Source organism: Rhopalosiphum padi, chromosome 3 (genome assembly GCF_020882245.1).
Source record: "Rhopalosiphum padi isolate XX-2018 chromosome 3, ASM2088224v1, whole genome shotgun sequence".
NCBI lineage: Eukaryota > Metazoa > Arthropoda > Insecta > Hemiptera > Aphididae > Rhopalosiphum > Rhopalosiphum padi.
In genome coordinates, this window is record NC_083599.1 from 14,919,203 (window position 1) to 14,991,291 (window position 72,089).

At 25.3% G+C, this 72,089-nt stretch overlaps 4 protein-coding genes across 11 annotated transcripts in view; 1 reads left to right on the plus strand and 3 right to left on the minus strand.

Moving 5' to 3' along the window:
- The window catches only part of LOC132924690 (uncharacterized), a 5,927-nt gene extending 4,259 nt beyond the window's left edge, over positions 1–1,668 (minus strand). The window contains exons 1-2 of one of the 2 annotated variants that reach the window (XM_060989125.1): positions 1,498–1,668; positions 356–448 (exon numbers count right to left, since the gene is read on the minus strand). The gene's annotated coding sequence lies outside the window, so the exon portion shown is untranslated. The remainder of the gene's footprint in view (positions 1–355; positions 449–1,497) is intronic. The other variant, XM_060989126.1, reaches the window with a different exon arrangement.
- A 2,540-nt stretch (positions 1,669–4,208) lies between these two features.
- LOC132927368 (putative uncharacterized protein DDB_G0282133) lies at positions 4,209–19,280 on the minus strand. Of its 6 annotated transcripts, XM_060991886.1 has the most exons (24): positions 18,954–19,280; positions 17,294–17,361; positions 17,007–17,213; positions 16,725–16,826; positions 16,227–16,322; positions 15,975–16,070; positions 15,747–15,842; positions 15,494–15,595; positions 14,181–14,276; positions 13,760–13,795; positions 13,611–13,649; positions 12,345–12,494; positions 11,960–12,223; positions 11,549–11,629; positions 10,708–10,788; positions 10,349–10,429; positions 10,003–10,086; positions 8,893–8,973; positions 8,663–8,743; positions 8,339–8,452; positions 7,969–8,278; positions 7,734–7,909; positions 5,777–6,336; positions 4,209–4,586 (listed from the first exon to the last, which is right to left on the minus strand). In XM_060991886.1, coding segments are annotated over exons 2-24 (2,952 nt in total). In that variant the 5' UTR covers positions 17,296–17,361; positions 18,954–19,280; the 3' UTR covers positions 4,209–4,569. The 6 variants fall into 6 exon arrangements, with proteins under 6 accessions (XP_060847869.1, XP_060847867.1, XP_060847865.1 ...); XM_060991880.1 differs by lacking the exon at positions 17,294–17,361 and having other exon boundaries at positions 4,212–4,586; positions 18,954–19,279; XM_060991884.1 differs by lacking the exons at positions 14,181–14,276; positions 17,294–17,361.
- Positions 19,281–25,815: 6,535 nt separating this feature from the next.
- On the plus strand, positions 25,816–48,830 carry LOC132927189 (MAM and LDL-receptor class A domain-containing protein 1-like). 2 transcript variants are annotated; one of them, XM_060991668.1, is made up of 18 exons: positions 25,816–26,201; positions 38,133–38,231; positions 40,541–40,571; positions 40,640–40,795; positions 40,857–41,001; positions 41,061–41,229; positions 41,312–41,488; positions 41,867–42,023; positions 42,115–42,378; positions 42,459–42,629; positions 43,350–43,458; positions 43,597–43,777; positions 43,847–43,859; positions 44,006–44,080; positions 44,154–44,312; positions 45,677–45,873; positions 45,946–46,111; positions 47,627–48,830. In XM_060991668.1, the coding sequence occupies exons 2-18, from the start codon at positions 38,139–38,141 to the stop codon at positions 47,674–47,676; spliced, it is 2,313 nt and encodes a 770-aa protein (XP_060847651.1). In that variant the 5' UTR covers positions 25,816–26,201; positions 38,133–38,138; the 3' UTR covers positions 47,677–48,830. The 2 variants fall into 2 exon arrangements, with proteins under 2 accessions (XP_060847651.1, XP_060847650.1); XM_060991667.1 differs by having other exon boundaries at positions 25,819–26,201; positions 42,109–42,378.
- Positions 48,831–52,124: 3,294 nt separating this feature from the next.
- On the minus strand, positions 52,125–57,978 carry LOC132925127 (uncharacterized). Its single transcript, XM_060989549.1, has 6 exons — positions 57,738–57,978; positions 55,847–55,937; positions 55,638–55,773; positions 55,405–55,557; positions 53,738–53,806; positions 52,125–53,649 (listed from the first exon to the last, which is right to left on the minus strand). The coding sequence occupies exons 2-6, from the start codon at positions 55,918–55,920 to the stop codon at positions 52,267–52,269; spliced, it is 1,815 nt and encodes a 604-aa protein (XP_060845532.1). The 5' UTR covers positions 55,921–55,937; positions 57,738–57,978; the 3' UTR covers positions 52,125–52,266.
- Positions 57,979–72,089: the final 14,111 nt, after the last annotated feature.

Consider the following 72,089-nt stretch of genomic DNA (forward strand, 5'->3'; position numbering starts at 1 on the left):
AAGATAAAGTGTTAACTAAAGGAAAGAGATTAAACCATATTTATTAAAGATAATCTTAAGTCTGTGTAGAACCCGGCCCACAGAAGGTAGACCACACTCCATAACGGCCAATAGAACGAGTTTGACGGTAAACCGCATATTACAGGATAGCTGTTTTATGTATCAAAAATATTTACAAACTACCTAAGTATTTTTTTTGTTATCATTTTACTAGTTTTTTTTTTTTTTTTAATAACATTTTAAAAATATTTTCCATCCCTAGTTTTTAGGACCAACAATGATAATTAAGACTATTGGTCTATATAAGAATTATTATAAATTAAATTAAATTTATTTTAAAAATGTATATTCTTACTTCTGAACAATAATTGAAAATTAGAATTGCTCCTAAGAGGAATTATCCTTTGATATAGTTATAGAACAATTGATTTTCATAAGTTATTTTGACCTATAAAAAAATAAAGTACAATGTATTACAAACAAAACTTATTTTTGACATTTACCTATCCAATTTCATAATTAACAACAATTTTGTTGATCATCTACAATAAGAAACATCAATAAATAGTAGGTATGTAGTACAATGGAAATGAGAAACATTGTCACAAAAGAGACTATTCAAAACAGAACCTCAAAATAGTAGTTAACCAGTTACTAGAATTCTAAGATGCTGTATTCTTTTAAGACAACAATGGATGTTTTAAGTTAAGTAAAGGGTAAATATGTTATTATGAGAGAGTAGATTGAAGACTTTGAATGGAATATTTTATAGCAGGTTTTTGAAATTCCATTTAGATTGTTTGTATTTTTAAATCACTGTGAAGAGTAGTATTTGTTGTGTATCGTAGGACATATCTTAAAGTGATGGATCACAAGACTTATATAGAAAAAAATATTGGTTGGTTTGGCAGTATTAATTTTTATTATACTGGTCTGATAATCGATTTGCAAATCAAAATTAAAATAATTATTATATATGTATTTTTGATTGGTGTAGTATGACCAGGTTTATCTCTTATTCAGTATAATACCTAAGTATTATAACGATAGTTCTAATGGAGTTATGGGGTTTTAGGTTTGCGTGGAGGAAATTCGTTTCTCTTTGAGATAAGTTTATCCAACAACAGATTTTTTTTGTTGATTTTCCAGTTTTTTTCCAAACGATAAGAATTGAAAATCAAATTAATCAGTAAATCCTTGAGTAGCATAACCTCATATTTACGCAAGTCGGACCGCTGACATATTGTGCGACAGGAGGATAGGTTAAAGAAAGACATGTATAGCATTTAATAGCATCATAACTTAGGTTCGAATGATTTTTTTTTTATTATACTACCTATATATTATATTATTCCTAAAACAGCAGTGTATGCATAATCGTTATTCTGTGGAAAAACGTAAAAAAAAATAATACATTTTCGAGCGACCTTATCCTATTTTACGTAAATTTGAAAACACGGTTGTTGATAAACAAACAATCGACACACGGTGACTTACCTTTTTCGTTTACGGTAACGATCGTGTTGGGCCTGTCCGTGGATACAAATGTTAGGAAACTCGTTTAAAACATTTAAAACAAACGTTTGTGAAGAGGACGGCAAAAGACGCTGAACCGCTGAATAACAATGGTCCGTAACGATGTCGGTGATTTTCTAGCCGGCCAGCCGGGTGAGAAGGCCCGCTAAATTGATAATATTCGACGGCGCGTACCGACGTATTCGTAACCGGAGTACTGATACGAAACGTTTTACATGCACCGTTGCAAGTCGCGGGTTTACTAGCGTTTTGACCGCCACCAAAATAATGCGTGTAGTCGTGTACGCAATGTTGTATCTACATAGGCATTGGGCAAGCTACATAGAGAATAATAAATAATACTAATTGTGTAAAAATGTATTTCATTCTCATAGCAACACGAGATTATATTTAAAGTATTTCGTTGTATATTTGACCACGCTTATGTTTTCCACGAATAAATGAAAGCTAAAAAAATATTTTACACAAAAACTTAATTTAAAATAGATTTTCTGGGTCTGAACTCTGAGATATCAGTTTGATGGTTTTATTTTATCTACATTATATTAAATAAAAGTATAGTTAGGTACCTAAATAAATTTATAGTGTTTTTATTATAATTGATAAATATTATGATTATGTAGTTACTGAATATGATTAATCTAACCATGTCCTGAACCTACAAATTTTAAAAGCATATTTTTAAATTTTCACTGCTATAATATTGCAAAGGCAAATTTTGATCATTTTAAGTCCCCTAGCCTTCGCACAAAAAAATAATAATACTTAGGAGTTAGAATGCGCAGATTTGAGATTAGGTATCTATTTCACTAATTGGCAATTGTTGTATATTTAATAACAGTAAGGTCATTTGAATTATTTTTGGGATGCCAAAATTTAAGTATGACCATTTTTATAGTTGGACTATTGTTTTCACCTTAGAAAAACAGTAAAAATTAAAAAATATTAAATAAAATTATGTGTGAAATTTGAATGAGGTTGAAATATTATGAAAAATAGACTTAAATAAACTTAACATTTTAATAATTTAAAAAATTGGAAAAATAGAGTTGGAAACAGCTTTTGTGTAATAGATACCTTTTAATATAATATTCATCTATAAATAATAAATTATATTACCTCCATAAATATTGTTTTATAAGAAATTATTATGGTATCATATTAAAATATATTTTTAGTTTAACGCATAAGCCATTTACAAAGAAAAATTTAGGATTGTTAAAGTACCTACAAGCTTTTATCAGTTGCATCCCCATATATTAAATGCTTATATTAGCTCATTATTATTGAAATTAACAAAGTTGGTATATTCCATAATTTTTGTAGGAATTAGACTAATTATATTATAAGTAAATGTCAGGGGCATGCGGTGATATTTTATAATAATTAAGCGCTAAAATAAAATTTCTAATTAAAAGTTTCTATTAAGAGATATAAATATAAAAAACAGACGTTTGGCAAGTATTATTAAAGTTTCATAAATTAAGTATGCTAGAAGTTGAAAAATGTAAAAATCATTTAGTATATTGAATTGACAATATTATTGTAACTTTAAGGTAAAATAAAAATTTTACATCACAGAGATATAATATATATCTACATAATATTTAATAGATTAAATATTTATATTATAAACTAATAGCTTTCAGTTTTTTTGGGGGAGGATAGTACTCCATTTTTAGTCAAATAGGCAATATTTTATATTAAAATTATATATAATATAGATGTTTTTGAATTTTAAATTGTAATTAAACATTTATTGTAAAATAATTTGGTATCTAGTACAAAACCAAAATTAACTTTTCTTTCATCCAACTAACAAATAATCTTTCTCTTATAAACTTATCTATGTAATCATGTAAGTATATTAGGTATAACTAGGTATAAGTATATTAGGTATTTTTGACAAAAGAAATATTACTTCAAAGATTTTACTTTTAATTGTCTAACTTACTTGTTAGAACAAAGCTTAAGTATAAATGTATATGTAATCTCAAATAATCAACAACTAAAAATCAAAGGTACACAGTGGGATGCCCACTCTCATGTGTTGTCTCTGTCTAACCAATATATTACATAGCAAGTACTACCTTTATAATAATCTATTTTATTCTGTTATTTACATTTTCATAAAAAGTAAAGGTAAGATTATTATCAATGGTATCTTGGACAATTTTATTGATATTTTTATTTTGAAGCAAGTTATGATCATGATTAATGATCTTTAAAAACTTATAAAAATGAAAAATATTGTTTGTATGACGCAGAAAAGTAGTCAACACATATATGTAAAGCGTCCTCTAAACATTTGCCTATTAGCCATAAAGCAATACAAATGTTCCAATTTCATACTACCATAATTCCTATTCCAATGAAAATTATATTGTGTAAATATTATTCATCAACAATCAGCAGGACATATTGAACATGAACACTAACTACTATTAATGTACAGTATTGATTAAAATACATTCTATTTTTCTTGTTCAACTAAAATAAAATTTAACAAAATAATACAAATACAGTACATAATAAAATTATTTCATAATTTATTAAAATATTAATATGACCATGTATTTACATCATAATAATTTTTATTTTTAAAAACTACTAATATTTATAAGTTATGGGTTACAATTAGAAATATTGAACTAAAAATAAACAACATTTTACCAATATTTAAAAATAACTGGAAAAATTGTAAACAGAAATCAGTTAACCTAAAGAAATAAGTTTACAAATAACAACAATTTTATTTTCAATAAAAAAAAAAATAAAATAAAATATGTATATACCTATGTGTAAAATGAATTTAATGCATTAATAATTTATGTTTGACTTCAGAAAAATCACTAAAAACTATGTATTGTTACATTTTTTTTCTTTTAATTTATCTAGTTTTATCATGAAACAACAAACCAAACTTTCTGTTAATTCAATACTCATAAGAGTAATATCAGTAAAAATAAATTAATATAACAAAATATTAATTATTAATAAAACGAAGACTATAAAATAATAAATGTAAAATTATCAGTTGTCCCAATTTTCTGAAAAAAAAAAAAGAATAAAAATAAATAGTGATAAACCATTAAAATTATAGTATTTATATTTAAGTATTAATAAAAACATAGTAAATATAAATACAATTGTTTAAGAATATTTCTTTCTTAAATAATAGAAGGTGGATATATAATTATTATAATTTAATGAATGTGATTAATTGTAAATAGGTACTTGAAATAATATTCTATTGTCTGATCAAGTAGAAAACCAGTGCTTAAGAATAATATATCTGTGTTTATATCTCTACATTTGCTAATTGAGAATGTTATGCTTAACTAATATATGGTTGTATCCAAGAAGTTAGCTCCTTGGTGTTTTTGTCTAATCAATGTGCAATATTTTTTTGTTTTATAGAATTTGCAAATCGATAATTTTTTATTTTTTGTGAGCGATGGTTTTTAGCTTAAAATATTTTAATAATTCTATGTGGTGCAATGAGTGTTATATTGATTTTATACTGATATTTTTTTTATATATTTTTTTTTTTTGTACTTGACAAAAATGTTCCAGAACTGGTTTCGATAGTAGCAATATGGCTGAGTGTTTCACAGGGATACCATAAGAAACAATTTTTATTGTACCCAAACAAGTTTTCTTGTTTCATGTTTGACAAAGTATAGTTTGTACTTTGGTAAGTTAAATGTAGAAATAATTGGGTAAAATAAAAAAATATATATGGGTATTTGTTAAACTATAATATTATTATTATTAATAAAATAATTGATTGGTAACTATATAATTGATAACTGGTTAAAAAAAATTTGACAGTGTCCACTTAAAATTAGTCAATGTATCTGATTGATAAATCATTAAATTTGAATTTATCACATCCATTACAATAACCTAACCAATGATAAAGTTCACCTGACATAGACTGTACAAAGGAGCAGTTATCTACATGATCACTTTTTATGACTTATTATTTGAACATTCTAAAAACTAGATTGAAATTATTTACATGTATATAATTTTAAAAGTATAGTTAAAAATAGCACATAAACATCAATATTTCAGAATATGTTTTTTTTACAACATAAAAATATAATAATTAATATGCAACATGAAATAAAATAATGTATTACAAATTCTTCTAAAACATCAACAAACATGGAAAATTAGATCAAATTATATAATAAGCTGCGTAACATTATGGTAAATATTAAAATGTATTTACCTGTTATGTAATTATTACTAGATATTTCTTCTTGATTTAAATATTTAACAGCGTTTACATCCGGTGTGTTTTTACAGTAATGGTTTTCTTCTGAATCATGTTTACTGGTATTACTATTATTACTATTTATACTATGTCTCTTTCTATCTAATTTATTTCTAGACCTAGAACTTGTTTTTGAATGTCGTTTATGGCCCACATCAATGGCGTCAGTAACAATTTTTTTATATTGTTGATATTGAAGAGTATTATGTTGTTCAGTATCACCACAAATCCAAATTTCAGCATTCCGATTACTAAAAACTGATTTCAGCATAGCCAAATTGCGTGCAAAATGATGCATGTTAGTCTTATGATTTAATGGATCTTGTTGAATTGCCAAATATCTATAACCAGTTAATTGTGATTTCATCTCTTGAAAAGCGTCTTCAAGAGATTTACAATATGATGGATGTTGATCGATAGATTGAATGAATATACAAAATAATACTTCAGTATCAATTTTATATAATAGTACATCACCAGCAGTCACTGGTTTAACATTAATATCTTGTAATAATCTATAAATAATCAAAAATTAATAATTATTAATAATAACAATGATAAATTATTAAGGTTAATTTAAATTTTAAACTACTTTTTTTAGAAAACCGACTTCATTAAGCATAATTTAGTCAATGATTCTTCTGTAAAATAATATATTTGTTACGTGCTCTGATATACTATATAATATTATAATATAAGTCAAAATAGGTTCATATATTCCCAAATGGTAATACACAATTGGGAAAGGAATATATGTCATAGAATCTTATGACTAATCGACAAGTTATAATATTGTGTTTAATCAACTAAAACTAAAACTATTTCATTTAAAGATGATGCAATTTATCTTTATAAGTATGGTCAAATATGCAGTAGTCGAAACTAGATAAGCATAGCTAATTGTAGTCTAAAGGGTTTAGGCATACAGCAGTGGTTTTCAACCTTTTTGGACTCGCGACCTAGTTTTTTAGGTTTACATTTTTCGTGACCCACGTAAGCTTTGTAAAAAAGCTAAAATTGCTTAATGCTTTGCAATAGTACTATTAAAACTGAATACAATACAACATTTTTTTAACTGTATTTTAATTTATTAATTTTCTAAGTTTTATAATTAAAAAAATATTTTTTTACCTTATATAATTTTATAAATTAGATTTTTATTTTAAAAAGAAGACTTATCGCGATTCAATTTTAAAGCTTAAGCGATCCAAATATGGGTGTTGACCCACCAGTTGAAGACCACTGGAATATTTAATCTGGTATTTAATCTGACAAAAATGTGATCATCGCACGAATGTGTGTACCGTGAGAACACAATAACTTGAATCATCAGTTGACCACCAGGAATCTATCAAATAGTGATTTGTCTATACAGGGGAGCCTAAGATAGGCCATATTTAGACATGGCATATCACAGCTACCATAAGCACCTTTGTTGAATTGTTGTATTTTCCTTGGATATAGCATACATTTAATCAGTTTAATCGTAGATTAAATAACAGAAATGCAACACAAATGTAATGTATTGTTCATGATTTTCATTTGGATTTGACTCAATAGTAATGTATAGTAGCAAGAGACGAGTAGAAAAATGTATTTCCTCCTACCAAAAGACGCCACTAATAAGTTGAATCCAAATTAAAATTGGTAATGAATAATTGCAATATTACATATCCAGTGTTGTATAATCTATAAAAATCTACAGTTCAATAAATACTAAGAATATATTTGTTGATATTTCAATAAACACTTAAAATTAATTTTGAATTTAAATTGTTTAAGACTATGAGCTACTTCCCTATTCTTTAACTGCTGTTAGTTACAAGGGCCGCAATATTTAAAAATATATGGCATAAATCAATTTGTTTGAAGAATATAAACATTTAACATTCATTAACAAAATACAAATTACCTCTCTTTAAATGGATATTTGGCATTGATATATTCAACAACTTTATCATTCCAATCATCTAAATACACTGCATTAATATTTATAAATATTATTAAATCAGTTTGTTTCTCCATTTCCCACAATTGTTTAGAAGTAAAATTTATTTTTGGTGGATTAATATGTTCTGTTTCTAATTTCTATAGATTTAAAAACATAATTCAATCAAATGATAAAAACAAATATAATAATAACTCACTGATGATTTCAAGCATATAGTGATTTCAATATTAGATAATGCAAATATTTTTGAAATTAGTGCCTTCACATCCATCAGATTGAATTCTTCAAATCCATATTTTGAGATTGCAAGTTTTGTTAATTTACAATCATTCATTTGCTTACGTAAATTATATAATGCTATTTCTAAGCTACTTAAAAGAGGTTTTTGTGACATTTTTCTTTTTACGACCAAATAAAATATATGTTGCTCTTTATGTATAATATGACCAACATCGCTCACACGTAAATTTAGATCCATTAATTTACCAATATTACCAAATTTAAATCTGAAAAGTTAATTAAATTTCACAAACAAAATAAAAACATTACAAGTATTATTATCATACTTAAAATCAGCTGTCGTGCCAAAAGAATTATGAAAATCTTCACAAACACAATGTGCTAAAGAAAATTTAGAAGGCAAACCAAAGATATCATCCTTCACTTCAAATATATTTAACCTAAAAAAAGAATATATATATACATTTAAAAAATTGCTTCATAATTTTAAAAAATATAAAGTTAATAGTTATTATTGAATTTGCAATTAATTGAATACAAAAATAAATTTAAAGATTTCAAGTAAAATAAAAGGAATTATAACAAAGAATCTCAAAAGAAAATGTAGTTTTGTAATCTAGTGTTTTAAATATTATTATGATTGTACATACATCTTTTCAGTCTTTGTAATAGATTTTTTATGTTCATAACTATTGTTATTTTCCTTGGGTTCACTGTTATTTTTAGTGGTCCTATAAATTGATTTATTAAGACAAGTTTTATATATTATAAAATTATGTAAACAAATATTTTTTAAGACACAATAAATGATTAATTTATAGAAAAAATTTTCAATAGGAAAACAAATTTAGTTTTAAGTATTAACTATGACAGTATTTACATATTTTCAGTCTTTGTTATTGATTTTCTGTTTTCACGACCTTCATTATTACTTAGGGATTCGTCTTTACTTTTTATGATCCTGAAAATAGTTTTATTAATAATAATGTAAAAAAAAATATATATATATATTAAATATTATTTAAGTAATTATAAAAACTACCTTAAGCAGAAAGATTAAAAGAATTTCAAAAATATATGTTTTTTTCTAACACACATGCAACATACCAAATTTAAGTTCAATAGAACCAACCTTGTGTTGTAGCTTTAGTATTAGAGTGAATTGTTAAACTAATATTTAATATCAAACTTAATGTTTAGAGTATTATTTTTTTTACAATATTTCAATTTTTAAATGTTACAATTTAAAAATGATCATTTCTTGCTTTAAAATAAAAATATCATAAAAACAAGTCAATGTAAGAATACAGATAACTTTATTAACATTAAGTTTGATAATGAGAATTAACTCACGAGTGAATTGTCAATCTAATACTTAAGTTTGTTAACATATGATGTATTATTCTGAACACAAATTTGCTATGTTGCACATGGATTACAAAAAAAAAAAAAATGGCTGACATCCTCTTAAAGTATCGTATTTCAACATTTTAGCATGCATATTTCAAAAACACAATCTTTTTAACAAGATATATTTTAGTAATTTACTATAGTATATTATTGACAAATTTTAAACAACATATAATATAATTATTATATAGTTTTAATTTGAAAATTTTATTTATTTACAGATGTACTAAAAAAATATATATAAAAAAAGTTTTAAATAAAAATTGAACTCCTAGTCATTAATTGGCTAGTCTCCATACATACATACATACATACATACATATACTTTATCCTATGAGAATATGCAGATTCTACGCATCCCCACTCAACCACCAACCAACAAAACTAATGCCTAGTTCTACTAAAGCATGGTTTTACATGGAAATGCGCAGAAGAATCGATTTTTGTCGGGCCATGGCATATTTTCTCACTGAACATGGTATAGTATACACATTGAATATAGTAAAAACAATATATTATAATTTTAAATTAAACAAAGTTAGATCTTATTGTACAAAATATTTACTATGATAAAACTCACATATTTTCAGCAGTCTTTGTTATTGGTTCTTTGTTTTTAGATACATTATAATTATCCCAGCATTCATCATTATTTGTTGTGTTCCTGAAAAAAAAATTTTTTAATAAGAATATACTAAAAAGAACTTGTTAAATTAATAATAAATGACTTTCATAGAACATCCAGTTTATATAGGTTGATTATATGTTAACAATATAAAATAATGTAATCCTTTTTATAAATAAAATAATTTTAAAGATATAAGGATACAATAAACATATATATTATAATAAAGATTCTCAAAAATTTAAACTGAAGAGGTTTTTGATATTCTATTGTTTTAAATATTTACTATAATGATATTTACATATTTTTGGTCTCTGTATTTGGTTTACTATAATCATAATCATCAAAATTTTTCCAGTGAACATCATTAACTTTTGTAATCCTAAAAACAATTTTTATTAAAGGTACTAATAATTAAGTAATAATTGATATTTAAAAGAATATTATTAATCGATTATAGACAGAGACATCCTAATGGTTTATATAAGTTGTATACAATATATACCTAAAACAACTTTTATTTTTTTATTAATGAAATAATTTAATTTTAAATTAAAATATAAATGTATGCATAAGGAAAATCTCAATTATACAAAGCTTAAGAGATGAACATTTGTTTTAAGATGCTGTTGTTCTAAATATGACTATGAGAATACTTACATATTTTCAGTATTTGTAATCAGTATTTTATTTTCATCACTATTAATGTTTTTCATATGTTCATTATTATTTTCTACAGACCTAAATAATTACTTCATTATAAGTATGGTATAGGATATACATATTAATAAGAATATTATTAACTAATTATAAATAGACTTTCCAAGAAATTATGAATTTCATAAAAAGTTGAGCACTTTATGAAATACAATGAAGATACTACTCTACAGTTCTTGAAAAACATAAAAACTCTAGAATTTTATAAAAGAAAAAAAAATACTTAGATTGTAATCAAATAAATTATTGAACAATGTCAATTGTATATTTCAGAGTAGAATTATAAGATGGATTTATTATTTACTACAAAAATATAACTGTAGCAGAGCCAAAATAATTTGATTTAAAAAAACGAAGATAAAATGATCTCAAGTAATTTGATTATTATAATTAGAAAATAGTTGTTTCAACAATAGTACAGTATACAATATTGCTTTTATTAATAAAGTTACTATTGGGCGCCAAAGGCCTATGACACTAAATCAAGTAAATTTGTTTTATTAGTTCATTACATAACATTGAAAGTAAATGCACTTATGAATCCATCAATAATCTTTAAATTCAGTATAACTAATATATTAGTGATGATAAAAGGATTTTTTTAAATCAGACATCGCTAAAGTCAAAACAGCATTGAACTTAGTTACCAGAATACTGAGAACATGCTTAGACTGGACGAAGGATCTCAAAAAATAAATAAAGAATCATCATTATTTAAGTTTAAAGGAAAAAATAATATAATATTCTAGTTGTTCTAAATATTATTTATTATAATGGTACTTACGCATTTTCAGTTTTTGTAATCGGTTTTTTACTTTCATTACCAACATCATTTACCCCGTGGTCAACATTATTTTTCATGACCCTAAAAAATGGTTTAATTAATCATAAGAATTTACAACAACAAAAATATGTACTATAAAATATAGATGATATTCTATACACATTATTTTCATGAATAATAATAATCAATTTATATTGAAATACAACAAAATGTAACAAATATGCATATTATATAATATACTATAGTTATGAAAATTCATAACATTGTCTATCTTATGCTAACTGTACTGTTAAAAACTTCAAATAAAAACATTTACTTTTTGATTTAAATAGTTAAAAAATAACATAATTTCTGTGTTTAAAAAATAGCATATTGTATAATGTATTACTTTTAGTGAAATAAAATACCCACCATTTTTCATTTCCATTGATTTTCCTTTCATTTTCCATTGATTCTTTACTTTTGTGGATATCAAGGTTTTTGCTATCATTTTTGTATTTGGATGGGCTAACAATAGCGATGTCTTTAATACAGCTATCGTTAGCTACTTTCAATAAACAATCAGTATTCTCAGGTTCATTTTTTAATGATGATTCTCTTTCTCTTTTAAAACTATCAGATTTACTTGTAAGGATTTCATCTTTGTCGCGATAAGGTTTTCCATTATTTAACATTCTGTACAACATATTAATATATTAGTACTCAATAAATTAGAGCTCAATAATAGCTTAACTATTATAAATATTAGTTGAGTTCATTTACAAAATGTAATAACAATATTAATATGCTCTTTTACTTGTTTCTATTCAATTCATTTTCCATCCTAAATCGTTTGTCTTTTAAATTGTTTTCCTTAATTGTTTTAGTTATTAAAAGTATTGCAGTATTTTTAATACCAAATCTTTTTCTAACTCTTGCGGATTCAATCACATTGCCAGTAATATTTCTAAAAATAATTAATAATAATTAAATTTAAAAGAAGACTTTCTAATAAATTTTAATTTCAACAATTACGTAATAGAAACTTAAATTTAATTAATATACATATAGCATTTAATGTTTGATAAGAAACTTTAATTATTATATAATAAAATATTATATTAAAATACCATATTGTCTGAAATTATAATACTGCTAGTATAGTAAAAAATTGAGGTTAGCATTAACAATGTGGTAATCTATTATCCTTAAAATATATAATGACTTTTATTAATTAATTTTGTAATTAATAATTAACTTTATTGTACTAAATTTATACCTATAACACTCACAAAGAATGTGGCTTTCTATTGGTAAAATAATTTTCAAAATCGGTTCAGTAGATCCTGAGATTACCCCTAACAATGTCAAAAAAACGACTTATCTTTATATAATAGTATATATATATAGATAATTTTCTCCGTTTTTACAACATTTTTCACTGCTCCTAATGTTTGCAGCGTAATGTTATATAGCTTAAAGTGTTCCTCGACAAATGGACTATCCAACACAAAAATAATTTTTCAATTCGAACCAGTAGTTCCTAAGATTAGCGCGTTCAAACAAACAAACTCTTTAGATTTATAATATTAGTATATATGCATAATATTATAACAGTCATTATTTTTAATGGATAGCTATGGATAATGTGCTTTACTTTTTAGATAAGCTATGTTTCCTATAATACAGAAACGTCAGAAACTACACATGATGGTGAACGTTCTCTTCATATATTGTATTATTTTCATTTTATAAACATACCATAAATAATTTTACATTTTTGACAATCTATTTAACTATGTTGCTTTAGAGTATATTAATTTTAAGGTAAGACTAAGGCTTCAATTATTTTTTTTTATATATCTTAGTGTTAAAACAATTTAATTTATGAACAAATTAAAATTCTAAATACTAAATTTTATATAAAATTAATTATTCTGAACTAGATTTCGCTATTTTATGTATTAGTTGAAGACAAAATTTAAGTAGAAAATAAAGTCTTATTATTGCTGTTAAAAGTAACTATTTGAATTATTAGATTTAAAAAATAATAAAAATAATTTATAATTAAATCAATACTCACTTTTCTTCAACTTTCTCTTCTATTTCTTCAGAATTAGAACTGTAAAAATAATAATAATTTAAACATTTTAAATTTTAATTAAAAATACCTTCAGTAAAATCATTTATAAAAATATTTTAATAATATTTAAACATAAATTTAGTACTTACTGTTCTCTTGATTCTTCAGAAATTTGAGAATCAGATCTATAAAAAAAAAATCAATAAAATTACTGGACTTACAATACATTTTAAAAAGATCTAATAATATATTAATTCAATAATGAAAACCAAATATTAAATTATGTTATACGGTAATAATTTATATACATATAGATTATAATTTATTCCTAACATTACCGATAAACGACAACCTATTAAAAACTACAAGTATATAAATCCTGTTCCGTATGGAAAAGGTCTGAGATAATATTATAACAGTGGTACACTCTATACACTCAAAATTGTAGCTACAAACAACTTGTTTTACTATTCATAATTTTATGCATTGAGTTGTGTACATTTTAGAAATTAATTGATATGTTTGCAAACAAGTCTCCATTATTAAAATAAAAATATATTTAAAACTTACTCTTTGTTTAATGTACTATTTACAATATTAGCAACTCCATTTAAAAGTTGTTGTTCTGTAACTATATTATGTTCAAAAACAGATTGACCATTATTCCTATATAGAAAAAACTTTAAATTATTGAAAAATATGTGGAAAAAATATAATACAAAATTTTAAAAATATATAAATTTCACTGGAAAATCTTAAAATTTCAATCAAAAAAAATAATATCAGTTCTTATTTTATACATATTATAAATCATGACTAAATGACTAATACACACAAATGCAAGTTAGATAACACCGTGTATGAAATGTTCCCATAATAGGAAAAAATACTAAAAAGATGGGTAAGTGGGTACTATTGTAGTATAAGGAATGTAATAGATGGATCATTAATGTATTAAGTTTGAATTTAATGACATATCATTATGCACAAAAGATGATTCTTAGTGGAGATAGTCTGACAGCCTATATCACAAAGTACATTACATATTTTTTTTGATATTTCTATTAAAGTAATTTATTTTACTAATAGAATTGAGGTAGATTGATTCAATTTTTACCAAAAACATTGCATTTAATACATAATTATTATTTAATTATTATATGTAATACTGACAAATATAATCTATTCCATATTATATTAATGTTATTAACTGTTTGGTCAATACTACCCCTACCGTAAAATTGTGAAATGATATAAATAGATAAAAACTTAAAATGAATCTACATATTTTGAAAATGTCAATAATCAAAATAAAATTAATAATATAAGTATAAGTTTTAACGTTTAAAGCCTCCACAAATAATGATTTTGAATTATAAAAAATAATGAACATTGATATTCATGATTTAAATATGTAATTTAGTCCATATTTGAACTAAAAATATAATATCTATAAAAAAATAATTGTGTGCTTATTTTATTAGATTTTTTAGTTCTAGCACAATTTACTTATGAAGAATATTGTACTACATTTTCAAACCTTAGCTATACAAATTGAAGATATCATACGTTTATTTTTTATAACAAAATACTTGGTAATTTATTGGGTTTTAACAAATTTTGTAGAGATGAAAACTTCAAATGCATAAAAGAAAATTATGGCCAAGTATTTATATATTTTTATATAAGTATGAAAAATTTTTATGTTGGATTTTAACACTTTATAATACATTTTTAAGAATTTTAACCTCATAAAAATAATTTTTAATTAAATTTGACTATTATGTATAAAATAATGTATATTAATTTATTGCTATATCCATTTATTTAAATATAACTTTATCATAGCAACTTTTTAAGGAAGTTTAAGTATAGTTACTTACTCATCTATAGCCACATTGTCTATTAATTCATTCACAACATTACCAATATTATTTGCTTCTTTTTGTTCATTTTTATTGATGTGATTGGTATAAGAATTGGACCTTGAGAAAAATATAAACATTAAATTATTTTATATTGGTTGACTTGAATAATTAATTTTTTTAGAAAAATCAATAAAAAAAATGTTATATTGTTTTATAACAATACTTTACATCTTCTAAAAAGTTGAAATAATAATTAGTTGTTACTTACTGTTTGTCTATTAATTCATTAATAGTATTGTTAATAATTTTTTTTTCTTCTTTTAGTTCTTCATATTTATTGATATGGTTGGTATGAGAATTGGACCTTGAGGGAAAGATAAACATTGAATTATTTTATAAAATCAACTTAAGTAACTAAAATTTTTAGAAAATTCAATAAAAAAATGTTTTATAGTTTTAAAACAATAATTCACATTCATAATTAGTTGTTACTTACTGTTTGTCTATTAATTCATTAATAGTATTGTTAATATTTTTTTCTTCTTCTTTTAGTTCTTCATGTTTATTGATGTGGTTGGTATGAGAATTGGACCTTGAGAGAAAGATAAACATTAAATTATTTTATAAGGTCAACTTAAGACACAAGTAACTAAAATTTTTAGAACATTTTATGAAAAAAATGTTTTAAGTTTTAAAACAATAATTCACATTATTTAAAAAGTTGAAATTATTATAAGATGTTACTTACTGTTTGTCTATTAATTTATTAACAGTATTGTTAATATTTTTTTCTTCTTCTTTTAGTTCTTCATGTTTATTAATGTGGTTGGTATCATAATTGGACCTTAAGGGAAAGATAAACATTGAAATATTTTATATGGTCGACTTAGGTAACTAAAAATTTTAAAAAATTTTATGAAAAAATGTTTTAAGTTTTAAAATAATAATTCACATTATTTAAGAAGTTGATATAATTAGTTGTTACCAGTAGTATGGTGAACTGAACATTTTCCAGAAGCAAAGAAAAGTATACCAAGACCCATTCACCAATATAATAGACGTAAAAAATTGTAGAGGGAGTAATCAGAGTAAATAACATAAATTAAAATAACTAATGCATAATAATATACCTAATACAATTAATTATATTTTAGATCAGTATTAACTACCATCCCCTACTAAAAAAAATTTTCAGAAGCAATTGCATCTGAAATTGTTGTTAACCAGACCACTGGTTATTACTTACTGTTTGTCTATTACTTCATTAACAGTATTGTTAATAATTTGTTTTTCTTCTTTTAGTTCTTCTCTTTTATTGGTGTAATTGGATAAACAATAAGCATCACACCTTTAAAGAAATAAAAATATTGAAGTGTAGATAAAAATTTATTAAATTACTACCTATTTAATTAAATAAAGAGACAATTTGTTTAATTCCTAGTACATCAAACTGAGGAATTTTAGAATTTGATCATATCTATTAAAAATAGTTTATCATAATATATTTAAAAATTAAATTTACTAATACCTATTTTTAATAGTTTTCTCAGCTGAATCTTCTGCATTTTCAATTGCTTTAAGATCATCAGATAAACTTTCAAACAATGAACTACACTTGCGCATCACATATGCCGCAATATACAACAAAATTCTTAGTACATTACAAATAATGTACTTTACCATACTCAAATAAAAATTTTTGGTTTTCCAGCGTTCTATTCCATCAGATAATGTCCTAAATTTATAAAATAATCAATGATTAAATTAAAAATTAATGGTAACTATTTAAAATATTTAATGCCTATAAAATATTACATGATGTGTTAAATTGAGTCTTCTTGAAAAAAAGAATTAAATACACATAATCTTTTGATTAGGTATTTCTGTATAAAAAAACATATTATTTATTAGTATATATAATTTTATCATTTATAAAAGGAGCATTATAAATGTTGAGATTATTTTTACAAAATATTAACATTATGTTTAATTTTTTTCTGTAAAATCTTCACTGTGAAAAGCAAATTTACACGTAGGAAACTTAGGAAAAATGTGTGAGTAATTGAGAGAGCAAATCACCACCTCTAACTGAAACATTTGGGAACATTTTACAATAAATAAGTTTCTATTTGCATTAATATATTAGACTGTTTTTTTCAAAATAAAAGTTGTCCACGTTTAACAATAGTAAACCACTTATTCAGTAGTGTATTGATTATTTATTAAATAATAAGTAGCTCTAAAAATGTCATATCAATACATACCTATCATTGGCATAACATGACTAAAATGTATTTAACAACCTTATTTTGATTTATTGGTAACATATGAACAATATTTGCCAATAAAAAAAAATTATAAGACATCATTTAAAGTAAAATTATTGATTATCAGATTTCTTTAAATTTTTAGTTTGAAAAAAATAGGTTTAAAAATTAAATTATTTGGTAAGTATCTAAATAATTTAATTTCACAGATTTTTTTCTTAGATTGTTTAAAATATTTTATTTCTCGAATACCACCCTATATAAAACCACACATATTATTCATTATTTTTACAAGCCCCTCTAAAATAAAAAAATCTAGATACATGCACTTTGATTTTGACTAGGGTGATCAGATTAAATTTTATAAAATTCAATACAAAAATATAAACTAGCTATAAACTTAATCATTATTTTACTTTATCTGACCATTTTAATACCTATTGTATCAGTGGCGTAACAAAACAATTTGGGCTCCCCTGCAAAAATAAAAAATGGTCCCCTAAAATACTGTTTAGGTAGGTATATTAGTTTAAAAATATTAATCTGATATAGGTAAATCACTTATTTTAATTAAAATTTTGTTATGATATGATAAAAAATAACAATATTTATTTAATATTACACTTTATTATACAATTATTACTTAATGTATAAATAATTAAATTTTAATGAATTATTTTATTTAAATTTCTACGATCTTCTAGCATTTTTTTGGGAAAATTTGTCAACTAACATGTTTATATCTAAACTATGCATAAATTAACACTAATTCAATTTGAAAAAAGCATTTATTCAATTTTTTTTTCACGGGAATTAAATTTACTTTAACCAAAGGCCCCAAATTACCGTGCCCCTCTCCCCCCGCGACACGGGGACTGCGGGCCCTCAGTTACACCACTGTTTTGTATTAAATGCATGCGCGATTGCCTTACTATTGATTAACTAACGAATTATTGATAAAATCGATCAAAAACATAGAAAATCTAGTGTCGTCCTTCCCGTAGCCGTAACGGCGATCACAAAAAAAGTCGTAAGTTATACGCTGTAGATTGTCGAAGAATTCAGTCCGAGAACAAACGACTGGCGGATCACAAGCGCGTCGGTAAAATCGTGATTCCAAAGCCTGACCGTCTCCCAACAGTCCCAACAACCACTGATGGATCAGCCGGCCAACGGTCGTTACGCGTGCGCTTAAAATAACCACTCACTTGTGCGTCGCATCCGTCATCGCCATCGTGGATTCTCGTGTCACGGGTCTGTCGGAATACTGTGGATTGAGATCGCAGCGAACGTTTTCCGATTTCAGGAAAACGTGCCGAGCGCGGAACGAACAACGAATAACCAGGAACAGAAGACAAGAACTAAGAAGAAACGAACAAAAAAAAAACGCGGCACTACTAAAAAAAGGTCTGAGCCCGTTCAGAACGACACAGTGGTAAACGTTGAAACGCTTCAACGATATTGGCGATATTGCCGTGCGATCCAACGACATTCGGCGAGACGGTGACTATAAAAATATTACGTCGCGCGACCAGTGCAACCACGGTTTTGGACATACGTTAATAATACGTTACGTCATAATATTATGATTATTATTAAATAATATCAGTTATGTAATAATAATAATAGAATATTATACATTAGGTAATATTGCCGGAAACTAATTAGGTATATCACATTTAGACGTATAATATTTAGAGATGAGTGCGATCAATTTCCGTTTTCGGATTTCGGTGGTATCGATATTAATTATTATGTTTTAGAGATGTGTCTATAGTACATACTGTATGATAAATTTACTATGATGGTTTGTGCCGTTTGAGGTATTAATAGACCGCCGTACCGCATCGATTGTGTATTTGAACGATAATATACCAACAACATTAGCATCACGATTATCTAGATTCTAGAGCCATAACAATTTCCCTCCAATAAATGACTAATGAGATACCACCGATTATTTTCCTACGAAAAAAATAACAAATCAAGTCTAGTCAATTTTTGTCTTTTATCAAAACGAGTAATTGTCATTTTCTGAGTTCTGAGTTCTGACCAAAAATGTTCTATATATTTGAATGTATAAGTAAACAATAAATATCAAACAATTAATGTTAAAAATCATTAGGTGTGAATGGTATGATAAAATATAGATGACATATAGTAATATAGTATACTAAATATTATTTTTTTATAATAATTTAAAACTATAATTTATAGCTTCACGTTAAAATATATTTTATAAATTATCTTCATTTTTTTAAGAACCAAGGTATGTATTACTGTATTAGATATAAATAATAAGACTTAGGGGTCTTATACATAATATATCTACTTCTGGTTCTGTATCTTGAAAGCATAGAGCCTATGTTAAATTTTCCAACTTTTCAGAAAAGTCAGAATACTAAAATTTTTAAAGCAATTTTTCTTTGTAACTTTTTTTACATATATTTTTTTTAAATCACATCAGTTTTTTTTTTATACATTATATAAATAACGAAAAAACAAAAAGGTACCTTTTATATTATGAAACTTATTTGTACTTATTTTAACCAAGTTGGACATAGTCACATAGGCAGTTCTTTCTGACATAGCCTATAGGACAGAATACTTGAAAATAATTTCTAAAAAAATTTTAACTGTCATAAAAATAATTTTAAATATTGTAAAATTCAACAACTAAAATATTCTATACAATTAAGAACATACATCTTTTATTTCTTATAAATTTATGTATTTATCAACAGTGCCTTCAGGACATGTTGTAGAAGTTGAAAAATGTGGTATAATACTTTTATAAAACTGAAGAGCTAACAAATTCATCAGAGTTTAAAGATTTTGATATTTAAGTGTATTGATAAGCCTTAAAGTTCTTCTGACAAGTTTAATATTAACATCAATGTTAATAGGTTTTCTTTTGTACCTACTCCTTCTTTAAATTTGATTTTGAAAAAAGGTTCCAAATTGATTCAACAAAATTGTTTAACCCATACAACTAAATATCTGAAATAGTTCAATAGGTAATTGTACTTTTTTTTATTAACGAATGGCGAGGATAAACTTTTAAGAGGAAATCTTTAAAGTTTTTGATGTTCATAGAAATGTGCATTCTTATTATTGAATGTTCAGACTATGTGTTCTTATAAATTATTCCCAATCAAGTGATAATTGTATGATTCATTATATCAGTTGATATTTTTTCTGCTCATTAATTGAGTGTATAAAGTCTACTTCCATGTGCATATTATGTCCTCACAAATCTCAATAAATACTTATGATTTATTGTTTTGATGTTGGGAAATTTTTGAATAAGCCAAAAATAAAATAAAAATTGTGATTTTACTATTTTGACAAAATGATGAGTTCAAATATTTAACTTTTTAGTATTTATTGGTATTATATCTTTGTCTATCCATTTTAGTAAAGACGAAGTAACTTAATTGAGATTCCAAAAGGAAGCTTGCTCTATGTGTTTTATTCCACAATATAGCCTAAGTGTTTTCATTACTACCATAATTTTAGGGTAAAGCACTACATTTTCTGGGAATTAAAATTATAATTATAATTAATGAGATTAATATTTTTTGGAAAATTATCGTATAAAATATTAACATTAAACTAGTTTATTACACTTTTATAACTTTAAAATGTTGTATTATTTGTAATTTGGTATTTTCGCGTGAAACGTGATTTCAATAGTTTCTTTGTCAATTAACTGTTATTCTGGCAAAACTTGGTTTAATTAATAATATTTCCAAGTCTGACGAAGAGCTGTTTTTAGTTTTATTTAAAAGTAGAAGTTTTAATACATAAACACTATAAATATTGGATGATGCTCATTTTAAAATTCGTAGTGTTAATATTCCTTAATCTCCCTTCCCCTAATAAGCAATTTAATATATGATTACAACTATCATACATGCAAGGTAGATTTATTAATGCATTTTTATTTTAAATACAAGTTGCATTATGTATAATTTTATTTATTAGTTTATTACCCATATCATAATATACGTATGTTCATGACTGAAGAAATACGAAGTGTTGAAGAGTATGAAGACAAATTAGATTTGGTAGTTAATTAGATGTCTTTTCAACAAGTTCATGACTTTAAAGTTTATAACTACCTCGGGGTCTACATAAATAATATAAACTGTATGCACTATGCACAATGAAATTATACTTCTTATTTAAGAGGACGTAGTACCCGTATGTGTTGTCACCGTCTTACACACGTGTGACATAGCAAATTTTCGTTCACCATTTTCAATATTGTGCTGTTAGTTTTGATATTAAAGTGAACTGACCTTTTATAAAATTTAAAGGTAAGATAATTATCCAGGGCCCAACCTAGCCTTTTATTGATATTGTTATTTTTAAGTAAGTTATGATCATTTTAAAATGTTTCGAAAAGATCATAACTTACTTAAAAATGCTGGAAAATAGCTGGAAATGTTATTAATATTAAATGTTATTTTGCTATGTAACATATTTTCAAATCAAAATTTTTGTCTACGAAAACCAAAGAAACCTTATATACCACGTATCTCAGATCCGCTGTGTATAGTGTATGCATGTTGTACTTATAGGCTACAACAATAGGAGATGAAAATAGATTAAATGTTTTTGAAAGAGAGGTGTTAAGAAAAATTTATGATCCTGACTATCCCGTCTATAACCTTGATAGATACTCAAGTGTGGGAAAGAAGGTCAAACGAACAAGTGCAGCAATTATATGGAAAAGGAAATATAAAACAATTTACATTATTTGCAAATGGGCCAGGGCCAAGATTGAAGTGGGCAGGCCACGTCTGGAAAACCAACAACAGTATTATCGTCAAGACGGTAATTATTATGAACAATCTGAACAGGAAAAGACGACATATATTACCTACATATAGGCGACGTCAGGATATTTTTGTCAGGTGCATTATAATTTATAATATACACTGATTTTTAAATAATGTTAAAAAATTCATAGGTATATTTTTTCAAAATATATGAAAAAAAAACCCTAAGCGTTTTAATAATAAATTCGTCCCTTTGTACCCTCCTCGCGGCGTCCATGTAAATATACATATTATAATTATTTGTTATTAGTAATTTATTTTACTATTTATAGTAACACGATACAAACTATAAATATAAATAATAGCACCTACAATTAATTTAAATGATTTAAAAATAGTATTGTGTATACGTATTTAATACGTAAAAGTTTCGTAAAAATGTAACATTTTGTAACCGCAAAAAAAATTTTGTAACCACATCGGTGCCTCGGAAAACGGCGTTACATGTTCCAAGAAATCACAAAAAAAATGTGTAACGTACCCTGGAAAATTGTGATTTAATTAATTAAAATGTTTAAGTATACAAATCTATCATGGCTTTATCGTTTATCGTTTATATTATTTATTATTATTATTTTTTAATACGTCCCACATTAAACGTCAAAAAAACATAAAAATGTAGTGTAAGTCTTATAAACAAATTGTTCGGTACGTATTGGTCGTATGCGATAAGGTATAATTTCAGATCGGCGATCATATCGCACGAAATTCGATAATCGTCAGTATATACTATATACGTAACCGGCGTAACGGACGTATTCGGTCGTCCTTCTCTTTTTCTTTGTTCTTAAATGTTTAAGATAGCACATATTGTTATTAGTTATAAAATATTAAATATAGTAACAACGTTAAATAAAATCGTTTTGTGATTCGAAACACTTGTTTTCACAACGCGTAACACAAATATTAACTGGCTTACTTATGAATCAAAAATAAATTTTAGCGAAGCACTGTGAAAGCTCCATGCGCTGTATCGATGCACAGTGTGCACGTTTATGAAGATAATAAAAAAATTTATTGTTTAAAAATGATAGGTATACAGTATATTACACTACAAACCTTATGAATTACAATATGCATACATTTATGCCTTAAAGGATTACTAAATATGCCATTAAAATATGCATTTAAAAAAAGCATATTTGTAATAAATAATAATATTTGTAGATATGATACAGAAATAGATAAATTTGATTATATAGATTAATTTTATTAATTATCTGAGATAATTATTTTCTTTTTTTCAGATTTGTATTCATCATACATTGAGTTTTAGTCTAAAACAAAAATCCTTAAATTTTTTAAATAAAAAACAACTTAAATTGAATATATTTGTATATTTTTAATATAGTACCTTAATATAATTAATATAATTACCTTGAACATTACATTGAACTATTAGATATTTTCTTAAGTTGGGAATTAAAAACTTACTCATTCATATAAATAACTGCCAAATATGCACTTATAAATGAAAAAATGGTCAAATATGCAAAATATGCAACTATAAATTTTAAATATAAACTCGTATATAAGTAAACAAATTTATATATTACTTGCCTATGTTTTTAATTAATCATTAAAAACATTCAAAATCCTAGAATTCCCGAGCCCTATTTATCAGCATGGTCGCATAGTATAAGATCAAACTATCTTATATTAATATTATAGAATGTTGATGGACATCCATAAATAATTAACTACTCATATTTTAATTTATTTTATTTAAGATCATTGTCGTACAAATGTCAAATAGTATATTATTTATACCTATTTAGTATTTAAAATTAAGTAGTTTTTAAGAGGTTGAATTTAAAGTCACCGCAATTACCAAAATATCTGTTTTTTTAAATTGTTTACTATTTAACTTATATTTTAGGAAAAATTGTATGTAATATTTTATTATTATCTATTGTGATTCAATGTTTGTTAGTACTATTTACAATTCTTATATTTTTATAACAAAATAAAATATTTTAAATTTCCCCAAATTTTTTTTTTTATTTGCCCTTTTTACTGGTTTATGCCTAATTACTGTTAATATAGATATGTTAAATGCAATTTTTCGGAATAAATTAATTTAACCTACTGCATTAGATTTTTATTGAGATATTAATTAGATAATAATTATAATAACAAGCAAAATAGGAAAATAAATATTGTATCTAGTAACTTAAAGCAACTAACGATTTATAGCATTAGTTAAAACTTAATAGGTAATCATTATGTTTGTCACGTTGTCAGTGATTCGAAATTCAAAGCTAGTCATTAGGTAAGGTACTCGCGGTACGCCTGAACATTTCTATAGGTAGATTAGTAACCGTCACGATATCGCAAACATGATTTTGAAAAAAACGTTTCAGCAAAATAACCCTGCGATACAATTATATAGCAACACTACGTATAATTGGTTTTGAGGTCGTTTACACATTGTTGTACGAGAACGCTGCGGCAGAATTAAGGGAAACTATATATAGCATAATATAATATGCTTGCGGCGCGTAGCGCCCATTTATGGATGACGGGCGCGGGGTGCAGGTGGTGTCGCTGTCCTGCCGGCGGTCATTCCTCGGGTCATATCGCACAATTAAATCGTATATTTTAATAAGCTATCATGCTATAAGAGCAGTTATTGCACGATTTTCGCCGTACAATATAATTATTATATTACATAGTAATAATTTCGCCCGAACATCGTAGATATTATATAATATTGGATATTTGGGTAGGCTGCGGAGAGCAGTTTTTACATGTATCGTTCATTAACACTGTGTGTATCACTAGCATAGACATTCGTATAATGGCCATATAGCCCATATATAGGTGCCAGGTGCCTATATACATAGGTAATATATTTGCCGCTCACATTATACGATGAGGTGCACACAAACAAACTCGCGCACACACGTGCAGTGTATAAACAGGTATATAGAATACATGTGTAATAAATATATATTATAGACTTGCAGCTCCTTCGACTGACGTATACAGGTGACTCGTACCTGTACATGCCGCGCCGCCGACGCGGAGGTTCGTTGAACCGAACCCTGCGATTTGCGCGGAAGCGCCTATCGCCATAGTAACAGCAAGGTCAACAAACACTGACCCGGTGAGTGTGTTACCGTATAAACGCCTACCACTACTTATACCACTACCACTATAATACCATTACCACCAATACCACTACTGCTAATACACACTAACACGACAACGATTTAATATAACATCATGTGTAGGTGGGTGGGTGGTATATGAGGTAGGTGTCCGGCTCGAAGAGTGTCGTCGTCGCGCGCGTGCAGTCAAGTCCAGAGTTGCAGAGCGCCAGCGGTCTCGTATGCGTATGATATTATTATAGTCTGTTGCAGTCGCCGTTTCGATCTACAATTTTACATTTCTTTTTTTTTTTTTTGTACACGGTATTTCCGTCGCACATCGTACATATTTTTCAAACAATAATCTTCGCGTATCGTCAATATTATTGTTGTATACCGATACTTCGCAGGGTGGATTTACCATACGGTTTGGACTTTCTTGCCGAACACCACGACAAATCCTACATAACTCGTCCGCCCTCGGAGACGAAGAAAAAGTATTTCGAATCTCAATCAGGTAATGTTGTAATACATCATCTATACTAATAGTATAGTATAGTATAATACTATGAATTATAATTTATTATTGTTATTATTTAATCGGAATGGAGGTTTTCTATAAGGAATATCGCAAGCGTTCAATGAAAATAAAACACTATAGACATAGGCGTGCACACGGGGGGGTTCCGGGTGTGCCTGAGCACCCCCGACATGTAATTGGGGCCCTAAAATTTAAGTCTTATAGCATATAATATATGGGTTCGTATTTTAATTACAATGTTAATAGAATAAAAATGGTATTTTTTCTAAAATATGTCGTAAAAAAAAATTATTTATCGCGATAAAAAAAATAATACAACGTAAAATATTTTAAATTTGTGTGATAAAACTTATTATGATTATAACAGCTAGATATTATTGACTACAAAAGTAAAAATAATAAATAAATATTGCAATAATATTATCTTGAAAATAGATTTTAGATCCAACTATCTAATGAAATACTACTATATATCTACTAGTAATACCACTGATTAATATGTGATATAATGTAAGTAATATTTATTCGTGTATTATAATTTACTAAAATATGTACATGTCTTGTTAAGAGAGGTCCCAAATTAAGAAAAGGGCCCGAAAAAATTGTAGACACCCCCCGAAATTCAGGTCTGCGCACGCCTATGTAGTTGATACATGATGGTTATCTTGGTGGAAATGAAGTTTTTTAATATACCTATACAGTATACACTGTTATGAAAAATAGTTAGTATTTAACATAAAGTTAAGCTGATAACCCGAGTAATACGTAACACGTACCGTTAAATTGTATTATAATATAATCGTTTTAAAATGTAGAAAAAAAGTCACTTTTGCCAATGCTTTATAAAATATAAGAGAGCAAGAGCAGCCACGATTCATCGTGTGATTGAGTGGAATTTTATCATTGTACAGTATAGTGTTGTAAATGTGTAATTCGTTGGTCACGCAATAATTGCTGCTATGTATGCAAGATATACCTCTATATCTAACATCTAAGTTAAATATATTTTAAGTTATACTTGTAGTTATATTTACGATTTTTTACTCACACGTATTACCAGTTATAATTTCTAACACATAATAGATAAAAATAATAACATACATTTTACACTCATAAATATTTTTTATTACATTAATATATTACCTATTATGCATTTATAATCGAATATATTAGTTCTTATTGTTATTAAGTATAGGTAGGTGCACTATCACTTATATATTTTTCACTGTACTATATTGTTCCGGCTATAACCATAAAGTTTTGATAAGTATAGATAAAACCATACTTTAGATACCTACTTTAGTTCTTACCTATTAATTTAGTAAATGTATTAATTTGTGAATATATTGATTTTATGTATGTTCTATATACTCATTATAATTTACCAGAGCTTAAACAGTTCAGACGTTTAGAATTTTACATATTCGATTTTTTTAACTATGAATCAATTATAAAAATATATACTTAAATGTTTTCTTATAACTTATAATTATTGGTAGGTACGTGTATCAAATAATATACGTTGAAATATTGTAATAAGTTATTACTAATAACTTATGCTTCTTCATAATTTTACCTGTAATGAACCAAACATGTTTGGTGGCCTGATTCAAAAATATATTGCATAATTTTATAATATATTATTTTATAAGCATAGTTTAATAAAATGTTATTATGTAGGTATAGAAGATTTATTTATTAGGCGCTTACTAATTACAATTTTATAGATTTTATAATTAACTATAATCACTATTGCTTGTAGGATATAATACGCAAATACACTTGAATATTCAATTTCTTAATAAATTATAATAATTATTTAATCAATTCAGAATTTCAGATTCCTATAAATGCTGTAATAAATTTTACATTGTACAGTTAAATCAATAGAATTTTTATTCTGATGGGTTATGATAAATATTAAGGGTATATATAATATATGATACTCATTATGGTCATTATATATATTATATAGAGTATATGGCTGGGTAATAGCATTGATTTTAGAATATTCTAAAATCAATGCGGTAATACTGGTAATAGCTATACCAACATAGTGTTTATTATTGATTAATAGTTAACATAATTTAATATATATTATTGTTATATTATATTATATGTCTTAGATTTTGAGTGGAGCAAGACAAACATAATATGTACTACATAATACTATTAATACTTACTGTTTGAAATCTATTACTATAATTGGTACCTATTACTGTAAACCGATTTGATCATAGGTGGCAAGTGTTAATATTTTCACCAATAATTCAAAATAGATAGTATAATTAACATAATTTCTAACAGTTCTTACTAAGTATATTTTATTTTGTTTGTATTTTAAAAAATGTTAAAATATGTTTTTAAATTAAATTTTAACAAAATGTTTTATAATTCTTTAAAACGGTTTGAAAAATCTAGAATTTTATTATTTATATACATATTTTATAAATACTCAAAATGTAGAACTGTAAAAGTAATTTGGTAGAATAGAATTACTGAATTAGCCCCTAATACTAATATGAAAATTACTCATTAGAGTTATTATGATACTTAAATCGTTTTAAAAGTATAAATTTACTAATAATGATAATAATTTAGTTTAATAGCATGAATTATAAAATATTATACGTATGTAGGTGTATTGCACCTTGCACGTTTATAAATTATAAATAATTATATTACCCATGTAATACAAATTAAGAGCTGATACGCTCAACTAAAATGTAATATCAATAAATTAATAACTTAAGAATTAAGGTACCTACTTATATACAAAAATAATTTGTCGATTAAATTCCGATGCCATGTACCTACCTATTAAAAATGATTTGAAACTTTTAGTTTTAATATTTCCGTCATTAATTATTGAGACAATGATCCATTTAGTTATAAATAGTTATAATATTCGTTATCACATATATAATATATACGAAGTATATTTAATTATAATTAGGTACATAATTATTTTTAAACTTAAACTGTATTTTCATGTTTATACTATAGATATTAATCAGAATAATAATTATAATTATTCCTATTTTTTTTTTTATGTGTAATAGTTCAATGTTAAAATTCATCTATATTATACAAGTATTGAACACAGTAGGTGAAAAACATGAACAATAATTGATGTGGAACTTAATATTTTGAAGTTCAATGCCCTTTTAATGAATTACTTTTATGCTTCGTATTTAGCATTAATTATAGAATTTTAAACACCGAGGTATTTAAATACTATACGATTTTACATATTATCAATATGTTTTATAGTTAAACTATTTTTGGATTTTAAATGTCGAATAAAACATTTAAAAATAATATCGATGGTCGACTATACATAATATGACTGCATCATTAACAAAGTACAAAGTAATATTTTTTTTGAACAGATTTTAGAATTTATGTTGCAATTATTGAATTATTACACTATGAATTTACCTACTTTATTTGTTACTGTTGAGTGTTGAGCAGTAATAATTAGGTGATAATATTTTATACTTAAAGCATAATTCAATATAAGATATTTTAACTGTACGTCTGTAAAAATACAAATTTTATTATTAAATTATCTATAATCATTTATAATGAACATCGAGCATTTTATAATAAGCTTATAAAACAACGTTTTATTGTTTGATTTTTAAAAGAATTTATTAAAATTACTATACTTTGAATTTAAACTTTTTAATGTTTAGGTCAAGAATAGCATTTAATAGATGTTATGTAAGTTACTACGGTAGTAATCGTTTTTAATGAGATTATTACTGTTTAAAGTGACATACCGGATTTGGCGAATTTAATAACCTAAAATTAAATGTTCCGACCAAACTTCTATGTTTTATATATTATATGTTAATTTTTATCGGTCCTTATATAATATTATACGAAATACGGATGCAATAACGTTTTATTTTTTTTTGTGGATTTAGAGAAATTATTTATGTATAATAATGACCACCCAATACGAATCATATTATTGGCGATTTACAAGAATAAATACAAAATTAAGGCAAAACATTGAACAATCAGTATATTATCATCAATTATATAGCTCAGTATTTATAATATAAGATATAAAACAAACGTTGAAAAAGTAAAAACAAAAATACAACACAATTTTTATATAAAAAACCTAACAGTTTTTTTAAATATATATAATAAATAATAACGATACCTATGCAATAAAAATACATTTGTCTTTTTAATAATACGCCTAATTATAGAGCCATTATTATTTATTTTGCAGTTTAAATATAATATAATGTTTTATAATAACTTTTTTTTTAAATTTCTTCTTCAGATAATATATTAGGTATACGCTCTTAATTTTAATTTCAAAAATCAGTGATTTTATAATCTTGCCAAAAAATGTAAAAACGTACCTTAAATATTAAAAATTCTATGGATTTATTTAAAAATATTAACAGTAATTAATTATCTTACATAAAATTAAACTTTATTCAATTTATTTTAAATGAAAACTGATGTTTGTCATTCACTTAATAATTGTTTGAAAATATTGGTTATAATTCATTACATATACATATTATATACTTATATTTTTATTATTTTATAATGCATATAAAATATAAATCGTAATCCCTACTTACTATGTATTGAAATTTGTCATAGAAAAATGACAAACATGTTTATACACACCCGGGTGTACATACGTCCCACGACTCCCACGTAGATATGACAAATGAAATAACTTTATTTGTTCCAATCAATATTAAAAAAAAAATCTTTTAAATATAATTCATAGACACTTGCGCTACATTTTTTATTTTTTAATACTGGAAATAAAAAACTAAAAAATTGATAAAAATATTTCCAAAATAGTCAATTTGTGAATCTAATTAAAAAAAAAATTAGATGATAAAAAATTTATTTAAGTCGAGTGGCTGATTTTTTAATATCAATATTCTCGTTAAAAGTAAATTTATTACGATCTAGCTTATGTAAAGCAATAAAAAAAATAGTTAGATTTTAACATACACCTATTTAAAAATGTTCATATAAAATATTTTTTAAAAGAATTATATATTTTGAAATTATAATATTTCTAACATAAACTACATCGTAATTTACCTTACAAGGATATTGATATTTAAAAAAATTGTAAGAAATCCGCCACTTGATTTAAATAAATGTTTTTATTATTTTTTTATCTAAATTTTTTTTTAAATAAGATTTACAAATTGGCTTTTTTTGTATATTTTGGAAATTTTTTAATTAATTTTTAAGTTTTTTATTTTCGGTGTTAAAAAAAAATAATATAAAAGGTATACTAAAAATGTAACGCAAGTGCCTATGAATTATATTTAAAAGAAATTTTATAAAATCATTGATTAGAACAAAAGTGATTTCATTATTTCATTTGACAGATCTTCGTGGGACACCCTACATATTCACCCTATATATACCTATAAATTTATTTTATAAATATTTGTGGTTTACTATTTGATAAAATCTAAAGAATTATTTTTTCAATACACATATTAACAGGTACCTACCTGTTAATATAATATGAACTTATCTGATACAAAAATATATTTATAAAGGTATATAAAAATACATCAAGCCGTTATATATATATTTATTTAAATAACCCGTAAAATGATATTTTACTTACATTAACTAGAATCTAGATAATAATATTTAAAAAACATAAATTTAAATACCTACTATAATAATTTTCTAGTGTTATATATGTATTATGTACACATAAATAATGGTATGTCTGTATACATTTCATTGCACGCAAAGTTAATATTTTTAAAATGTCAAGGCAATCCTTTTAACAATAAAGTAATGATTTTTCATAAAATTATTTGAATATCATGAAAAAAAAAATAGTTTTTACTAACATACCCTCCATTTTATTATTACTATTATCTTATTTGTATATTTTATGATAAGAAGAATTATATTATTATACACCATTAATCATCAATCAATTGTAAATTATATCTGTAGATGTATTAAAATTGTGCAATAAGTTTATTTACTAATTAAAAATGTACAAATTTAGTTTTAACAAGTTAAATGTAATTTAAACAAGTAATAAGTATCACGCATATAATAGTATACTATAATACATTTTTTTACATGAAAAACGCAACAAAAATTTCTAAGAATAAAATGTTTTGTTATTTTTACTTTATATCTACCTAACATGGACTTAATGGCTATTTTTTTTTTTTTGATTTATAAAATAAAGTATCTCACCTAAAAAGCACACGGGATATTATCATAATACGCGAAAACTTAAATTTATATATATAAATTGTTACAAAAGTGTTGCATAACTATTAAATAATCATTCGATGTACAAAAAAATTGTAAAACTTATGAGTAGAAATGATGAGTGTTATGACTTTTAACTGTGCTATAGTAGTATAGTCGTTAGTCTTTTATGAAATTATTATGTTTAGTTTAGTTGTATAGCTAACACAGCCATATAATATACACATAGTGTTAAAATAATTATTTATTATATCTTACTTATAAGAGTTGCAGTTAAATGCAATTTGTCGGCCTCGTAGTATTATATATTGGTAAATGTATAGAAATTAGTTCGATTATATAACTTAATTAATATGGTACATCACAAAATGACGAGTAAAAAACGTAATGATATAGTTAAGAAAGTAGGTCATACAATATTAATAAAAATGATATTATTTTAACCAACTTGTATCGTTTATTATTGTAGGTAATCTCCATTAGTTTAAAGCTGTATCAATTATAAAACAATTAGGGGGCGACGATGACCTAAAAAAAATCAACTCTTATAATATTACTTAAAATTATATAGTATATACCAAATACTTAGAAGTAATAAGTAAAAGTAGAAGATTAAGCTGGGCTAAATACATCTAAAAAGCGGAGGGTCAAACATCAAGTGATATTACAATATGAAAATTAGATAGGAAAAACCGAGGGGGACGACCATAATAGCGGTGGTGCTTTTAGGAAGAGTTCGAGAAAAAAAACTGCAGTGAGGCCCAGAGAAGTGCCATGAAAGCAGTGATAACTTAAATTCTATAAGATCCGGAATAAAAAATATTGTGTTAATTTAAGAGTTAAAAAAACATAATTTAATGATACATATATACATATAGGCCTCAGATTGTTCAGATATTTTAGCCAAATTTAGGAAATTTAAAGAAAACATATTTTGGTGAATTCAAACTCTTAAATTAATACTAATATTAAGTTTTTATAATTTGTGATTTTTTATTAATCATATTTTCCATCGTGTATAGGTAATGTTAAAATTATTAAATATTCATAATAGGTATACATAATAGGTGTTAATTGGTTTTCAAACTTTTTATTATGCTTTGAATTATTTACAATAAATAAATCATGTTAAATTATTTTAAACATGTTCATTGTTCACACAAGAATCGTTATCTGACGTGCCAAAAGTACCTATTTATACAGTTAGCCGTTAGGTATACAATTAATACAAGTAAAATTATAATGTAAAATAAATATATTCTCATTTAATTGTATTTTCAAGGACCACACTTCTAGGTTTTATTAAATTAAAAAAAGTACACAAAGCATTATTATAGTTACGTGTAATAAAATAAAACTTGTTTTGGCGGTTGCGTCCCGAGTTCACAGAATTTTATTTCACGCTATTGACTTTTAGCTGATGCGGATTCGGTAATTATAGTAACCTATGGAACCTTGATCTTTACCGAACACTGGACAGTGTGAGTTTGACTAATTACTGAATATGTGTAATGTGTATTCATTTTATAGAATTACTACAAATTTTGTTATCGCACTTGTGAGTTGTGGAATGCTATAATCATGGAAATAAAATTGCGGCCTTCAAATTCGACGTTGCAGACTTCGTGAGTGCGTTTTGATAATGGACATTAAATGATTAAAAATTAATCGCAAAAAAGGTCGAACAATTCTTTATTGCAAAATATTGTGCTCAGCTGTACATTATACAAGTACCTGCAGTGGTTTCGATTTTAAAATTATTAAAATTATTACGTGTCTATTATTGTTAAAAATAGTAAAAAAGAAAAAAAAAAAGAGATGTAAACAAATGTATACAAAAACGAAAACATATTTCAAATAAAACCGTGAAATATGTGATACGTATCCATAATATGTGATCAAACGCACGTAATATAAGTAAATGATTTCACGGTTATCGAAAGCGTCGAGTAACGGTGAAAATTACAGATACCAATGATCTAAATATGACCCATGTGTGAAAAGCGTGTCAAAATTATACAGTAAAAAGTGAAATATACAACTAAAAATTAACTTTTTTTGAGGTATGCTATAATACGATATTTCACCTACCTACACAAAGAAATGTTATATATTATATTATATATTAATTGTTTGACTATGAAACTATAGTTAACCAATTTCTAAATATTTTTAAATCCAAGATCAAATATCAACAATGTATATACCTAATAAAAGAACTATAAATTTGTTTTACTTTAACTCTTTGTTAATTATGGTAACTTGTCATATACATATCGGGTTGTAGGTATAGATAATGAACATTTGATGAATCAATATAGTGAACTGCTAGTATTTTGAATAAGATTTAGTGTCCTATGAGTGAAGCAATCAATTTTAGTGAATAATTAATTTGATTAATTGTTATAATACTCATTAAAATTAAGTACATATTATAACTATTATACTTTTAAAACGTATTGATGATAAAAATGTAAATGTTATTTGAGCAAAATGAATATAATTGTGCTGATTAACAAATGTTAAAATAAAAAAATGTAAGTATAAATAATAAATAAAATAAGTCGGCGTACCTCATTATTGAATAGGTCAATGTAATGGATGTGTCAAATTTTAATTCAATGATAAATTATTAAATACAAACAACGATACCGGATACTCAGCAAAATCAGTCTATATTACTATGTATATTTTATTACATATTAAAATATTACTATTATATATTATTATAGTAATAGTGAATATACATAATTTTATAAATAGAAAATAGCTTAAAATTAGTCAAAATATTTTGAATTAAAAAAACTAAATTCATTCGATGAAAAATCGTGGTTTTACCGATGAATAGCCAAATTCCTCAAAATTAACTTCAGACGTTTATAAAAAGTCGTATTAAACTTAACTTATTTATTTGTGATACTTCTTCTATTCAACTTTAAACTTTTATTTTTATAACTCTTGCCAGAAAAACTTAGATGGAATCTTGCACTCAATTTTTAAACCTTATATATAAATAGGTATTAATAATAATTACAATATAGGTATTTTTATAAATTTTCGTGATTTTGACAAATTTTGTCAAAATTCTAATTTCAAACTATCATAAAAAATTAATGTGGATTTACGCTTTTTTTTTTAATATCAGTATTTACTATTAACACAATTTAACTAATATATATTAAGGAACCTTGTGTTCGTTTTTCAAGCTATTTGAAGCGAGTATACATTTTTATCAACATTTACTTGATTTCAAATACCTATAAATAGCTCAAAAAGATTCAAAATATTTTTAAAATTATATTTAATTATACAAGGGATTCTTTTATCATAAAACGTAAAGTTTAGACAAGCGGAGTGGACAAACATTTTGCGGGGTAACCCCGTACCACTCCACTCCGTGCATCTAAACTTTAAATACTTATAAATTTATAATTCATAAACTACTCGCCCTAAATTCGATTTCTATGTATCAAAAAACTCAGAAAATTATTCTGCTTTGGAATATGAAATTAATACTATGTTTTCATTCAAAAAAGTAAAAAACTTAAAAAAATATAAGGAATAAAAATATTTAAAAATATAATTTTTTTAATAAAAACGTGGTTTTTTTAACAACTTGAAGCCACAATATTTTCAAAACATGAATATTTTTTGAAATAATGAGTATTTTATGATAAAAGAATCACCCTGTATAGTAAAAAATGTATTTATTCGTTTTTGAATTAAAACAAAATTATAAAAACGATTTTATCATAAATGGCTTTGCTTAAAAATTAATGTTTGTCCATAATTTGTTTTTGTTATTTTCAATTAGGTATTAAGAAATGGACTGGAAATATTTTACTTTTGACATAATAAATTTTATTTTAACTTACCAATATAATAATATTATTATTTTTCAAATTAAATGGAAATAGCTAAGTTATTATAATGGATTTAATATTTTAATAGTTTATGCTCCATCTTTGCATAATACTAATACATGTCTACGTTACGTATATCATAAAATTCGGATGATTCGTTATTCACATAGACTTATCTTATATAGTTGTACTAGGGGCTGATGAAACTCTATTCCGGTGTGTAGAAGCTGCCTTCGAGGTGATGGTTGAGTGAAAATCGTTTCACTGGAAAATCAGTTGAGAATAGTGATAGGGTGTCTAGAAATTGATTACTAAAAATATAATAAAGTCGATTACCGTATTTGTGAGTTAACAGTTTTTCTATAACTTATCACATTAATATAATAAATAATAAATTTAAACTAAATATGTATATATTTTTTTAATATTGAAAGAATATTTTGCATTTTTAAGGACATAAAACATCATATATCTGGTATTTTAAAAGAATATTAAAAGAATATATTGCCTGTTTTAAATGACATAAAAACATTATATTTTAAGAATTTTAAGAGAATATAGGTAAATCCAACCTCTACTTATCAGTTATCATTCGGTGTAAAAGTTTGTCCCGTCGCATGCCCGGTTTTTTTTTTTTTGAATGAATAAAAAATAATATAAATATGAAAAATGGTCATTGGGGATCTAGCTATTAGTCCTCAATCGATGCAAATCGATCCTGTACTCTTGCGACGTCGAAAGTCTGAAGCTGTTTTGTAGGAGAAAATTTTTAAGTCGAATGTCATGTTTGAGTATTAAGTATTTAAGTAGCCAAGTAGGTACCTAATATATAATCATCGGGGAAGTGATTATTGAGTAATGAGTAAAATAACAATATTTTGTGATTATTTAGAAAAGTAATGAACAAAGGTAAGTAAAATACAATTTTGGTCAAAAGTAAAAGAATTTGAATAGGTATATTAATGTTATTAATGTGCCAACATCATAATGCTTATAATTTATAGTTTTTCAAGCATAAACAATATACCTAATATTATGTTTTGTTAATGTTGTTATTTATTGAGAATGAATTTATTTTATTTAAAAGTATAATACAATTATTTTATACTTATGAGGTCCGTCATATCCGCATATATTGTCTCTGTCTTACTAACGTAGTAACGTACATCATAACAAATTTGCGTTCTGCAAAACACATTTTAAGAGGACGTTATATCTGCAATCTGCATGTGTTGTATTTATCTCACTAATGTACATCACAGCAAATTTTGTTCAACAGAATTAATTTTTTGTTGTTAGCTAATAACTTTAATATTAGAGTAAAATTACCTATTATCAAATTTAAAGTTAAGAATATTATCTAGAAAATGACATGTGCTTTTATTGATATTATCATTTTAAAGTGAATTATAAACATTTTAAAGTTGTAATATTTTTATACATCTATAACTCACTTAAAAATGATAATATCAATAAAAAATAAAAATATGTGTCATTTTTTAGATAATATTCTTACCCCTAAGTTTAATAATAGGTAAAATTAATATTAAAGTTAACATCACAAAATATATTCTGCTGAATGCAAATAAGACGGAGACAACATATGCGGATATGACGTACTCTTATGATTAAAACTTATTATACGTTCAATTTGTATAGCTACTTACCTATGTGGCTATGTAAGGCTACTTGGTATAATTTCAGAAAAATGTAAATAAAAATTATGTCTAATAATATATATTTAATTTCATAATTTTTATTGATTTGAATAAATTGATTTATTTTATTTTAGGCCAAAATGAAATTATGGCTGATATTATCAATAACAAGTTATTCAATACTAGAATGTTTTCCTGGTGCTATTACAGAATTTTCCGACTCAGAAGTATCTGTAAGTATTTTTTAATTGCTTTGTTTTATGCAGTCAACAATACTAAAATATTTATATTGAAAAGTACCTATTGCTCTAATGTCACATAATAATTTATTTTTCTAAAACTCAAAAACAAAAGAACAATCATGACATAAGCAAAATAAACAATACACAGTAAAAATCATTGAAAATTAGTCACACTTTACGGTATACACATATGTTTTATTTTGGACAAACATATAGGTATTTTTAACCAACTAGTAATAATATATCATAACAAATAATGAAATGTTTAATTCGTCATGTTAAATAAAATAAAATAAAGTTCTTACCTATTTTAATTTGTAGTAGTTATTAAAATTATAGCGTAAAAATTTTAACACGTATTTAATTGCTAAAAATATTAGTGTATATTATCTACTTTCTAAAAATAAAGAAATAAAAGCAAAAACAAATTTCCCATAATTTTTAATTGTTTGAAATTGGTTGTTAAATAAACATAGGGCAAACTATAATTAATTTACATAAAATATTATTTATAAATAATTATACTTAGCTATCTAGATTCTAGGTACATGAATACTAATATTCATATTACTAATGAGTAATAAAATACTTATCATAATAATTATTCCATTAGAAACGTTAAAATATAATATATATATATATATATATATATTACAAATATAAATAATATTTTTTTTTTATATATATATACACAATCTATACAATGTTAAGTATAATAATCATAATAGATATAGTTATAAAAAGAAATACAATTTAACTGAAGGGCTTGAGTGGAGAAGCCGCCAACTGGCGACACTCTGGCTTCTTTTTTTTTTTTATGAGTTAGTCAAGGAGTAGGTCGCGGCACCAAAATCCTCTTTAGTCTTTTTGGGGGGTTTCTAGACATTGGGTTGGAAAGATTTTTCGCAAGAATGTTTGGATGATCGTGAAGTGAATTGTGGTAGCGTTTGTAGGATTTAGAGGCGGTTTCTAATACTGTTAGTAGTTTTAAGTCAGTGTGTAAGGTGTGGTTCGAGACATAGAAAGGCGCGTTTGTAATTAGACGTAGAGTTTTATTTTGGACAACTTGAATTTTTTTAATGTTTGATTTTTTTGCTGAACCCATAAATAATATAATTATGATTTATGACTATTTAATTTTAACTGTAGTCTGTATAACAATATAATGTGTCAATTATCGATTTTTTTATATTATTATAATAAAAATAAGTTATTTCCATATTCTATTCTTAAATAAGCTATACGTAGATGGGATTAGGACGATGAGCCGATGGCCGATGAGCCGGATGGCTGTTGAGCCGACGACTGACAAGCCGACGTTGGGTATTATTATTATGATAAAGATATTGTATATTATTGATATTATGTACCTATATCCAACATTTAAAATTAATAATAATATCGCGATATTCGATATTTATCAAAGCATATTTTATTTGAGATAAGATATCGAAACAGTATAGTATATTTTTTGTGTTACGCTCTATTGTTATTTTGAATCAGTGATGTTGTGCTATCGTCGTATTTTATTTTATAATATAATGGAGTGTTTTTTGTTAAATTAAAAACTTTTTATAAATGCCTAACGTTATGGTCAAAAATAAGAAACTGTTAGATAATAATATTATAGATGATAAATTGAATAGGATCCCCACAGATTTTCTATAAAAAAAAAACTCAGTAAAAAGTAAACCTTATAATATAAAGCTAAATAAATTAAATTAAATTTTTTAAATTTTTAATTATTAAAACGAATAGTTTTTAGACGATTCACGTTTATATTAATCATATGAAATATGAATAATAAATTGTAATTTAGTAATACATTTTTTATTTTTAAGTATATAAATTAGAATTTTAGATACCCTGTCGGCCTGATACCTTGTCGGTCTGTTAGTTGTCGCCTTGTCGACTCAACGTCGTGATCCCGTATTATTTTTATTATTTTTATTATATTATATTTTTAAAATAAAAATGTATATTAATTAAGCTAGAAGATGTATAAAATTGATAAGTTTCAATGTCAATTTTCACGTATTATTTATTGTAATTTCGCAATGATATTGTTTTTAAATTTATTTTGGTAAAATTAACAACATAATTATTGAATTATTTTAAAAACCTAAAAAGTACTAAGTGCTCTCTGAATTCAATTACTATTATATAATATGTAAAATATGTTTATGATTTAAATTGTAAATATATTTATTCTTAAAATACGTTTTTATTTTTACAATCATTTTTTGTATAAAAAATACAAATACAATATTTGTAAAATAGCTCATTATATTTTTTTATAGATTCGGGGAAAAAGACAAGGAACTGTAACAGGTAACATTACATTTTTAATTATTTATTTCCATAAATAATATAATACAAACTAAAATAAATACTTGTAGATACCTGTGATTTTGGTGTTGATCCTGGGTTATTGACATGTGATTGGAAAAATCGAAATGGATCTGCTTTAAAATGGGAACTTGGAGCTGGTACACTTTCAAATTGGCTAGGCGGACCACCATCAGATGCAGGACAAGGAGAAGACGCAGAAAAGGGTTAGTTAAAATAATGCCATGATAAATTGGTAAATGCACATTATAAAATATTTTGTTTTAGGAGGGTACATTTTTTTCGAAACATCTTTGTTAGCTGCACCTGTAGTAAGAGTTGATGATATTACTATTAGAGAAGGTCAAAATGCATTTATTGAAAGCCCAGTACTTGGAAGTACGGGAGCAGAAGGAAAATGCATTTCTTTTAGGTAAACATAGAATTAAATCATGTATAATTTGTGTTTAATTTTTATAATTATTTATTTAGTTTTAATGTTGATGGGTTGAGTGCAGCTGGACTGAGAGTTATTTTGCAACCTACAAACAAAGACGGTCGGCCAGATGGATTTTTTAGAGTATTATGGGGTACTAAAGATCCAACTAATAAAGTATGGATGAATTCAGAAGTACTTTATACGTATAACAAAGAACATCAAGTATAATTATTGATTTAACCTTAATTTTAAATCTTTTTTTTTATAAATATATAGTAATAAATGCTTTTATGAAATTATATAGGTGGTATTTGAAGGGATTGCTAAAGACTTGCCAGACCCATTTAGGAAATTCCGTGGTTATGTCGCTGTAGATAATATAGCAATAAAGCAAGGGCTAGATTGTAAGGGTCATTGTACATTTGAAGGTGGATTCTGTGGCTGGATTAATGACGAGGATGATGATTTCAACTGGTCATTGGTAAACAATTCACTATATTAATGTATAAATTTATATACTTGGCTAATTATATGGCTATATGTTATATATATATAAATATTATTTTAGTATAATTTTGCTAAGGTATATAAGGAAGTATAATTGATTTTAATAGATTAATTTATTAATAATAAATAATAATAATTAATAAACATTAACAATATTGAACTATTTAATTTCTTTACTATTAACTATAATATAATTTTTGTTATTAAATAGAGACAATAGTTTAATGATTTTAGCGTTTGATATAACAACATTAACAACTATTTGGTTATCTTGAATCTTGATATTATATTAGACACTTATAGAAATAAAAACTAAGAAGTAAATTCTGTACTTAATATTATTATGATTTAGGGAAGAGGAAGTAAAAATCCATCTACTGGGCCGGCAACTGATCGATCAAGTTTTATTTATGGTGGAATGGAAGGAGGCTATGCATTTATTGATTCATCTTACCCACGAAGGCCTGGTGATATGGCTCGTATGTCAAGCATGGAGTTTGATCCAACTGGTAAAAAAATATTCCGATAAACATAGTGTTATAGTTATCATCACCTAATCAATAATAATCATTGAATGGATTACTTATTTTTTAGGACCAGATACACCACTTTGCCTTCGATTTTGGACTCATATGTATGGCAATGGGATTGGAACATTGACAATATCGATAAGTGATACCAGAGAAGGGGAAGATAGAGATATTTGGTCACTTACTGGTGAAGCTGGAAATTCTTGGTATCAAGCTGAGGTACCTGTGTCTTCAGCTAACCCATTTAAAATAATTATTATTGCTAAAATCGGTAAAAATAATCTTGGAGATATTGCTGTAGATGATATTTCTTTGACACCTGGTAGTTGCCCTAGTATGTATACTTGTAAAATTTAAATTTTAAAATAATCTAATAAATCTTCAACTATTTTCTATAATTTATTTTTAATATAGCTGCTCCTCAAATTGCTGCAGCCACATCTGGTGATTGTACATTTGAAGTGGATGAATGCGGATGGAGTAATGTAGTGTCCAGAGAACGTTTGGACGATATTGATTGGGAAAGAACTTCAGGGGCTGCATTGAGAAGTACAGCTCATGATCATACATTGGGCACAGAAAAGGGTAACAATTCATGAATAAAAAAAAAATATTTTTAGATAAAATAATTTAAATACCCTAATAGCAAGATAGCCAGGTGGGTAACCAATAACTGAGAATTTAAAAATATAATTAGTTTTTATTAGTATTAAATGTTTGATTTTAAAATTTTGCACAATTATTTAAAAATATTTAATTTCCCGAAATAAATGTTCATAGTTAATAAATTAACAGATATAGTTGATTTATAAACAAAAGTTATTTCAAAAATAAAATGCTACAATACAGATACATTTTCATCTATTTTTAATAAATTGTAGATTTAATAATATTATTCTATTATGGTTATTATTTATTTATCAAATGGTGTTAGATTCACATATACCGATATACGTAACTGCTATAATTTATGAGTATTGGTTATTTCGTAACTATGTAACAATTAATAATGGTACTGTAAACTGACGTTCTAAATGTATTAAAATTATTTTGTAAAAATTGTAAAATATATTTTAGTTATTCAAATTTAATTTTTTTTAATAATTTTTTATAAACCTATTATCTATAATTATATCATTAAAAATGTACATATTGTATGACTAGTACAAAACATATTCCTATATGACAAATATGAAATAATTAAAATCTTGTTGAAAAATATGCTTTAAAAGTTCAACAAAATATTTTTTAGTATTTTTAAATGTTAACTTTATTTATAATTTATATATATTATATTATTTACAGGATATTTAATGACATTGGCACGCACAGCTCTTCAACGTCCTGGAAGTCGTGCATGGTTTACATCTAGAGATTTCAAAACAACATCTACCCCTCGTTGTTTATCATTCTGGTATGTTTAAGTTATTCATTTTAACATCAATAATAAAATTCTTATAACAAATTATAACTATTTTTAAATAGTTAACCAGTTAATAATGTAAATATTTCTTATATTTAGAAATTGATTAAAAACATAATTTAAAAATAGGTTTGTGATGAATGAACCTTTTATTGACACAACTGGCCCAAGTTTAGGCGCTTTGAGTATTTATCTGCGAAGTAATGATAACACTGGAACTACTATAATGAAACCAATTTGGCGGTTGTATAACCATCAAGGTCCCGACTGGCAATATGCTCAAGCGCTCATTAAGGAGCCTAATGATGCCGTAAGTTTATTATGTGTATACAAATAAATAAATCAAGATAAATAATAATAATATTTTAATTTCTTTCAGATTTTGATCGAAGGTAAGAATTAATAGGTATAAGTAAGGTTGTTTTGTACCTACATAATTTTAATAATAAGGTTTTATGTATTATTAAAAAATATATTTAATTAAGAGTCTACCAATATCTAAGTATAAATCTTATAAGAGGTATGCAAATGTTTTTAGGTATATGGGGTTCCAGTAGAGCGAATGGATTTATTGCATTTGATGACATAACATTTTTTGGTGGCTCTTGTTCAAGTACGAATATTACCTTATGTGATTAAATACATTTATTGGATTAAATTGTTTTAACAATATGATATAATTGTAGTTATTCCAGCGGGAGCAAAAGTGCGACCGGGTGAATGTAGATTTGAACGTGATATGTGTGACTGGTCAAATGGAACAGACAAATCACCAGCTTCGTGGAGAATGGCTACGGTGAACAGAAGACCTTCCAATTTACCCGATAAGACTTTTGGGGCTCCAGGTTCGAAAATATATTTTATTATGTATTGTACCCTTAAATAAATTATAATTATCTTATCTGCAGGGGCTGAACACTCGGTTTTATTTGTTTTTTATTATAATATAGTATGTAATGGAAATATCAAATTACATCAGCTGTCTTATTAAGCCGAGAAAAATAATTTATTTTTCATGGATTTTAGATATATGACTCGAATTTCCATACGAGTTATCTCAGTGAGATACATTAACATTAATCTGCTAAATATTAATCATGTTCTATATTATTAACTATAACTAAAACAAAATGTATCTAGCATCAACTACTGGTCAGCGTCTTGACGCCATCGTGCGTTCCATGCTCCATCATGCCAAGACAAGCAGGGAAAACGTAGATACTGTGAGTTCCGCTTAATGTGATCACTGGTTTATAGAAACAACCGTTTATTGAAATTAAAATTGAAAATCCCAAACCAGTTCTTATATTACTAATGTTAAATTAATCTTTTATTAGAATCACCAAGTATTGGATAATTGAATCATTTTTAAGAACATTCTTATTGTTTTAATGATATTTCAAACTTTCGCTAAAAAGAAACAAGAATTGTTTTGAAAATGTTAAAAGGAGCTATTCAAAAATATGTTGAAAACGATACTTTTCAGTTGTTCCAAAAGTTATAAGTACAATATGTATATACATTATTAATTATTTATTTTTAAATAATTAAAAATCAAGTATATATTATATTAACTGAATATGGATTTTAATTTCAGGCTAATATGAAAATGAAATTAGTAGATTCTCATGTACAATCAAAAATAGATAGTGTCTTCACTTTATTTTAAATTTATTTTATTTTAATCTAATTTTAAACATATATATAAATATAAACTCATCAATAAAAAAAAATTTTCTATGGAATCAACTGGTTAATAGAATCAAAATGATCACATTAAGCAGAACTCACTGTAGTATTTACATGAACAAATTCATAAATAAAATATTATTTTATAATAATAAAATTTAACTTTTGCTAAAATGTTTAAATTATCCTATAGATTAAGTTTAATTTTTAATGAATATATTTTATGAACATTGAATAATTATAAATGCATTACAAAATTCAATAAATGACCGCATAAATACAATTAACCTAGATGACCTGGATTAGTGTGTCTTTTTTATACTTGGGAGGTTTAATTAATATTTAGGATTACCATAGAGTTAGATTTAAATATGAACATTGATTAAAAATAAATAAATATTTGTAAAAACTATACTTAATTATTATTTAAATAAGTTAGCTGTGTTGACTATCCAAATAAACTATATAGTATCTATAATTGTTGTATAATAATATGTTACATAGTAAAATATTGTTTCAGATGGTTATATATATTATGATTTATTTAATCAAATATTGGGATCAAATATGGTACGACTAATATCACCAGTTATACCAGTAACTGACGAGCCACAACTTTGCTTTTCATTTTGGTATGCTGCTTTTGGTGCTGGTGAGTCGGCATTATTGCAAATCATGAGACAAGACAATAGTTCAGGAGAAACACCAGCAGAAAAAGTAATACGTTAACATTTTGTTGTTTAATGATCATATAACATGGCACGAGTTGTTTTAATATTGAATATATAGATTTGGAGTCTAGAAGCAAAGAATATGGACACTACAAGACCAGCATGGATGCCTGCACAAGTAACAGTTGAATCTAATAAACCTTTTCATATAATCATGGAAGGACAAGCAACAAACGGAGGATTTGCTGTAGATGATATAATATTCACTCCAGGGTCTTGTCCAAGTAAAATATAAATATTTTTATTTAATCCATACCTAATTATAATGTTAGGTACCTTACTTAGATACTTTTTAAATATTTTAAGCTGCACAGTTTTCTTTATAAAACCATTAAATCCTAATGAAGGACATCCAAATATTGAAATATTAGTGGTAAAATGAACTAAAGCTAAAAACATTGTATCATTATAAAACATATCTTGCATAATTTATAAAATTATATAAACCATATTTCATAACATTCATAATAATCCATATATAAACATAGAAAAATATATATATACACATAGAAAGTATATTAGTATATTTAATGTAGATACCTACTAGCAGTGGTGTATATAGAAAATAATTTCAGGGGGGGTTAAAAAAAAATTTCATTCTTAAATTCCAATTAATTATACAATCAAAATCAATACCCCTACCCCCCTATATATGCCACTGCTAACTAGGGTACCTACTAGCTGTTCAAGTGAATATTGATGATTAAATTTTCATTTATCAGAATTTCATCCGATATTCATAAATATAACAAACCTTTACATAGTTGCATAGTTTGTACTATGTATATAAAAATTGATTTAACTAGGTTGGTATCTATTTTAAATCCTGAGAGAAGCGATGAATTTGTTGATTTTAGATTAATTTGTTTTATTTTTTAATTGTGGAGGTGGTTTTTAGTGGTAAATTGGAATTAATATAATTAATAGGTCGTTGGCTGATCCGTTTTTCTATTTTTTTCATAATATTTTTTTTGTATGCAATGAGTTAGCACTGAATTATATATTTTAGCATAATATCTATTAGTACAGTGATACTTAATGATGAGGTATACCCAAGACTTACTATAAAATAGTGACTTTTAAATTTTATCTTATTCATTTAATAAGATAAAGTGTATAATTTGACTTGAATCAATAAAAATTCAAAATTAAATTTTTATGTTATGTTTTTAAGAGGAGATTATTATTCTTAACAAAGTATACTCAAAGACTAATTAATTATTGAGCATGATAATAACGATTGAATTGGTTATAAGGCTATTAGAAATTTTCTATCACTTTAAATAATTATATCGATGCTGGGTTAGGTAAATTAGGTATATAAATACTGAATGCAGCGTAGTGCCTTAATTTTTTTTTTGTAATATTTTGTCTCTTATCATGAATAAATAAAAAAAGTAATTATTTTATTTTTGCTATTTATGATTTAAATTACTATTTAGTATTTACATAATTTTTATAATATCTAAGCTCAAGAAAATTATAATGTAGTTTTGTATAAGTATAATATAATCAATGTAAGTATCTACTCCTTTTCAAACCTTAATTAAAAATAAATATTATCAACACTAAAATAATAATATAAAAATAGTCAAATATTTTGTATGTTTAGACTGAATATTTTTTTTTATTAAATTATAAGTATTCAATTTATATATTTTTTTTAAATGAAGTTTATTAATTATTATTAAGTTCCTATAATGTTACAAGTTACAATATATGCTTGTCTATTGTTGCAGCTCGTCCAGAAAAGGCTGCTCTGAAAAATCAAAAACTAAAAGCAGCTTAAATTGAAGTTAACATATTAACAGCATATACCTGTGTTATTATATCTAGTCAATTTAAAAAATTAATACATTTTATTCATAATATGATCATGAACCTAGCATGTAATAATTATGTCATTACTTTTATAATTGTACGGACATGTATTCTAATTTTTATTAGTTATGTATAATGTAATATATTTGTATCTGGAACTTTATCATGTAAATTGGTAAAATAGTGTTTCTATTTTTCTTGGGACTTGAATATTTTCAACTATCTACAACTAAGAACTAAAAACTGTCATAGATTTTATGAAAATTGCCATAATGTGTTAATTTGTAATTTTCAAGACCGAAAGTAACAGTTATAACATTATAACCAACATTGGTGGTGTTAATTTAAATTTGTTTAAAAATGTATACATTTTTTATATACATGTTTATTTTATACCCGCCATTTGGTTCCAATATTATAACAGTATAGGTTGGAATTTTTTATAAAATCTAGTTTATAATTATTTTTTACATAAATATACTTATACAGTATACATAAACTTGTGGGTACATAAGCAAGACTTCCATTTTAAACACATTTAATTAGTTACATAGGTTAACTTTATAATAGTTACTACCTAATTAATTATTATTATGAATGCAAATATTTTCCATTTACAATAGTTTATTATTTTGTTACCTATGTTAATTTTGTGTATAATTATTCCAATTATTTTAAATTCTTCCAGTTTAATTTATTTTTATTGTGTCGAACATTCTTTTGATAATAGATTTATTGAAATTTTTTTTTTAGTAATTTTTATACTTTTTATACAAAACTTTTATTTTTCACTACAACTTAAAGCAAATTATATATGCATAGAATGTTTTTAATTAATTGATACTTACTGCTGTGTGTGTAAAACAATATTTATCTTTATAGTTAATATAATGTTTTCATTTGATTATATAGATTTAAATAGTAGGTACCTAATTTAATGGCTAATATTAACAATTAATTTTACAATTTTTTATATATATATATATATATACAAAAAATAATGTTTATTTTGTATAATATTTAAGTGAATAGAATTTCATTTTCGACTAAAAATAATTTAATTATTATAAAGATAAGTAAAATTATGGTATCTATATTTCAAATAAAGTTTATTGGTATTTTTTTCCTTCTATATTTATTTTGTATAATGAATATATTATTATATTATTGAATTTGTAAAATATGTACTAAGTAGTAAGTACATAATATAAATATATATATATTACCCATGTATATTATTAATTGGTTTATTGAAGTGATGAACTGATTAGCAATAAGATTGTAATTAGTCTATACTTATTAAATATGACCAATGACCATAAAAAAATATGGCATTTCTATAAAACTGATACTTGAAGATATAATATTGTGTAGCCAAAAATATACTAAATGTTTGGTCACAGAACAAGTGGGCGGGAATACATTTTTTCTGAACACAAATAAAATTACATTTTTGAATACAGTTATTATTTTACACACAAACTAAGTCCTAATTTGAATTAAGTCTACATTTATTTTTTTAAATTCGTTTTAAGTAATAGGAATAAATAAAGCCTTTAGCTGTTTATTTTGTTGAAGTCAACATATTGAATGTTTTGAAAAATATTGTATCATAGTTAATAATGAATTTAGTAGATAGTGATAAACATATTTTATGTACCATTAGCAACCACTAGTTTTCATTATGGTTTTTGATTACATTTATTCTTCATTAAAGATATTAAGGATCTACATTCTACAAGAAAAAAAATGAGTACAATATCTTACAAAATGTAGTATGTAAATTATTTTGTATTATGCTATTTATTTTTACAAAGTAGAAAATCTAGGATATCAGCCTAAAGCCTCTAAAACAAACTCAGCCTTGATGCTTGGGTACATTGTACCCCTTGTACTACTGCTAAATCTGGTGCTATATAGTGTATGAAACACTTTTAAAAATGAGTGCATATTTTCTGTATACATAGAAAAGGGAATATAGAGTGAAGGCCGCCTCTAAGTTTTTTTAGGGGTGTTGGGAGGATGGGGTAATAATTTAATATTATAATAAGTATTTTAGTATTTACTACGATACATAGTTAAGAACTTGCCAGTAAATACCTTTATAATTTTAGGTGGATAAAATATAAGAACATGAATACTACTCCAAATAATATAAATAAATAAATAATAAATAATATAATAATAAACCTATAAATGTATTGAATTTAATAAACATAATATAGTGTAATGTGATAGATATTTTTAAAATTTATATCAGTTATCCTGTAGAAAACATTTTATAATTCATTTGTCGCCATTTAAATTCATTATAACTTTTTAAATGATCATAGATTTAATGATTTAAAGCTTTTAGGCGTTAACTCTAAGATTCAGTTGACCGTATTTTGTGAGCAAAAATACATATAAATAATCAGAATTTTTTACACTAAGATATTTTGAGATTGGATAATTTTTTTCATAAAGTGAGCAAATACTTACCTTAAGTATAAACTCCAAAGTCCAAGTAAATAACCTACTTAACTTATAAAGCATCAAAGTATTACCAGTAATAAAGTAAATCTATACTCAGAACCAACATATTATTCTGGTATTAGATTTAAACATTAAATAATGAATACATTTTTATTAGTTAAAATGATTAATAAAACCAACTCTGGTAGCACCTAGGTTATGAGACATATTTTTATTTCTTATATTATGCTAGGTATTGCCAGTATCGGCCATACCAAAGACAAATACCTAAAATTCCAAATGTCTACATTCTAAATAAAAAATCTAGTACATCGTTCATTGGTCATGACTCATTACTCATTACCAGGGCTTGGGACTTAAAGCATTTGCCTATTTTTATGGATTGGCTTAAAATGTAGCAGAGTGCTATGGAAGTGTATGTCATGTTAAAACACTTTCAATTATGAAATTTGAAAGTGCTTTTTTTTTCTTTTTTTCAACGATTTTTTAAAAATATGCTTATTTCCAGTTTTTCTGATTATTTCAGAAAATCCCTCGGAAATCTATAAACAATAATGCGAAATTTCTCGAAAGTGAAGTTTGATTTTTTTATAGTATAAAGATTTTATTTTTTATTTTTTATTTTTTTAGTTAGAAACTTTTCCTAATAATTTTGTTTCAATATTTTTGGTAGTCTTTAATTATATTGTTTTTAGCACAGTTACAAATTATGTCTAGTGCCTACTTTATTATTAAAAAATAAAGTTTTTTTTGATTAAATATTTTTGCTCAAATTTAACTATTTAAGTTTTTAAATGCTTATTTGAGTGCTTATAATGATGTTTTTAAGTGATTTTTTAAGCGCTATAAGTCTCGAGCCCTGCTTATTACATTATGAAGGAACTCTCCATTATTTCAATTAAATAAATTATAATAATATGTTATATAAGATAGATAGACACAACATCACATGTCATGATTGACAGAACCATATTCATTAAAAGTGTGAAGGGTAATCTATATTGGGTACATGATTTGTAATTAAAATAAACCCATAAAATATTGACTAATAAAATTATTCTGCGTTTATACAATCAGATTATAATTCTGAAGTATCATTTAAATGTTACTAAGTTAAATGGTTTAAAGATTATTAACTCATCTTTTATGCCACATTTAGTGAATTTGTGACATTTCAGCATTAAATATTTGTTTGAAATTTAAATTCAATTGAAAATAAAGAATCAGTTGTATTGATAAAAAAGTGTAAAATTCTATACATTTTTCTTTAACTATAGACTTGTTAGCTAAAGTTTCAAGTTGTTCATAATGCGATAAAACAACTAATGGCTAAATCAAGTTCATTTTTGAAAAATCTTAAAGATTTTATGTAGGTAACTAATAAGATAGATAAAATAATTATATAATAATATTCTTTGTGTTTGTACTTCAAGATAACTAGTAATTTATATTTTTTCTTAACATGTAATTAATAAGATAAAACACTTTTGAGGACAAGCCACTTCTTTTTTAGTTTTACATTTGTAATGTATATTTTTTTTTTTTAAGTATAATAAATGTAATATAAATAAACTTAGATTAGATTTCTAAACACCCATTTTGCTCCATATTTGAATATTAGGTATGACAATACTTAAAATTAAATGTATACATATATAAATAAGTGTTTATATTATATTTTAGTATAATTTATGAATATAGTTATACTATTACACGATTTTGTACTGTAATATAAAAATTATGAATAAAAAATTGTTACATAAAATGGTTACATACCTTAAAAATGAGATAACGTATTTTAATTATAAATAAAAATAATATCTTTATAAATATAATAATTATTATAATAAAAATAACCTATGGTAATAATTGCACTGTTGAAGTTATAAAAATTAATTCGTAGTTTAAACTCATTTTAACATACAATTGATTAGTCGATATTCAACAAGTACTGAGATTAAAAAAAAATTCATCATATTTAGTTAAACGATTTCTATCATGCATCTCTGAGAAAATATATTGTTTAAAATAGGAATTTACATAATACATCTAGATTAATAATATTAAATAACAAAAAATGATTCTAAGATAATAATGCTATTTTACTGTCAACATCATGTCTAATTTCCTCATTTGGTATTTTTATGCATCCTATACAATTGTTTGTACTATTGTGTACATCTAGAACCAGTAATGATGCTGTACTGCAAGTCAAATAACCTAAGTCTAACAACATATTCAACAAATAATCTAATGATTTCTTAGTAAAAAGGGGTTCAGATGGATTAAAAAATGGAGGGGGGATTGGATAAGTTTTTGATTCTGTAGAATTGTATAACATAACCACGATATTTTCATTAGCAAGTAATTTTTCCATTATCGGTCTAATACTTGGTACCGAAATGTTACAAAAAAAAGTTCCAAAGTCTCGCCAATAGTTATCAATTCTTCTACGTTTTAAAACATTTAAAACTGACCACATGCAATATATTTGCTTCTTTGTTTTTGTAAGTATATCAATTTTATTATATGCACCGTAATAAGCTTTTACTTCTTCTATTGTCGTTACAATTTTAAATTCCGGTTTTTTGAAAAGATATTCCAACTCATTATTAGTTAATCCAAAGTAATCAGTAAACCTATGAAAGTTAGAAAATGGTTGTATTTCTATACATGATGGCACTAGGCCATGAATATTATAGACTGATTTTCCAGTCACAAATGTTTGATAAACATATTTGTTGTTTTTCAAAAATACTAAAATTCGCCTCAAAAACACAAAAATATTTTTATATTCTGGAACCAATGTCTCTGCTACTATACCTGTCATTGTTAACGAGTCAAGTTCATCAATTAGTACAAAACATGGCTTATTATAATGCTTTGTTAAAAATTTACACAATGATCTGAGACCAAGTGAAACATCGTTATAATTGATCTTTTTATAACTTGCACAACCGCACCATAATTTACACAGTTTTCTTTCTTCACTACTCAATTTTTTACTTGTTTGTAAATACATATGTAATTCAAAGGATTTGTGAACTATTTCTTTATATTCTTCAATAACACTGCTATAAGAATTGATAACATTTTCTGTTTTAAAATTTGCATACATAATCGGATGTTTTCCAAAATGTTCATTCATTATTTTAGCTTCCTTGCTTATCTTAAGGTTTTTAAATAGTTCGTAATTACTCGTATCTGTTACTGGTTTCCCTGACTTTGCCTTAGTAATTGGTTTTCCCAAAGAGTCTACCTGAATTTCTAAGAAGTATTTAAGCATACTTAGATTTGTTGATTTGCCATATTTGTGGGGAGCCGTGATTACTGTTCCTTTAATGTTCTTGTTTTGAAATACTTCCTTAATCATCAACGTTTTATCTACAAACCCTGTTGTTTGAAGAATTTTGGGAAAATCAGACGAGGAAAAATTGAAAATTGCATCGTCTTTAAATGAAATGATCTACAAACGTGGACATTTCATCAACATTTAATATAAGTAATTTATATTCAAATTTATATCCTTATAATTTGTTTGGTTAAAAACTTACCTCTATACTGCTAATGATCCTCTGGATTGATACTTCACAATTAGCGCAGGTAGGACAGCGAGATGATAACTGAAAATAAATAAATACATATTTTATGTGAAATGTCTACAATGATAATTAGGTATTAAGTAAATTAGGTCTTAAACTAGAAAATATTTTTTCTGCAACGGTAATGTATGTGCACTTAGTACAAAATCAAAAACATCTAACAAATCATCAACAACTTTTTTAGTTTTTTTAAACCCTACATTATTAAACAAAATATAAATATACCGTGTATATCTGTGAAAATAAAATATACTTTATCACTCACTATCCTGTAAATATTTTTCAATTCTGTTAAACTAGACTAATGGATCATAAATTCTTATGACTTATATTTTTTTTAACTCATTTATTTTGCACATACGCAGCACAATTTAATTTTTTTTAATAGTAACACCTAATTTGAATATCATTTTCTAATTAATTTTTTTTTCCATCAATTTTGATCATTCAACAAAGTGTAAATAAAAATGTATAGTATTGTTGTTCTGAAAATACATGTTTTTATAATAAATTAGGTATATAATTTCATAATGTATAATAATAAAATAAAATAAAAATTCATAAATTGTAAATAATTTATTACTTTAATAATAAATGTATAATGTTTCATAATATGATGTTAAGAAAAAAAATATAAAAAAAAAAAATTCAAATTTCATACATTTTTAAAAAAATTATACCTAACTAAAATTTTGCCAATTTTGGGTTAAGAATAAAATTTTATTGATCAAAATTGCTTGAAAAAAATTGATTGATTCAAAAATGATATTCAAAATGGGGGATGTCAGTTCAAAAAATACTACAAAAAATTGTAGGTCATAAGAATTTATGATGCATAAGTCTAGTTTAGCGTCCTGCAAACAGAATTGAAAAATATTAATTGAAGGGTAATGAGTGATAAAGTGTACCCTATTTTCACGAACACATGGTATACGTTAATTTACTAGGAAGATAATTTCCACAAACAAAGCTCATTTGCAAAGTATGAAAATTACTCTGTGAATATATTCTATTTTTTCAAAATAATGTATAATTGAGATTAGATAAAATAATGTTGAAATATTTTTGTATATTATATTTTCATGTTCAAGTATTTAAGTTTTAATGGTATTTTTATTTAAATTAATTTGTTTGACATTTTTATTCGTGTATAATTGAAACAAAGTTAAGCAAAGATATTAATTCAAATTACTATTATATTTATTACGATAATCTATAATATATTTACTATTTATTATTTATACATTAATACTGTATTACTGTATAAGTATTTTATTTTTATTTATATACTTTAAGATACAATTAGCTTCAAGCATTTAGGCAATGAGTTATTAAGATTAACAATTTATCATTGTTTAAACAATGCATTACAGCATTATTACCTACTTGAAAGTGAACTGTTTAAGTTATCATTTGAATTTATAAAAATAATTTATTAGTTTTTTTTTTATGTCATAATATAAATACTGGGGACCCTGTATGCTCGGCCAAATATACCACTAGATGTCAGGACATAACTTATAAGGAAAATTATAAACAGTAAAAATATTAAATAGATAAATATGAAAATTAAAAAGGTAATAAAATAATATTGATTTGAATATTCATTAGGTACTTACAAAGTCTTCTGAAACATTTAGTATTTCTGGTTCAAGTTCATCATTGATGTCGAAAAGTAAATATATAGTATTCCACAAACTGTTGATACGTTTGGTTAAAATTGAAATCACATTATTAAGCACTGTACAGCATTTCATTTCTCTTGTTTTACTCTGCATTTATAAAAAAAATGTGAAAAAATATACAAACTTGATAAAGATGGTTTGGTAAATATAAATAGGAACACGCTTACATCAATTTTCTTGAGCAAAGAGTCAAATAACTGCAATTCAAATTTTAATTGTCCCATCATATCATTTTTACTAACTGTCCCTTTAGCAATTTTAATTTCAATTTCTTTACGGTTAATATTCATGTCTCGTAAATATCTAAAATTAACATTTAGAAATATGTATGTTAGGTAATATATAAATGTAACATCTATAGTACACTGAAACTTACAGTAATGGAACAGTATTAGAAGCATTAAAAGTCATATTGAAACATCTTTCGAAACCTTCAAATTTTTCTCCCATAATTGATGTTGATTATTCTATTTTATAAACAATATAAACAAATAGAATAGAATTTCAAAAGTTAAAGTGCAATATACATATTTTAAATAATTATGTGAACTAGCATAATATTATAGTTATTATTATGTTGATTACATTTTTATTTTTTTATAATAGACCAGTATGTATACTGTATAGATACTTAGGGTGTAAACATATTTATAGTGCTATTATACCAGTCACCAGCTAATTTAATAATAGGCCAATATTTATTTTATGTACAATTTAAAGTAGCTACTATAGGGTAGGTTGGTCAAGATAAATACAAATATGTATGTGTATACATATAAATTTCCAGGCCCTTTTGTACACTGTTCAACTGCTTTGTAATGCAAATCTCAAACCAATCACTCATTGTTGACTGTATTGTGCAACTGGTTTCAAATTGATTTTAATGCGCAAATGCACGAGAACGGTTGGAAACTGGTTTCTAAGCGGTCTTGTTTCAGTTGACAAGAGTGCGGCTACCATGGATGCGCTAATTAACCAAATTATTGTTTGGACAACAACTAACTAACAAGTTCAAGAGTATCGTTCCAAAACAGTTGTATCCTGTATGTCTATTTACTGTTAAAGTAGCTGAACGTTTTAATGTTTTAATAAAGAAAATAGAAATAGATAATATTATGTTACCTGCCTACTTAAAACCATAAAACTATTAGGAATCTCAGTTATTTCACATAAAATCTTTATCTATACGCTCGATTAGTGCCGATTATCAAATGTTATAAATTGTATCAACTGGATAGTTTGGATCCAAACAAACTAAGATGCCTATTTAAAATGTATACAAAATAAATTATTAAATTAATCTTGTTTGTTAAAACAATTTAAAACAGTTAAGAGCATTTTTTTTATTTTGCATTTTTCTTTTGTGAATAGATCTAATAGATTTAGCTGTTTTAAAAGACTACAACTTACGAAAATTTTTATTTTATAAACAATTCAAATGTGTATTTTGTTTTGTTTGGATCCAAAATGAAATGTTGATAAGGATTAATAACATACGTGACGTCACACTAATCGTCCGTATTCAAACGTAGAGATTATACGTATCAAACTTATAATGGTAAACATAAATTCGAATTAACTATAAAAAAAAAACTATGCAATAACTAATATTTCGTTAGGCGAGAAGTGCAGTACACACTATAAGAAGCAATTGTGGAAATGAAAAAAAAAAAATAATCATAAATTTAATGATATCATCTATTCGTTTTGTTATCTCTACACATTCCCACCATAAAAAAAAATAGGATGAGCACAGTGCACACGTGTGGAAGGCCATTTACGCTACAGGTAGTTGACATGGTCGATGGTCAATGATCATCAAATCAAATAAAAATAAATGTCGATAAAAACAGGTGTTCGTAAACTAAGTCTTAATTTCTAGGTGAAATGCACAATTTTAAAAAGGTTTTACTGTACACTGTCTATATTATATAGTACACTATATATTCAATATCTGTGTTCGGTTTCTAATGTACTGACATTTTCAGAATGGGTAAAAGTTTTACTACCTAATCGAATAAAAGTGTCACGAATAAAATTAAAAAGTTTTTTAACATAATGTTACGGATTAACTGTTCGAATTGTTGTCGATTTTAAAAATACGACGCGTGCAATCTAAACAATAGTGTTAGACGCGTAACGGCTATTGGGTACAGCCATTATACCAGTATTCAGTACTCAGTACTCACTAAGGTTTAATTAAAATCTATAGTATTTTATTGTATTTATATAGGTTTTATTATACCTGCTACGGTTTTATGACTTACTTGCGTCGATAGGAGAGGATAAACTGAGAAAAACGCAATTTCTATCGTCGACGGCGGTGGTTCTTGTCTGTGATGTATGCGACTACGAAAGGCCGACGAAAATCTGTCGCCACAAACTAGAATGCTGTCGCCTGGTGTCTTGTCCTGTGTGGCCGACCGGGCGCCCCCAAACGGCGGAATTTCGAACAACGGTCATATTATTAAGCAGGTAGGTACATCTTTGCCGAAAACACTGGGCGGTGGTCTGCACGGGGTGGTACATAACATATTTTTGGTGAAAGCCGAGTTATATCGTTTGTTAACGTGGCAATAGCAGGTAGCTGCGGACGCGCGCACACCCTCACCCCACCCGCTCCCTGCTCCGAGATTACCACTCACCACTAGTCCGCCCGCCGCACGCGGTATTTCATTCCTTCGGCGGGGTGGAATTCGGGCGGCTCCGTCTCAACACAAAAGATCGATTGTGCCCGAAAATAACAAGCAAGCGAGCGCGTGCGCCCTTGATACATTGTAATGATTACAATTGTATCCGACTATCCGAGTGGTTTTGAGTGCCTGTACACTTGCACACTCCTATACCAAGGACGAATAAGCAGGTAAAATTAAACCAAATATTGTGTATGTGTTATCCCTATAATAGTATACAACATTTTGTTATACGAAAAAAAATATGTATAACATATTATATAAAATATAAAATATATTCGCTTTCACTTGTATATAGCTGTACCTTTGAATTTGTTTTTGGTGGAAGAAGTAATGCTCGCGCTGTTCCCTATACCCGTGCTCTATGCAGTGGTTTAAATTTACCTATACCTAAAATCCAACAAGTATTTATGTAACGATTAACATACTTTGGATCGACCACTTATTATATCATCTTATTTTTTGAAAAACATTTTAAATAATGTGACATATATCATATTTTATGTGTTTAATGAGATATATATATATATATATAATTTCATTTACGTGCATGTAGTAAAATTCAAAGATTTTTGACAGTTTTTTCTATTTATTGTTTATCTATAAATAAATCATATTCTTTTCATATTTACAAATCTAATTTTCTCTATTTCCTTTGCATTAAGTATAAAAAAATTCTGAAAACTAGCAACAGGTTTCACAGATTATATCACTCGGCGTTCAGGACTGGTGTCCTCGGACATATACACCCTCTCTCCCCGCAAGAAATATGATTTCTTTTACCTTGACATAATTTTGTGATTTTTAATAAATTGCTCTATAGTAGTTATAGCAATTAGTATCATTATTAACATGATATTTTTTTTATCAAATATTTAATTATTTATTTTAAACAATCTATATTTTTAATTTCAAAATAAGAATCTGACAAGCCGAATACTTTATCGAAATAAAAACATATCAATATAAAAATATCGTATATTTATCAAATAGTTTTTAAATTGTTTAAATTATTGATAATTGGGGTCTGGGATAGAAGTGTAAAACTGAAGTAGACCACTATATCCTTATGGTTAAAAAAAATTAAAAAATTATTTTTTTAAATTTAAATATTTTTATTAATTTTTCACAGTTATCTATTATGAGTATATTTTTATTTTATTTGTTCAAATCTTTAAAATAAATATAATAACACTTGAACTCAAATTTTTTGTTTTTAACTAAATAAATTCTATTTGCTTAAACTTATTTAAATTATTTACCCTAGTGGCCTAGTTATGAAATGCCTTGTTAAATATTGCCTGAAATGCATATTACATGGCTTGGTAATTGATATAAAACAAGGCTTATGCTTTTATTTACATAAATGGCTAACTTTTAAGAATTAAATACTTCAGTTGTTAATTTATAGTTATTACTACATTAACTAAAGAATTAATGTATTAATTAGTTATAAATATATTTGTGTAACTAAATTTGAGTATATTTTTTTTCAAAAAGGGCCGGCATAAGTACAAGTTTCCCGGGCCGAATTTTTATCCCAATCCGTCCCTGGCTATATTGTATAACTAAATACTTCGTAGACACTCGTTTAACTTGAAATTATTGCATTCTCGACTTTGTCATCGTTCTATTATTTCAAATAATATTGTGCTACAATTATTTTACACGATAAATGGTCCACTGTATATATATATCTATATTCAACATTATAATGGATGACGTAATGAAAAGTGAACGTAATAAAACAATTTTTATTTCTAATGGTTACAAATTTCGGTTCCATAAAATGTTAAAGAATAAAGTCCAGCGGTGGACTTGCTCCTTAAGTACATGTAAGATGTAAGTGCTATTTGAAAATCAATAATTCCAACACAGTTAATGATAGTTTTGAAGATCACAAAAACAGTAAATCAGACGAAAAAACTTTGAACCGGTAAAAAGTTAGCAATAGTCTCAAACGAAAGTTATCGAAGATATTTCAAGTAAGCCATTTAAACTTTTACATTCCGAATTACAATGGGAAAATGTAAATACATTAACTTTGTCAGATACGGCTCTTATTAAAAGAAATATACGAAATATTCGATCAACTGTCCACACTAATTTACTAAAAACTGTAATTGAAACGTATGAAGTTATTAATAAAATAATAATTAAAACGAATATGGATGAACCCTTTCTAATGGTTAATGATCACGATAATAATATTATCGGATTTTCAACAACGTCCAACTTAATGGTTTTATGTGATACAAATACCAATACGATATACGTTGACGGTACTCTTAAAAGTTGTCCCAAACATTTTTTACAAATCTTTACGATTCACGCACTAGTGAATGAAATGTATGTCCCACTAATATTTTTTTTATTGCCAAATAAGGAAACCAAATCTTATTTTTATTCTTTTATGTATACGATGGATCAGTGTACAATTGTTAGTTTAACATTTTCACCAAAATATATTTTTATTGACTTTGAAAAATCTATACATAATGCTGCGCAACAAGTTTAGCCAGCAATTAATATTAAAGGTTGTCGTTTTCACCTTGGACAAAGTTGGTGAAAAAAAATACAATGCTTTGGCTAAGTACAAGTAATATTAAAATTTTTTTTTGGTTTACCATTTTTGAGTCCGAAAGATGTTTACGATTGTTTCATTGAAGGTATTATGCCAAAGCTTCCTGCCAATGGAAATATAAAATTATTCACCGATTATATTTTAAAAACATATACATTGCACCTTTGCACCAAATTCTACATTCCCGCCTAATCTTTGGGCTGAATTTTCAAAAATATCTAATTGTACAACAAATAGTTGTGAATCATTTCACGTAAAACGGTAAAACTGAATAGTTTAGGTATTTTACACTTCAATATTTATATTTTTATTGATGTATTTAAAGAAATCTAATCTAATACATATATTCAAATAAGAAGTAAAGAGCTACGCAAACATCCGCTACATTTCTGACAAGATTTCTTTCTTTCGGTATGTGTCGTTCGCCGTTGTTTCAATGTCGAACGACGTTGTTAATAACAACTTGTAATAATATACAGAGTGGTTAATAATAATTAATAATAATAATAATAATTGTATAATATTCAAAACTAAAATGTATATATTCTAATAAATACGTGTAAGTGTAATATTTTAATTTTTAAGTGAATTATGAGCATTTTCAAATATTTAATATTTTTCATACTCATAACTCACCTAAAATTTAAAATATCGTAAAAAACCAACGAGAAAACTAAGATTATATTCTTACCTAAAAGTTTGATAATATAGGTCAATTCAATCTAATATCAAAACTAAAAGCACACTAGGTATATTGTGGATGCGACGTCTTCGAGATATAGTATATCTTAATATCTATAAGTCCTATATTTATACTTATATTATTAAAATATGGTCTTCCTAATCTGCACATGTTACTTAGTAAATTAGTTTTAAATATCAATAATATATAAATAAATAAATAATATAATAATTTTAAACAAACAATCAATTTTTTCAATTACGGTTAAAATATATAAATAAAAAAACGTATATACTTATTAATATTAATAATATTAAATGTCAATTATAATGGATAAAAAAAATATATATTAATACCTATATTGATATTAGAGTGAATTGACCTGTTATCAAACTTTTAGGTAAGAACATAATCTGTGTTTTCTCGTTGGTTTTTTACGATATTTTAATTTAGGTGAGTTATGACTGCTTATGAGTATGAAAAATATTAAATATTTAAAAATGCTCATAATTCACTTAAAAATTAAAATATTTTATAAAATATTCACATATACGTATTTATTAAAATATACATTTTATTTTTGAATATTATACAATTATTATCATTTAAAATCTTACAAAATCATCGCATAAGTGGTTATTTTTTCGTGGGGTTTTTTTTCGGAGACTAAATTTCCGGGGTTATTTTTTCGCGGTACCGGTAAATCATGTAACATATAGAACTTCATTAATAAGGGGCCTCTACACCAGCATTTGTTTTCTCTGTCTATCTCCCACATAATATAGGAACAGAGATTCTCCGTATTTCCACGATTATGACTTTTTAGTTCAGTTTAGGGCAAAAGCACCTATAATATATTTTATAAAGAAGAGTATTTCCTGTGCATTGACCGGATAGATTTTTAATATTTACAATATTGAATAAATTATTAATGGTTAAAAATAATCAAAATTATTTTAAATTAAAACATACTTATATTTATAAAAAATGTAAATATTAAAAATCCATCCGGTCAATGCTTAGGAAATACTCTTCTTTATAAAATATATAATAGGTGCTTTTGCTTTTGCCCTAAACTGAACTAAAGAGTCGTAATCGTGGAAATACGGAGTATTTTTATTCCTATATTATGTGGAAGATAGACAGAGAAAACAAATGCTGGTGAAGCGGCCTATTAAATAACTATATAAAAAAACATTGTGATTATGAGATACCGAAAAAAGAAAGTACCGTACAAAAAAAAGGAAAACCATGCTTAAGTGATAATTGATAAGTGATAACGTTTACAGTATATACTTTTTAATTTTTGTTGTACGTTGTGATTCCGTTTATACACTAATATATGACGTAGAACCAGAATTTTTCTAATGTTTTTAGTTTTTTCAAACTATTTAAAATCTTATATAATTATATAAATTATTTTCGCATTTCTTCAACGTTCTGATTAAAAATACATTTTAGCAAAAATATCACCTAATATTATAATATTTAAAAAAAAAACCAAACACTTAATGCAACTAAGACACTATTATCATTTTTAGCACAACAAATTATACATTTATACTTAAATAAAACTTCAAAAATAAAAACTTTAGGTTGACAAATAATTGTATAAAGTGAACAACTTTTATACGTATTATCGTTATGTGTGTGAAAAAAATCAATAAAATAATAAGCAATGGTTATAGGCAATAGCACAGGAGTCGATGTAGTATATATAACAACCGTTGGGAAGATAATATTATTTAACAAAATTATTTTTGATTACAAAATAAATATATATTTTAAAACCATTAATATTATATTACCAGTGCCGTAACTAGACAACTTGAGGCCTGTGTGCAAATCAAAATCTAGAACCCCTGTAATATAGTATGAGGCCTGTGGCCCGTGTGCGGTGCACACTGAACACCCGGTTTTTACGACATAGTATATTAGATTTAGACCTAATATTGTATAAATTAATTATGACAAGGCACCACCACCATTCTTCCTAAAAATTATACCACTGTATGTATGGGGTTAGATCATAATATATTACATAAAATAATGAACAATCATCATAAAACCAACCGAATATACCCAATAGTTAGGTTGATTGAATTATAGAGTGGCTTAAATCTATCTTTATTGTTGTAAAATAAGCACTTACTTTATATTTTTATAAATGTTCAATACATTTTTTTGAGGCGGAAGAGGGGGCTAAGCCCCCTTACAATCAACCCCGAATCACAGTCTTTGGGTATACACCTGAACTGTATCTCAATCGTACTTTTGAACTACAAATTAAAAAAATATATATTTAGTAAAATTTTATAAACCAATATAAATAATATTCAATATAATCATGTCAAAAAACATTTAATTCGTTTAAGACATTTTTAAATTATATAGATAAATAATAAAAATTATTTATATTTATTGAATAATTTTGTATTTTATCAATACAAAATACCACCCATTTTACGGGCTGAATATTTTCGAGTACATTAAGCAGCTAGTGCTTGATTTACTTATAGGTTAATCCGGCACTAGCTGTAGCACACCTATGTGAACTTAGCAGCATAATTATAATTATCAACTTTAAAAGCATTCTAACAAATTTGTTAGAGAGTTGTTAGAAATTATTAGACAACTTTCAAACTTTGTTAGACTAATGTCACTAATGATTTGGGCGATAAACAGAGTGGACCACGACGTCCTCAACTAGCAGTATATACCGTGTAATCTGTACTATAAATAGTAAATTATTTAATAACATTTTATTTTAAGTTTAAACAAATTTTTCTTGAGTATTCTTTTGCTATAATGTTGATGAATAAAATATTACAAAAAAAATAAGTTCGGAGAAAAGTTTAGATAATTTAATTTTTTTAAACTCAATTGTATTATCAATATTAAAATAAAGTATATATATTTACATTAGCTGCAGTTATTGTTATTATAATTTATAAGTGTAACGTGAAGCTGAAGATTAATGGGAATAATGAACTAGGGTGGTGCGGGGGCTTTGCTCCCATCGGTTTGTGAGCTCTTCACTATTTGTGCACCCCCAAAAGTATTGGTCTAGTTGCACCTATAGCCTATAGGTTTATCACTGATATATATTAGTTTATAAGTTATATACTAATACTAGCTAATAATAGAAAAACCCTTGATCAAACTTATCTGACTTACAATATACTTGCATAGTTGCATAATTTCGCATGACATAATACTACTAAACTTAAAAAAAAATAATATAATAATAATAATGCTATCAAATTCGTAATCGACAGGTTTTTATAACTGCGCAAGTACACTAGCTGTAATATAGTAGGTGTATAATATTGAATCTTAATTATTCTTCAATTTCATTACCTCCTTATTCCTTAAAAATATTGGCCCTTGGCCCGCGATGAAAAACATCTCAGATTTGGTCCGCCGTAAAGAGAGGCTCCTGATGTATATATCTACCTGTAGTATACCTGCAGGCTATTATAGCCGTTAGCATCAATACATTACTTATACAAATTTGATAAAAAGTACAAACGCTATAACTGTACGTCTTAATGTCTTAGTATAGGAGACAGGGTTGGGCAGTAATTAGTTACATTTATCAGTTATATCATTGATTATATATTATTAGTATTTTAATCAATGGTTATATCTATGTTACTATAGTTTTATCTAACTTTTTATAATTACGTTATTTTCAAATAACTTTAAAATTGAATGGGTTAAATTTTTATTGTAACTTCTCAGCAAATTTATGTTTTGTTGCTGTGATATAAAAAAACTTAAAACAAATCATGATGCGTTATTTGAGCGAAATAAAAAAGTTCTAACAAACTTTTATACTGCTAAAGATAGCAGTGCAAAAGTTGAAAATTTCTAGCGTCGAAATAAAGTCTAACAAAGTTTGAAAGTTGTCTAACAATCTTAACAACTCTCTAACAAATTTGTTAGACTGCTTTTAAAGTTGACAGTTATCATTGTGCTGCTAACTGTAACTAATTTTACTGTTCACATAGGTCATTTTTATATCTTATTATTGTTTCAAATTTTATTTTATAGAATAAAGTTGATTTTAAACGTAGAAAAACGTTTTATTATTTTAATTTAAACCCCATCAAAAATGTATACACACAATTTAACAACCAACTTAAGTTAACGAGTTTTATTTATGTAGTATGTCGTACGTATGTAAGACGGAGACAGCACATGTGAGTATGACGTCTTCTTAATACTTACACCATAGGCATAATATCATAATTTAAAGTAGGTATAATAATATAACCACCATTTATCCAGTCTCCTTAAAAATGATCAGAACTGATTTTTAAGGGATTGGATAACATTATAATTAATGAATTTTGCTGCATTCATTATTTTTTTGTTATTTTTAATTATTCCATTCATTTGGATATTCAATATTTCAATGTATTGTCTAACAATTGACATTTTAATTATCAAAACTTTTTGCTCTATTGTTTTTTTTTTGAATAATGCACAGAAATAAAAAAAAATTATGGATTTCAATTTCTAAATTATCTATGAATTTTTACTCGTCAGTGGAAGAAATTTAATTATACATTATGAGATTTGTAATTATATATGTAGGTATAATTTAATTTTTCAATTGACGGTTAATACGGAAAATTGAAATTTTGAGTGATATAATTTTAAGTTGGTGGTTGAGATTGAAAAAAATGTTAAAATGATTTGTTAAAAATGTTATTTCTTGATCTATTATAATTGTTTTTGAAAAATTTTAAAATTATGAGTAATATTGTAAAGATTTTCCATGACATAATTTTACTGTTTCATTTAAAATTTGTGTAATTTTTTTCCCGATTTTTTTGATGAAATGTTTGTTGACGTAGTTTTTAGTTAAATTTCTTACCCCGATTGTGCCCTTGCGATAATTGTATCTACCTCATTTTAATTTTCTATAATATAGAATATATATATATAGATATATTATATTATATCTTATTCAATTGTTACATACTTCGGTATTATTGTTTATTTGATATTGTGTACCATGTATATTAGCAATATTGATAGCAATTTTCACAATCATGTCCTATAAAATATAAAGAAAAATTAATAACAAAGTCCCCTGTGTATCCCCCTAGTTGCACCAAAACTAATAACCCAATTTAAGCCTATAGGTACATTTATTTTATAACAGCAATGACAGTATTTTTCAGCCCTTAGAAATTGATCATCGAAACTTTTAAGTTTTTAAATATAAAATTGAAAAAATATGTACCAATTATATATTTATATAAATCACTGGTGGTTTTATATAGTTCACCCACTTTGTCTGTTAACTAAACCTAACTCCAGTGTCTAAAGAAGTAAAGACAGTTAGAGGAGGTAAATGTAAGAAAAAAATTAACTTTAAATGAGGGTAATTTTAATTGGGTACAAAATAGTTTTAGATAGGTATTTCTAATCTTCATGATCGTGATATATCCAATCCCTAAATATATGTCCTATCTCTCTCGGTTTTCCCGGAAAACAGCTCGTAAACGAGAATTTTTATTTTTAGAAATTTTTAATTTTCATTCACGTTTTCTCGGTCACCTGTGTGTCCAACGAAAATGTATTATATAGATTAAAATGTTCTACAAGTAATTCTACACCAGAGTCAGTTTTTCATTTTTCCAAAACCTTGTTATTTCAAATTTTGAGTTTTCAAAATCGTTTGACCTTACGACGGTTTAAAAATCCTTAATAACAGTTTTTCGAAAAATCATATTCATACAACATATGCAACTAGTTACGGGAATCAATTTTATGTCTTAAAATTTTTGTCCTATCTCTCACGGTTTTCTGAAAAAAGGAAATAAATAATAATAAAAGGATTTTCGTTGGACCACTAGGTGACGGAAAAAACGCGAATGAAAATTGAAAATATCGAAATATTGAAAAGCTTGTTTATAAGTTGTATTTGTTAATAGACATTTGAAATTTATTCCAGCATGGGACTTTACAAAACTTATTGCGTAACAATGTAACAAAAAAATATATATATATTTTTTATAATATTACTCAGTCAACCTATTTATTCATAAGAGAAACTAATAAAGTGACCCATACGGCCACACACACTAAAACCTAAATGCCTAAAAATAGTTTGTTGTAATCCTATACTGGTGAATCTGTGTAACACAAAACTCATAATAATTTTGGTTATGTGTAAGTGTAATATGACAAAAGATGACAAAAGATGTCTGTATTTGTACTCTTTTATAATGATATGTTGAATATGATGTAATGCAATTATTTAATGTTCATTATCAATTATTTGTATTATTTTTGTTTTTTTTAATTAAATTTCAAAAACATACATACATATTAATATCAGACATCAGTTGTAAATTCAACATAATTTATAAATCATAAATAAATCTTAAATTAGCATTTACTTGATTAAAGTCTATGTATATTTTATGTATAAGTTACATAAAATACACACATAAGTTATACATAAATTATAAAACTGTTATTTTATATATCTATTACAAATTATATTGCCGAAATATAAGTATATATATATTTTATATTTTGTTTTTGTTTATCATTAAATACAAGTAAAAAAAAAAAAGTAGTAGTGGGACATGTTTACTTTGGTAAATTGATTCAAGAATGCAATTAAATGACAAATAAACTGGTTCAGACTGTTTAGTGAATCATTTGAGCATAAGAATCATAATTTAACTTGTCCATTTGTTTGTGATAATTACTGACACGTTCATTTAATTGAATCATTAATTTATTCTACAGTGAGTTGTTTAAATTACTTAATTCTAATTTATATATTAAAATAATATAAGTTGTAAGTTTGTAAAGTTTGTAATATTTGAATACAAAACAGTTAATTTAGTTATAGGAATGTAAATATCCATTACACAAGAAGTCACTATTTCCATTTTTTTGTTTTTATAAATGAAATTTGATTTAAATATTGTAAAAATAATAAAATTAAAAATAATTAGTTTGTAGCAACATTAAAAAGTCAATAAATAAAAACCTTTTACACCTTATAGGGAGTAAAGTAAAATTAAATAATATTAGTCACAATAATATTTGTATCAAGTTTTCTTTTCTTTTATTTTAAACCGAAAAACTATATTTGATAATCAAATATGAGATATTTATCAATAGAGTAGTATGGACAACTGGCTGGATAGCGATTAGTATGTATTCGAACAACACATATTTTTTGAGTAGTCCATGTTAGTCACTATTATTCTAATTTATCTGGAATCTCTTCTTTGCAGACTATAACAATAAAACAAAATCATATAAATAAAAGCATAAGCATACGTTTTGTGAATATAAATGTAAAATAACTATCACCAATGATGAATTAGAAACATTTTCTAACCTAACATAAACTTCGACAAGGAGAACAATAATATGCAATCAGAACGCGGCGAGTCGGACCGGAAAAATGTCAGGAGCTTACAATAGCCTGGCTGCTCGTATTGAAATACGTGGTACACCGGCGGCCAAGTTTGGTAATTTTTTGAAAATACAAGTCCATCGCCACTTTTTAAGTGGTATGAAAATCGCGGTATAGACGAGGAAAATAAAAATATGCAATCAGGACGCAGCTTGGTTTTAAATGATAATTTTGAGGAATATTACAAATTCATATTTATAATAGATGACAGTACAGCAGATCACTCAAGGCATGCTGAGACATGTATTCGCATTCATACCATTTGGGGAAAGTATCAACATCATACGTTGGAAATGGACTAGAGTCTAGAAGATATGTATAATAATAATGTATTTATGCAATGTAAGTGTAATAGTTACTGAATGTAATTGATAGAAAATTAATATTAATGTAATAAAGAGTTAGTGTCATGGAACCCTGACCATTATAGATTAAGAAAATGATTCTAATTTACCATTATTATCATTCATATATTACATTTAACCTCATAATTTAAATACACTATACAACCTTGTTTTATATGATTATTTTGAGGAATACTACAAATTCATATTTATAACTGCTTATAAAACACTGAATCCTCAAGTTAATCTCCAACCATTCTACATATTTAACTGACTACATTTTTTCAGATGGTATTAAAACAGAACATCCTATGTTGAAAATTAACTAGAAGATACTGATAATAATAATGGTTATATGTATTACATTACACTTACAGTGTAATGGGTATTGAATGTAATTGTAACATTTAAATTCAATAAAATAAAATCATTTTATACGAAAAACAATTTTGTACATAGACTTTCTATCAGCCTATATTATTACTAAGTAGGTTTGATGGCATTATAGTGAATAAAGTAGTTTATTTTATTTTGTCACTAGTATAGCAGTAGGTTAAATTCATTTTTGCAAGAAAAAAATGCATTTGTAATGGCCATTAAATGTATAAAATATAATAATATATTCTAAAAGTTTTATATGCGTACAAATATATTTTTAATTATTATAATAAAATAAAATAATTAGTCGTCTTTCTGTAGATATGTGATTTCGACCGAATTTGAACTTCAAATGTGTATAACAAATAATTGTCTTTGTACATATTCAGATTTAATGATTTAAATCTTTTGAGCTACAACTACTTATGAAAAATCATGTAAACAATTTTCAAAACTTAAAAATACAAGAAAGACAACTATTAACTATAAAATAGTTTGGTTTTTTTTGTGATTTCGATAAATATTAAAATATAGACTTATAATAATACCTACTAATAAAAAAAAAAATCATAACTTGTGAAAGTTTTATGGCCATTCTGATCTATGTTTTGTTTATATTTCATTAATATTAGTGATCATAATATATTCATATGCTTAATTAATATAGCCAGGTTGTCAGATCCTTTCTTTCATCAATAGAAGGGGTTTTTATAGGCAAGTTCTATACAATTTAATTATATTTGAAATATAAAATATTGGTTGATTCTTCTATTATTCTATCTCTATGATGCAATTTATTTTATTAATTATTTTATCATACAGTACACCTCAAATAATGAACGCATTATGTATTTTATTATATTAGCATACAGATTTGAATGTGTTTTGTATAGGCAACCCTACCACACGTTTTATATTTTCACGATTTCCTATTTTCCCACAAACCATTGCATGTATAAAATTTGTCTACTCATTTATAATATTGTAATTGTCCAAAATCTGATTTTTTTTTATAAATTTTTGTCTTAAAACTCAAATTATTATTAGTGATTACGATTTACGTTATCCTATAAACTGTATCTTTTAATACTGGCCCCATCTAGATAAAATGTTCAAGGATCGACACAGATGCATCCCTAGATGATCTTCCAATTAGCAAAAGTTTTTCAACTCAATTATTTAGACGGTAAGTAGTGATTTAAATGTGAAGTTTTAAAAAAAAAAATTTGGCGGGAAATTTAGTTTTAGCATTAAAACTTAAAATTAATTTTAAAAATTAGTTTTAAAATTGAAATTCAACATTCTTTAGAACAAATAATTGATCTCGAGGTATCACAGCGTTGAACCTCGAAGATTTCGAGACGATTCGACCAATATTAAAAAGGTTAGTATTTCAAGCTGCAGAATCTCAAAATCTATCGATGAATATCATAATAACAACATTTTATATCATGTGTTAAAATAACCAGTTGTAGAATGCAAAGTTTAAGAAAAGTTATGTTAAACAATATAAAACTTTTTTAAATATTTATTTTATTTACTTACTGCATGTTTGCATATTCAACATTACTTATGACAGTTTCTTTAATGAATCTGGTTTCGAAGTAAATAATTATATTTTACAGTTATAAAAGTTTAACATTGCCCTAAACGGTATAATAATACTGAACTTTCTAAATTGTAAACAAAAGCAACAAAATACTGTGAACAATTACGACTTATTAGTACAATTTGTAAGAAATATATTCGCAAACGTCAAAATCATATAATATTCTATGTAAATAAAACGACTGCATTACTTATTATACGTAAAAATTACAATAGGTAGACTTTAAATACCTTTTCAAAAGTTTAAATATTCTTAATTTCATAGTGTGTTTTATCATTATCTATGAGTACTATTATTAGTACTGTTTATATTTGCATTAAGTTAGGAAGGCATTCATATTAAGTAAAACACTAGTTAAGTATAACATTATCTTATAATATGAACGTCCTATACAACTAATAAATGTTTTATATAAAATATATTACATAAGTTTGTTCACGTTTCAACGTTATGGAAATTACGCCATCAGCATAAAAACTAGTTTATTTAGAAATAGTTTTTCATTAATTCACATCGAGAATACATCTATTTAATGTTTATAGTGTTTATACCCCTCGTTTAGCATTAAGAATTTAATATGTAAGCAATTTCGTTGTTTATACGAGATACGACCATCATTTTTAAAATCGATCGTAAGCCATACTATTTTTAATAAGTCGTTTTACTCTAACACTTTATTTTATGATCCTTAATTAAGTAAAGCTTTATTAACTATTCAGTACTCGACTCCAGGGCCGTCTCTAGGGGGGGAGGGTGTCACCCCCACCACGAATTGGTCAGTCGGCATATTTGATATTGAGCCACCGAGTCGGCAATTTAACGACATTTAATAATATATTAAAATATTATTATTTATTTGACAAAAAAAAA

What these genes read in the sequence shown, in the direction of transcription:
- LOC132927368 (XM_060991880.1), bottom strand. Translation starts at nt 19,237, where the DNA reads ATGTCGTTGGATCGCACGGCAATATCGCCAATATCGTTGAAGCGTTTC. An exon ending in AATAAATTAATAGACAAACA is followed by an intron (nt 16,071 to 16,226) that starts GTAAGTAACATC and finishes CTTTCTCTCAAG; the next exon opens with GTCCAATTCTCATACCAACC. An exon ending in AATGAATTGAATAGAAACAA is followed by an intron (nt 12,224 to 12,344) that starts GTAAAAGAGCAT and finishes TATGTTGTACAG; the next exon opens with AATGTTAAATAATGGAAAAC.
- LOC132925127 (XM_060989549.1), bottom strand. Translation starts at nt 55,920, where the DNA reads ATGGGAGAAAAATTTGAAGGTTTCGAAAGATGTTTCAATATGACTTTT. An exon ending in CTTTGCTCAAGAAAATTGAT is followed by an intron (nt 55,558 to 55,637) that starts GTAAGCGTGTTC and finishes TTATAAATGCAG; the next exon opens with AGTAAAACAAGAGAAATGAA. An exon ending in GGATCATTAGCAGTATAGAG is followed by an intron (nt 53,650 to 53,737) that starts GTAAGTTTTTAA and finishes CCACGTTTGTAG; the next exon opens with ATCATTTCATTTAAAGACGA.
- LOC132927189 (XM_060991667.1), top strand. Translation starts at nt 38,139, where the DNA reads ATGAAATTATGGCTGATATTATCAATAACAAGTTATTCAATACTAGAA. An exon ending in TACATTGGGCACAGAAAAGG is followed by an intron (nt 42,630 to 43,349) that starts GTAACAATTCAT and finishes TATTATTTACAG; the next exon opens with GATATTTAATGACATTGGCA. An exon ending in TAAGACTTTTGGGGCTCCAG is followed by an intron (nt 44,313 to 45,676) that starts GTTCGAAAATAT and finishes ATATTGTTTCAG; the next exon opens with ATGGTTATATATATTATGAT.